The following is a 69,858-nucleotide window of genomic DNA, read 5'->3' as shown; positions in this document are numbered from 1 at the left end:
TTGGATTGTGTTGATATAGAGGTATAAAATTATATAAGTTCACTTCAAAAAAGAAAAAAGAAAAGAAAAGAAAGGTTATATAAGTTAACCCTTTACTTATTTAATTAAATGAGTCAAACAATTTAATCATAACTCCTTAAATTTATGTTGGGTTTGTTTGGGGTTCACGGATTATGTAAAAAATTGACAGCCCTAAATGTCGCGTGTTAAGTTCAGATCGTATCGAGATATGAGTATAAAACTATACGTGTCAACTTTAACCTAACTCATTTAATAAAACGGATTAGACTTCATTAACTCAAACCCAGTAATTTCGTGTTGAGTTCATATTAAATTTGCGGGCAGTATCAAAATTACTAGCCCTACTGCAACGAAATTTTATTTTTACTTCACACAGCAATTGGCGTCCATACATATTATAACACCAAGTTTGATAAACCCTAACCAAAACATGTAACCGCAAAAATATACCACGAACTTTAATTTTTTCCCAGCATTAGTTGCCGAAATAGTCAATTGCTAACAATTTAAACAATTAATTGCTGAAAATCTCAATCCTTATGAATAAAAGAAAATTAGGTTCAACTTGGATGGGAGTTGGGTACCGCACATGCTCTTCATAATTATGGTTTAATTTCATCCTTGGCAAGTTTACCTAAATCCACTCAAAATTTGGTGCATTCTAGTTAGGGTGGTGATACATGCCCAAACATCACGCAAGTCCATATCAAGTGGAAGTTAGGAGAAGTTGCTCCGGGCAGGGAATTGCTACTGCCCCACTTATCCTCCCACTAATGCAATTTGTACCTAAAAATCCACGTGTAACCACAACCCAACTGCCAAACCTCATCATTTGCCCGGGTCAAAGGGCGGATTCTTACCGTTACATTATCAAGTTGTACGACGATTTATTAAATAACATTATTCAACGATAATTGGTAAAATAATTAATCAAAAAAGTTGATTTGTCAATTTAATTAATTATGAGCTGACTTATGAACCATATACATTATTAATTTTGTACGATTTAATATGGACAACACTTGAATCCTAATCCCTCTCATGCATGGTATGTAAGGAGAGTAAATTAATGGGACCATGTGATACTTATAGATCCAATAATATGTCAAAAAAAAAAAATTGAAAAAAAAAAATCAAATAATATGTGAGCAATACATCTAATTATTCACATAGAGCTCAATGTCATATCAAGTACCTATATCAAGTATCAATATAGGGTTTTGTTAGGGTATTACTGCTTTTATTACAAGATTTTTTTTTAAATTTTTTTTTTTTTTTATATAAATTAATGTGGTATAATGAATAAGAGTAATGTTAGAAGGAGGGTTAGAGTGGTCTTTGTGTCCTCTCAGATGTGATTTGCTTTTTATAATTGTTATTAAATTTGAGATGATTTTTATTAGATTTTGATCTGTTAGTATATTGTTATACCACTGATATACAACTAAAACACGTAGCTGTACAAATTAAACATTGATTTTTTTTTTCTTCCTTTTAACAAATGATGATCAAATGACATATTTTTACTAATACATCATTAAGTTATATTGGTAGCGATAAAGAGAGAAACAAGTATGGGAGTCGCACAACAAAAAGAAATAAACTTCCTTTTTGAAGCAATCGCACAAGAGGGTTAAAGAGGGCTTTTGGTGTTTTCTCTTTTGTCATAGTGTGAGGTTTTAAGGGATTTTCTCTCTATTACTTTTCTTACTTTATCTTTTGTTTGCGAATTTTCTCATAGTCGTTTCTATCAATGGATGTTGGCTTGTTAAGTCGAACCACGTAAATTTTAGCATCCTGAATGATTAGGTTAATTTTATTATGTATTTTTTTTACTTCTTGGGGATCCTAAATTTATTTCGTTACTACAGTCTGGTAGCTAACATTACTCATATAGTAAAAAATGTAACTTATTAATTTAATTAATTAATAGCCGACTTATCAACCATAAAAACTATTAAATCTGTAAAATTTAATACAGACCATGCAGTAGATCCTATGATATTTGACTTGAACCCTATTCCCTCCCGTAGTTGACTTGAACCCTATATTAATGGGACCATTGTTAGTTGGAGTATTACTTCTACTACTGCTTTTATTATTAATTTTTTTTGTTTTTAAATAAAAAAATAAAAAAAATTGCAAGAAAAATTATATAAATGTGAAAACATTGTTATGTATTTGTATTTTAAATTGTTTATTTTTTTAATTTTTTTTTTTTAAAAGAGAGAAATAGAAAGTGTTAAGAAAAAAATTATAACAAACAAAAAAAATATAAGACAAAGAATCCCAAAAGTAATTGATAATTTGGGAAGAGTGATACACATGTTCCTCTACTTGGTATGATTGAGATATATCTAAAAATGGGATATGATTACATTGGCAGGTAAAAGCATTAATTAAGAAAGTTATGAAAATAAAAAAGAAAAAAGAAAAAAATCTACGAATCCATGGGTCTGTAATATCTATAGAACCCATTAGAGTTCTGGCAATTCCCACACAACCCATTGCTCTGGAACCCTAAATGGCAACACAAACACACCGCCTGTGTCACCATGGCCGACTGGAAAGGAACTTGTTGGAGCTTCGACTCGGCCGTGTTTCCAAAAGACAGCCGAGTCGACTCGGCCTGAAACGGCCCAAGCCCAACAGAAAGCTCCAAATTGAGCTCGCTGATCTCACATGCTTCTTGCCGGTGTTGTTGTTGTTGTTGTTGTCGGCGGTTTTGCAGCTGTGGCGGTTCTTCCTCGGTTGTCGTGCCGCTACTGGTGCAGTTGGCATCTTCAACCGACTCGGTCTTCGGCTGCAACGTGGCGAAGTTGTGGACGTCGTTGTTTGGCTGATTCACGGCGGTGATTCCGGCCGCCACCGGAAAAGACGGTGGGGAGGAATTTCTGAAATCTAAGTGGGAAGCTGCGGCGTTGGCGTTGGGGCCGGCGATCTCCTTGAGGGGGCGGTGAGTTTGTGGGTCGACGCCACGGCTGATGAGCTTCCGCTTGATGTGCGTGTTCCAGTAGTTCTTGATCTCGTTGTCAGTTCTTCCCGGTAATCTTCCCGCAATCAAAGACCATCTGCAGCCAGCCACATATAAAAAACTACACATAAGAACTTGGAATTTCCCAGTTCTTTCCAACGTTTTCTCAGCAACCAAACAAGAGCCCTTAGGGAAATTAACCCAGAAGCTTAAAAGCGGAAAATTGAAAAGAAATATTGGGGCTCACTTGTTTCCCAGCAAACTATGAAGCTTGATGATGAGTTCATCTTCTTCTTCAGTGAAATTACCACGCTTGAGGTCAGGGCGGAGATAGTTTATCCACCTCAATCTGCAACTCTTGCCGCATCTAAGCAATCCTACAGAAACACAAAAATTAAAAATAAAATAAAAATTATGAGAAGAGTGATTTCCAATTTCCAATTTCCAATTTCCAAAGGAGTTGAATTTGATTAATTAAGGTAGATGGGTACCGGCGGATTTGGGGAGCGAGCGCCAGCAGCCTTCGCCGTGGGCGCGGATGTAGTCGATGAGGCGCTGGTCTTCCTCTTTGGTCCAGGCGCCTTTGTTGGTGTGCGCTTTTTCACAGCAAGGGGAGCGTCCCATGTCGTCCTCAAAGTTTGTGTGGAAGGAAGAGGTGGATGTTTTTGGATAGATATTAGATATGGAGCCTAGGAGTTTTAAGTAGAAATTTTTTTTTTTAAAAAAAATAAAATAAAATAAAATGTTTTGTTTGATGTTTTCCGAGGTTCGTTCTTACCGCCCTTTGTCTGGTACCAGTTTTGAAACCCAAAAAAGGATAAGAAGGGAAAACAAATTTGAGAGAGAGAGAGAGAGAGAGAGAGGTTTGAAGTTTGAAGGCGGAGAGATTGTAGAGAGGAAATATGAAATGAGGAGATATATATGTAGTGTGGGTGTGGGGGGGAGAGAAATGGGGAGGCGGATAGGGGGTGGGAGTGTGTAGAGGGGGGGATTTGACCAAGTTGGTAGGAAAGGCAAGTGGTTAGTGGTTACAGATAGGTCTGGATTTGGTTGGTAGCTCTACTGTTACGTCACATTCTTGTGGGCTCTCCTCTCTCTCTTCCTTCTTCCATTTCAAAAATTTACTTCATCTACAAAATAATATATTAATAACATAAACACTTCAAATTCAAAATCAGACCAGGCGACAGAAAAAGAATAAATGCCCATTTACTTTTTTATTTTTATTTTTAATAATACAATGGAAAAACGATAAGAAAAATAAATTTAACAAAAAAAATAAAAAACCCGGATGCCAATTACGGTAGTGGCTCGCATTTCTCTACGGTGTCGTATTGGCTTATGAGAATGCTCAATCCATTGTTGTCACTATAAAATATTTATGCACATAAATGAAATATCATTTATCACATCATCTACTTGGCCAACTTGAGTTGGGATAATAAAGTTCTAGTTATGGGCTCAAACTAGACCACAAAGCTTGGCGTGCCGGGCCGGTCACAATAGTTGCTTAAAGAGAGAGGCTTTGAGGATAACTACGTTTAAGTTTGTCCTTATACAACATTTCCTATCATAACTTGTCAATAACTCGTAATTCAATGTTATATTTGACCAAGGTTGTTCCCCGTAAGTGAACGACACCTGACTAAGGTCATACAAAGTAAGTGGGCACAAGTTTGGTACCACATCTAACCAGAATTGCAGCCCATTAGAGAGAACACGCGGCCAAGGTTATAATATCTTGTTAGTAAACACCCCATGTAAGGAGAGGACATGCAAGCATTTCAAGTACGACCACACAACTATTCTCCTTCCAAATACTCTAGCTCTCTTCTTTAGAACAACTCATCCTTGACCTTAACTAATTTAAGCAATAGAGACTTTCCCATCAGCAACCGCCGACAAGTATCCGACTATTTTTACTCTTCCAATTGTATATTGGCCAAGTCTAACTGTAGCATCATCAGTTGCTTTCTCTTTGAGGGAACGTTATCGTTATATTACTTCTTTAGAGAAAAGACCATATGGTTCAAGTATAATGATATATAATATAGTCATAATTAATAAGTTAGTAATAGTAACTAAATTTTATTTTTCTTTTTGATCAAACACCCTGTTGCTACTGAAACTCTATACACCGATCTAATGTTCCAATCTTCATATTCAGTTTATTGTTGAAGCAGATAGAGTTGAAATGTATTGTGCTATTCAATTGAGAAACGAACACGTACGATGATTGCTGTGTTTATTTCAAATTTTCAATCTACTTTTTCGGTGGTGGTTATTTCAATGTAGTTGAAAAAAACAGCATATATAACAGCCGCGCATGCCTCACTGCCCATGCTTCCTTACCAACCTGCATGCAGAGTAGTTGGGTAGGGGCTGGCAAGTGTATGTACGGGAACCAAGTTAAATAATCTCTCTCTCTCTCTCTCTCTCTCTCCTCCCATACTTAGAACTCCAGATTCATCCTTCAAAACAAACCGTCCGAATTTAGATGTGAAAATCTACAAGATTTGAATCCCCTTAGATGAGTAAGAGTTCAGATGTGAACAGTTTTACTCAACCATGAGTAAGATAATGTCGGCCACCAACCAGGCTTTTTGTTAAATATTGGCTTAAGGTGCTTGTAAGAGTAAACAGTTTGCAGGCTTAAACAAACACTTCAAAAAGTGAGTGCCATCGACATGTGTGTCCAAAGGAAACCAGTTTTCAACTCTGTACAGCAACGCCTCATTCTGCTACGTATTGATTTGCAAGTTAGAAATAATGAAGTTTTTCAAGCTAAGGATTGGGAGGATTACCGCAGAGAGTAGATTCGTTGAATTTTGTGCCCTTAATTTGCGTTGTTTCTTGGTAGAGTTTAGGTTCTTCCCATCCAAAGAAAAGGAACATTAGCCACCCACGCCTCCTACAATGGAAAAGGGGCAGAGAGTTTCTGCACAGGGATACTGAAGCATGTCAATAAGACAGAACCAACCAAATCACCAAAAGAAAAGAACAATAAATATGTGATTTAGTGGAAGATTACTTGAGTGAACTGTTACATTATCATGTACATTGAATATTGAGGCCAAACTAACACTTCTACTGAGTCAATGAACCTCAAAGAATCAAACCCTTAGGAACTCTCTTGTCAACTCAAATGAATGAACAATTCAAGAATTCAATTGAATAAGACACTACAAAATACAGGTATAGAAGAATCTGTAACCCTAAGTATTTGTGTATTCAGAGTATCAAACAGGTCTCGTTGTGTTGCTATTTTCATTTCTTGCTTCTGCTTGTTTACACATGCAATCTGGCGTGGGAAATGTGTAGAGTGATCCACTGGGCTTCTTCAATTCAATTCCCTTATGATCACTGTGACGAAGCATGTCTTGCATCTGCCGCCTGAAGTATTCCCATCTAGAAAGAAGAAAAAAAATGATTAAAATGCTTTGCTTGTGATGGCTATGATTTAGAATAAAGGAAATGGTGTATTGAATAATCCAAAAAAAAACAAAAACATATTTAAGGACAGCTTGGCGGCCACAATCCATTTAAGTTAATTTTTTCATATCAATCATAAATCCCAACCTCAAATGAAAGGATTGGCAACATAAAGACCCTAAAGCAATGATCAGGAAAACAAACATATGAAGCACAAAACGAACAATTTGGCGTGATATAGGAAGCAACGAAAATCCAAAGTAAACTAGTGCAGATAAAACTAATTGAACATTATTTTCGGAAGCCAAGCAGCAGCATTAACTGAGTGATAACATCAATGTAAATCATGCTTTTGGAAGATATCAAAGAAGATGCATGATAAATTGGAAGCAATTAGAATATCACAACTTTTGAATTTCAAGGCTGTCAGATCACTAAAGGCATGGATATTTCAAACAAATGTCAACTCCTAGGCAGAAAGGAACAATTCTAAGGTAGAGGCCTAGAAGTATTTTTTACAGAAAGTACATATTTCTTACAAAGAAAAGAAACTAGAAAGTGTTCAGCAAGTAGCCCAAAATCTCAAAAACTATATGAAAATAACACCAGAAGCAACTTCCCACACATAAGCCAACATACAAATAATTACATGCTGGAATCTTCCAAATCAATGATATTTCCCCGAAGGACATGCATCCACATCTGGTACTTTAAGGCTGCTGATATTTCATTGAACACAGCTAGACCATTTCGGGCTCTCCTACATTTATGAAGAATAATTCCAAAAGTTTTAGGTGCTTAGGATGCATCTGCTGTAGATCTAAGGCATAATAAATTGTAGATATTACAAGTTTCAACACAACATTTAGTTCTTTAATTATTTTTACCTTTTGACAGCTAGTTGTAATCTAATTCAAACCTAAAATAAGAAAATTAAAATTTATCAACGGGAGCATATAATACAGTAACGGTGCAGGCTAAGTATAAATGAAGCTTCTAATCACTCAAGCTCCTCGTTGGTGAGTTAATACTGGGATGCAAGGTCTAAGACATTATTCTTCAGTAACATAATCTTTTGATTGCATGGTTTGAGAAGTCCCACTTACATAGCAGTAATTCAGAAATAAAATTTGAAAAATGAAAGAGATTTTAACTGCATAGTACCTGATATTGGGACTATCAAATAATACTGCTAATTTCCTCTTATCAGGTTTGATTGTTTTAGCATGTCCTCCATAGAAATAACGCCTGTGACCCATCAAGAAGTGGGGAAAATTTCCACCCTGAGTTGTGACAAATACTTCACTGTGAAGACACACCGTGTAATCAAGAGCAGCCAACCTAGATGAATGGCCCTACATCAGAAACTTCAGTATTACAAAGACTGACTCTTTCTTAGCTTTATCTTTTCCTTTTATGCTAGATGATTGGTGGTTCCCAGTTGAAAAGTGCGTGCACCATGACTTACCTTAAATGGAGCAAGTTCTTCAGGAGTAGCTAATGTATCTTTCGATTCTAAACGTGGAAACATCTGTTTAAGTGGAGCCATATATTTTTCTGCTTTATAGATTTTTCCTGCAGCAACATATACTGAGGTGGTATTATCAAAACCCATGCCCCTAAGCATCATTCCGACCTAAAGCAACAGATGAAGTGATTAGATCAGCAGACATGAATTAGAATCCAAGGATAGGAACTAGCAACAGTAATGCCTTTAGGTTTTGAACCAAGCCAAGCCACCGTCAGGTTTAGAAGAAACTGTATTCAGATGCATTTTTGCTAGTAAAGAGACCTGAATGAAGCATGACATGTGCTATGTTTTTAAGAGGCCTACTCATTCATCATAAGAGCATTCCCAGCAATTTCGTTGTCATTTTCTCTAAATATAAGGATCAAAACTACTTTTTACTTCCTTATCTAAATACACTCCAAAATAGCTTCCCTTAACACTTCCTTATATCGTTAAAATAATATATTTTTTACTTAAAAAAAAAAAAAAAAAATCCAAAAACCTTTTATTTTCTTTCTCATCTCTGTCTACGCTCTCTTTTTCTTTCTCTCATCTCCAGAAATTGAGTTTCTTTTCTTTGTCTATGGTCTCCTGTTATGGATGTGTTCACAGGCGCCATGGCTGAAGCAAATCATGTTTTTGCAGATTTTGTAGATTCTTGATTGCTAGCATGATTTTTCATATTAGTTTTTAATTACCAGTGGGTGCTTTTGCTTCGATTACAGGTGGGTTTTTTGTCTTTGATTACGGGCGGTGAGAGGAGAGAGGAGAAGAAACCATAATCTTTGTTCTTCTTCTTGGTTTCTTCATACGGTAATGAGGGTCATCTTGGCTTCTTCTTGATTTACATATTTTTTTGTTCTTCGTTTGGAGAGAGAGATGGGAGAGGAGAGAAGAGAGAGATGTGTAGAACATGGATGAAGTTTGAGACAAAGGTTGAAGAAAGATGGAGTTTTGATGTTTTGCAGAGAGAAAGAGAGGTGCGAGAGAAGATGAGGGATGGCGTAGCTGTGATATGAGAGGACAGAGAATTGAATTTTTTCTATTTCAATAAGCATTAGGATCGCTGCAAATGAACCCAATACATTGGGTTCCACAATAGCGATCCTAATGTTTAGGGTTCATTAAGAGAATCTGCTGTGAGTGGCTTTTTGTGATTTTTTTGACATATTTCCTAAACTTAGGAAAGGGAACCTCATTTAGGGGAATCTGCTGGGAATGCTCTAAGGAATAAGAGCTCTTAATAGTAGAAATGGGAACTCTAAGGCACTTTTGAAGATTCCAAATTCCCAGCCAGCAGATGTTTTCACAACTTTGGATGCTAATTTTTATTTGAAAATGAAAAGGATTATAATATACCCAAGAAAAAAAAATCACCAAAGGAAGAATAAGAAAATGTATACCTCCAATGGAGTTAATGGGCATTTTCCATCCACCCGATTTGCACCGGGCCTTATTACTCTACCCCTTCTTCTGAATTTTCCTCTCCAACTTCTTTCTCGTGCAATATCCATTTCATGTTTCTCTTCCTCCCCACCATCATATTCACAGCATGAAAATGCAACCATATCCTTTGAGAAAGGAAAAATTGGCCCTTAGAAATGATATAGAAGACATCTACAAAAGGAGGGTTGCAGAGACAAGAATAACACCTCTTCAAAACGAAGATGCACTGAAACGTATTTACCAGCACTCTGGGAGCTATTTTTAACCATCCGATCAACCATCTTCTCTGCTAGCATTCTTATAGGTTCCGAAAACCTTAGTGCTTCATAATTGGCTAAGCATCTAAGCCATTGTACATTTGAAGGAACTGCCTGAGCCAATCTGTTGGAGAAGGGTGCAATGCGTACAGCCCTGCACGAAGGAATGAGGAAAACCATGTAATTGTCACATTCAGTGTGTTATAAGCCCACGACTGACAGAAAACAGTTCAAAGGGTTGCAAATGTAACTGCAGAGAATACAGTTCTGCAGAACCTGAAAGCAAGGTGAATGAATTGCTTTTCACATGAATGCTAGTAAGCATCATGTCTCTAAGCATGCAAATGTTTATGCCACATTATCGAAGCAAAACCAAATTATGCACTGTCATAGAATCTAATCAGGCAAAGGTTTGGCACAATTCTCACATCAGCGAAGTCTAGTTTTACCACCATGAGCCAAATTGGCTTATAATAAAAGAACAAAAGCAAAAGATTGAAAAAAAGAAGTGTAGATAATAATTATCACTGAGACAGGAGAATATTGCATAAAATGAGCTTCCATAGACTTGTCAGTCTTAGATAATTATTGCTGAATAATTGCCAGACACCCAAGATTGTATGCATACAAAATACATGAATCACATTCCTAAATAGAAAAAAGCAGCGCATTTTTAGGACTGTTATCAATGCATCATCATTTTCAGTGAAAATATATGGTTCTTCCTCATACATATTTAAAACACAAGTATGGTCATCTCTCGTCTTTATTTCTGTAAAAGAATGTGTCTGACAAAAAGTGCCAAAAGTTCTTTTGCATCAGTTGAAAGAGGAGTCGGCTGTTATTGATATAAACAACCACAAAACACTTTCACTAATTGTCTATTGTGTGAAAGTAAGAGAAAGAATATCTTGGTAGTATGCAAAAAACAAGGAAAAAAAAGGTCGTATTAAGCCCAATGTAGAATCAAAATAACTATGGTTCTTGTACAAAAAGAATTCAGAGAATTTGAAAGGGATGAAAATCTCATACCCAAGTCCCACCAGCTTTGGAAGGACCTTTTGAAGGTAGTGAGCTGGACTTGACCAAGCTTTTACTCTCAAATTTACAATGTTGCTTATATTATTGTCAAACCGCTGGCGAATATCTTCTGGGGGCTCTTTGACCACATTAACATGATTTTTGAGCGCATTTATGAAGAAATCTTCATCAAATATGTTCCCAAACTTGCTGCCATTGAAATACAAAAAAGATGAGAAATCATACTATCTTCAATCCAAGCATGGTTCTCTCGAGGGTAAAAGATAAATAAACTGACTAGAAATTGCAATTGGATGTATTTGAAATGTATCACTTTGACTTGCTTTTGTTATAGTCTTAAGTCCTTTGTTAATCAGCAATTGCTTTTTAAGCCATCAAGTTCCAAACTTAGTATCCATTATGGAAGCATGCCAACAGACTCAAACCCAATTAGAATTGTAACAAATGAAGGTGCCTTTTCCTACATATCAAGTCATTAAGTACAGCTTAATGATCAAAAGGATAACTGTTCTCATCTGACGCCTGACGGATGTCTCTACAAATCATGGCCGTAACTCAAAAATATGCATGCATAACAAATATTCACTTTCTTCACATTTATAACAAAATTCTACTAACAGGCGCAGATGGGCAAGCTCCCCATAGGTAAGGAATTTAATGAAACATAAATAAAATCATTAGAAAACTAAAGGCCTTTTTAGGTGAACATCAGAAATCCTCAAATTATCCAAATATATCAAACAAATAAGCATCCCTTACTCCATTAGTTATTAGCTTTTCTGACTTTCTTGCTCTCTTTTCTCTTTCTAGTTAGGCGTTTTCTTGTATACTTCCTGTGTATTAGGATTGCAAGCCTCTCTGTGCTTTTTTGTATATACAACATTACTTATCAAAAAAAAAAAGTAGTCATCACCTACAAGACTACAGCAATTACTAAATCCAGAGGCTAACTTCAGATCAAAATGAATTTTCTGCAGCAAATAATCCTCAACCCAACTTGCCTTACAATTAAAAACTCCAAAGGAAGTTGTTAATAAGAAGGGAGAGTTACTCCCCTGAATGTCTCAAAAGAAGTATGCTCCTGCAAATCCCTCCCATTATCCACGTAATCCACAAGTACCAACTCACTATACTTTATTACTCCACATAACTGGAAAAATGACTCAAAGCACACACATACAAGCATAGAAACACATTTTAAGAACCTTAAAATGTCGATATCCACACCACAAAGAAAGATAGTAAAAATCACAACGCTAATTTGGACATCAACTATAGGGACTGCAACTGAGAAAACAGGGATAATGTTTTGGGAATTTAAGAAGACATGAAAATAATTCATCTGAGTTCCTTAAACATTGAATTCATACAAAAGCGGCAGATTTCACCTTAACTGCCAACCTACAGATATTTGAAATGAATCAGCATATCCATAACAATAGCTAATGTAGAATGGTGAAATATGATCTGCGTGACCAAGGCAAGATTTTGGTCTATGGGACTGTAGAGTTGATTTACGCCTATGCATATAGTTGGTAGATGAGAGAATTTTTTTTTTTTTTTTTGATAACGTAGAAGAACTTTACTCAGATTAATTGCACATTGCAAACGCATATTGTACAACAATCCTCACTGTTAATCAAACTCCTACGGGTAACTGACCCCATCCGCCAAAACCAATTATCAGGTAATCCAGGAGGTTTCACCCTTGACGGGCTAAGCAGTTTGAAAAAGCTTAAGAAGAAGGATGTGGTGCTTGGCGTTAAAGGAGGATTTGGCAGCAGTAAAAGTAGCTGGATTCACCATGACTGGCTGGAAAAACCAGTCACAACAGGATAATCAAGTTGGAGGAGCATTCTTTTTAATTTATATAAGTAATCGAGATATAATTAAAAGCATAAAGCGCACCTAGGTACACAAGAAGTATACAAAAGAAACACCTAACTAGAAGGAGAAAAAAGAGCAAGAAAATTATGAAAACTAAGCTCCAAAGGAGATATAATTGCAATTGTCCAAAGATAAAGAGTAGTGAAGAAAAAAGCCTTAAGCACTTCCAACGTCTTCTCATTGTCCTCAAAACTCCTATCATTTCTTTTCCTCCAAAGACACCACAAAAGACAAGAGGGAATCATCTTCCAAACAACACCACTCTGAGTACTACCAGCAAACCACCAACAAGCAAACAAGTTGACAACTCATCTAGGCATAACCCAAAACAGCCCAACATGACTGAAAAAAACATTCCATAGGGCACAAGCAACCTCACACTAGAAAAGAAGATGGTCCAAGGGCTCCTCACTCTTCTTACACATCCAACATCTATCGACCACAATGATATGTCGCGTCCTAAGATTATCCAGGGTAAGGATCTTTCCATGGATAAGCCATTCTAAAAGCCACTCCAGTCCCCTATACTTGTGTGCCTCTAAGGGAATTTAAAGTACTAAACAAGCAAAGCTATTCCAAAAAAAAACAAAAAACAAAAAAGCAACGATAATAAAGACACCATTGAATATGTGGATCAAGATGATGATGATAGAAAGACCAACAAATACAAATACCTGGAATCTCGCCAAACACTATTTAAATGGAAAATTGGAATGATAAGAGATGCGTTTAGTAATCCAGCCACTGCAACTGCATCGCATATCTACATTGAAAGGATGATGAAAAAGTTAGCAAATAAATTTTGATAGAGTATAGGACATGGTTGACACATCTATTACATTCATCGCATTCGCATTACATACTGAAAGATCGGGAATATATATCAGCATAATTCTCCTAAGTCTACCAACAAAATCTGAGTCAGAATAGATTTAACATCAACCAAACACCCAAAGACACCAAAGTTACCATATCCTCCAACAAATCCACAAAAGTTAATTTCCATCTAAGATATTTTACAGGCTAAGAGCATTAATAAAGATGGCATCCCATATAATGCGGTTATTCAATTTTTTGTGGTCCCGTTACTGTCTACTCAACTCAACTCACCTAGCCTTAACCCCAACTACTTCAAGTAAGCAGCATGAATCCTTCTCCATCATTGAGCAATCTCTACAGCTAATTGGTGTTCATAGTGTGGTAGATTGCCCTCCTAGAGGGCACTTGGCTGCGAGAAGCAATGGAAAAAGGGAACGGGCAAGCCCCAGCCAGGTGCTCATTTGTTTTTTGACTAGAATCAATCAATCGAGAGCTAGCATTCGAGAAAGCAGATATTTTTTAACTGAAATAATAAAATTATAAGAAAAACTTCAATACATATATATTTTTTTGCAAGTAAAAAAAAAAAAAACCTTCAATAAATTCACAGATGTCTAAGAAAAATCAATAGTTACTTGTTCAATTGGACTGTCAAAAATGCTAGCTAGTGGCATCCGCTATAACCATCTTTGCTGAAATGACAGACCCATCCTCTGTTCCATCAATAAAATCAACTATAACAAGTCCAAATCATATTTCAGCAGTGCAAGTTCAAAAACCCAAATAATTCACTGCAACCTACATCTGAGTGACAACTCGAATATATTTGTAAGCCAATAACCACATGTAGCAATTTATGAGGCAATATTAGTCAAACAACATTCAACCAATCTTTCTAGGAGGAAGGGTGTATGACCCCTTCCAATGATTAAAACAAAGAGAGATAACGTTTCAAGAAACAAAACGTACCGATAAACGTTGTTGGTTCAACCCACCATTTGCTTCAATTATTAGAAAACCATTTGATTTTGGAAATTCTGAGAAATAGCATAAAACAGCAGTCAGCAACTTATAATGCACTGACAAGCATAATAAAATGTCTAAATACACAAAATAATTAATATCAGAAAATACAATCAGTAACATGATAAGAGATTATGTTTGATGTTAGAATTTCTTATCCATATTTCACTCCGAGGTTAAGCCACAGGCGCAAATTAAGCAGATATATATAATTACCAATCTCAAAACAAAAGTTATGGTATAACATGTCACCAGGTAACATAGGCATGATGAAGTATTCTTGGGGTCTTGCAACATATGCATGATGCTGAACAGGAAAGTTTGTGTATGCAATTTCAGCCACAGATCAATTAAGGGTAAAATGAAGAAAAAAAATACTTGAGATGGTTTGTTCATGTGCAGGAAAGACCTATATATGCACTGGTACACAAAAAGGATGCAGGTATTAGTAAGAAAGGATCTGATCACTAAAGATGCACCAGAGAATATTGTCTTAGATAGAACTAAATGCCAAAAAGGATCAATCTATCCAAACCCAAAGAGTTTGAGAAAAAGACTTATTTAACCAAACCCCATAAATAAAACTAAGGCTTAGTTGAATTGAATAAGCAATCAGCCAAAGATTTCTTACTTAAATGGCACTCCCTCCCCCAATAAGAATGGGATGGAGGGTCATATTGTGAGTTCAGTATGTGTGTGTAACTCACTAATAATTATTAAAAACAAATTCAATTATAGAATATAGCTAGCAATCATTAAAACGTATAACTGCAATGTTAACCAAAACCCTCCTATGGAAAACACAAACCTGCTTTCGAATTATTCTTGTCAACACAGGGTTTCCAAGCTTGATGCACATTTGAACTCCATGCTGTCATCAACTGCATGATTTCCATGGTGATCATATGAACATACTTAGGATGCAAACAATATAAATAAATTATAAAATAAAGCGTAACAGTTGAAGACTAATTCCTGAAGAGTGGCACAGTTTTTTTTTAAAAAAATTAATAACTTGAAGTACTATAATAAAAGTAATTTCATCAAATAACTATAGTTCCAAATTAGAAAGTAGCGGCATCAAAGAACAATAGCAAATAATGTTTAAAGAAAAATGTCATTCAGAAAAAGAAAGAAAGAAAAAAGAAACACATAAGATGGCATGACATATGGCACTGATAGGTTCACCGATGAAAGCAGAATGCAACAAAATTGATTCGCTAGAGTAAAAAAGAAAAACTGTTCACTGCAACCATATGTTTTAGTAAAGACCCAATGTCATCAGTAAGTAGACAAAGTACATTGCCGGTAGGGTTCACCAAGAATTGGGCTCAACAGAGCGGCACTAGATGTGAATTTCACCATGGACTGCCTAAAAAATGCAAAATCTGGGACAGAACTTACAACAGTTGGACATGAAGAGAGTTTTTTTTTCAAGAAAACAAGTGCATACTCAAAGGAATACTTCAATGAGCTAGTGTGTCATAAATCATCATGTCTTATATATTGATAAGTAAGTCTTTCATGATATATTATTTATGGCCTCTATCTCATCTGCATAAAGTCTTCGGCTGATACCAAAAAACAGAACTCTATTGACAACAATAGTAGGTCCTCATATCGCCACATAATTCCTCAACTTCCCTTCATTTTTTTATAGGCAGTTCTACCTCTCAACTCCCAGACTCATTAACATTTGGACTTTCCTGTCATATACATACTTGCCCGTGCTAACAACCCTTTATGAGACTTTTTTTTTTCTTTTTTTTCTTTTGCTAGGTAATTGACTCACACACTCGATGCAACTTGAATGGTTGAACCTGCCCAAAGGCCATTGGCATGAAACTGCTGTAAGTGACCTGCTTGGGGAGAAGAGTAAAAAGGAATAATATTCCCATCAACCAAAAATAATGTAGCTAGCACACTTTGTATGATCTTGTAACCATTCTCCGAACTTATTATGTGATACTTTTATTCCATGATTTTACACATTAAAACGTCTCTAAGCACTATAACATGTCTCATAACCTTGATCTAAGCCAACAATGCAACTCAACAAAAAGTCTTCATTCCTAATAAAGTGAACCATGGTTTCAAAACCATTCATTAATCGATTTTGCTGCACTTACAAGTTAGTTACAACCAATATAAGCTTACATCTGGATATACTACTAGGTTACAAAAATAAATAAATAAATAATGGCTCTAAATACTTATATACTTCAATTGAGATACGGAGCTATCTTAAACCCTTCAAAATGTATACACACTCCTTTTCAAACCTTGTTTAACATAAACGCCCATATTTCATGTATACAGGCATCGTCCCAGAACTACCATACTAATTATTCAACCGTGCTCATTCCATATGCATCAGGCAAACTATATAAGGAAGACAATTTCATGGATTAAGATCATGAAAACTAACCCTAACGCAAGAAAAGAAGGACATTTAAAGCCTTTATCCCAAAACCCACAATTCTTCACAATCAGAGCTATACACGTGAATCGTATGTGAGATACAAGCATTGACAACATAAAGTAAATCTTTTTCTAAACAAGAAGCAAACTGTTATACGCGATAAACAGTAAACAAAAAGAAATTAGCTCCTCTGACCTTTGAAAAGAAACACCCACAAAGAAAACCCAGTAATTTCATAAACTTGGCAGCAATTTTGAACAAACAGTGCAACATATATATTTGATAGTTAGAAAGAGTACCGCATTGGCGCTTCCATTGCTCTGGCGCTCCATAAAAGGCCAGAGCTTCTCGAACACCTGAGGACTCCTATATACCGAGCCCGTCGGCGCGCGCTTGCGCACAACAACGCCAACAGTGTTCTTCAAACTAACGACGTCGAAGCCCACGGAGCCCATGTACAAGAGCATCCCCAAAAAGTACAAGAACGGCGCCAACAAGAGCACGCCTCTCCGCCGAAACACCGTCGCTACGAGCACGACGACCATCCTCTCCACCAAGCTCTGCTTCGACGCCCTGCCACCGCTGGTCTTGCTCCGCCCGTGGCGGAACCGCGGAGAGGACGGCGGAGACGGCGCGGCATTCGACCGCCCGGTGCCGAGGCGGCTGTATCCGTGCATTGAAGGGCGGGCCTAGGGTTTTGAGCAGATAAAAAAATCGCTCGGATGAACTAGGATCGGATATTTATCAGCTTAGAATGAAAATCTCGCATTTTCCTTTCTGTTTTGGTTCCGCTTTTATGGCTCCACTCGTGAACTGAAACTAGAAGCAAAGCTCGGAGGCTCGGAGCGTTATTTCTTTATTACATTCGAGGTGCGGAGTAAAAAAACAAATGGATAGTATAGCTTTACAGTTGAAGCATCTGGACCTTTCTTTTTCTCGAGAAACAAACGGGATACCAGTGTAGTGAAAATGAATCAGAGTGAGATAGAGCAGCGGAGAAAAGCAGAGAGAGTTACAGTGTCGGTTAATGCGAGCGAGAGGAGAGGAAGATTTTGGTGGGGAGTGTTGTCAAGGGGATTCTCAATAAATAAGATCACGTGGCAGGGGATTGACGTTTTCGGAGCGATAGGGAGAGGAGGTAATGTTTTGTGATCGCGTCAGTCACGGACAGATGCCAGGTCGGATGGTGGACCCCGGACCGGACTGCCACTTGTGGTTTCGGAGGAGTGGGTGGGGGCATCATCAAATCGTCGTCATAAATCGGAATCGTCCTTTCAAAGCCATACACAACTGCTGTGGTTGGGATTTTTATTGGCGCCTTTTTAAAGCGGCTTTTTTCTGAAAATTATTGCACTTTCGGGTTGGGTGGGGGGACCTGGGCTGGGATGCTTCTTCTTTCTGTTCGTTCACCCTATACTTGGTCTTTTTACTCTTCTTCTTTTTTTCTTTTTTTTTTTTTTTTTGGGGGGGCCTCAATCAAAAGTAACATATTCCCCCATTGAAGATGAGATGTGGTGCATCTTTATTTTCCTTTGGACCTTGTGTGTAAAAAATAAAATCTTGATTATTGGATGAAGCATACGGACAAAATTTTATTACAAATTGAGTTTTAAGAAAATTCTTATAACTCACTTTCTAAAAGTAACGAATTATTAAAAATGGCATGAGATGATTTTTTAACCGCCCGCTAACCGCTATAACCGCTTAACCGTCTTAACCCTAACCGCTTAATTGTTATAACTGCCTAACGGTTAGCGGTTAGAGGTTATTGGGTTTACTAACTGTAGGCACTAACCGTCTTTTTATATAATATATTTTTATAATTATAATTATAATAATATTTATACATATAACATAAGCAATTGATCATTTAATCATTTGATTATATAATAATAAATTATACATATATAATATGACATAACTCATACTAATACAACAATCAAGTATCTAGAGACTTAGTTCCAATATATGCTATAAACTTATAAGTGCATATGTGTTATAAATTATAATTATACATTATATATATATGCAATTATACATATTGAATAATATAAATGTATAAGATCAATACTTAATTATATGATTAAATGACAATTTAAATACTTTATTATTCAAGTTAGTCATCTTATTAATGTACAAATGACATTTCTCAAGTCGTTTGATAATTCCGTAATTTTAGAATCTGCACTCATTTTTTTCTTTTTAAAAGTGTATGGAATCCTGATATAAAATAACATGAGTTAATCATGTGAGAAGTACACTTCTTTTCATTCATGTTATGAAAAAGATGAGTAAAGATATAAGGATGATTAAAATTTTGCTAAAATTCTTCCAAATGTGATATAGCATTTAAAATCACCAATATATCAAAATTCAATGATAATTATTTCAAATTCAATAATAATTTTAAATGTTATGTCATATTTAGGAAGACTCTAGAAGAATTATAGTCCTCCTTATATCGTTACTCTAAAGAAACATTAATAAAAAAGCATATGAGATAGCTTTAATAAAAAAAAAAAAAATTGTGTTTCTCCCGCGCCAAATAATACATGCAAAACACTTAAAAATAATGAGTTATATATATATATATATATATATATGAGTAATGATACAATGCACGCGGCGTGCGTGGCACGCCCACGCACGCCAGTGCAAAAAAAAAAATATATATATTTTTTTTAAATAATAATAAAAAAAAAATTTGTGCCAAGCGTGCATCACTGTTGATGCACGCCAGGCGTGCATTGTATCATTACTCTATATATATATATATATATATATATATATAACAGCCAGCAATTGATTATAAGTGATATATATGATTGGTACGTTTTAAAAAAAAAAAACATTTAATTATCCACTTTTATACGAAACTAGAATCCAAATAAGTGGCTAAACACTTGGGAGAGTTTGAATAGAACCGACGTATGGCAAAGCAAAGAATAAATTTACTCTTATTTAGTATTTTTAGGTGTAAAACAAAGGAGATAGAACACTCAATTCACCAAAGGAATGTATAAGACAAGAAAAATATAGAACCAAAAAAGAAAAGGATGTGACAGAATGTTGACAAAACGTGGGAAGGATAAGATGCAATTTCCAAGTTTTGTCCAATAAGGCAATAACTCTCAAACAATGTCCAATCAGATTTGTCTTATATATATATATTATATTGTATATTTCTTGTTAATTTTATTTATAAATTTATCATTGGATTTGTGAGAGTCATATGTGAATGTCACATATTTAATGATAAATTTGCATATCTCTTATAGAGACTATAGAGATAGACTAGAGATGTAAAAAAAATGAAAGCAAACATTTATCTAAAAAAAAAAATCATGTCCCCAATAGATAGTTCAATTAGGCTAGAGACCACGCCTTATGAAGCGGAAGTTACTAGTTCGAATCTCCTCTCCCTCTCTTGTATGGACATGTTAAAAAAAAAAAAAAAAATCATATTTTATCAAACTCACTTAACAAAAGAAAAAAAAAAATAGGGATTTTCTAATCTATACCAAATTTTGTACATGTAAATGGATTACAAAGGCCCTTCAATTATAAATTATGTTATAATTTTACTTCGAATAATAAGATTTGAATTTAATTAAAAGTTCATTAATTGTGTTTTAATTAAAATAAACTACCAAACACCATAAATTTATATTTAATTAAATCAGATGTGGAATATAATAACACTTTAAATGCTAGAGAGTATCAACCACGCCCTACTAAACCCCACCAAATAGACTTTTAAAATCACATTTCGGGGGTTAAATATAGAGAATTTAGTTTTCTCTCTAAGCCCTTAAACCCTAGAGGAGAAGAAAAGTTTCTTCACGTCTTCATCAAACTGTGGGGAGAGTCATTGGTGGACCTACGTTGGCTGTTTTGTATTATTGGAAAATAGTATGGCGGAGGATTTAACAAGGCTATGGGAGAATCTGTCTCTCTCTGAAGGAGAAACGGTGGCAGTGGAAATCCAACCTAGGGTGGTAGAGGGATTAGTTTCCCGTTGGTGGGGAAGTTGTTGGTGGATCGTTTCATCGGGAAGGATGTAATCAAAAGAACTTTGATTAAGGGTTGGCGCCTGTTGGGCCGACTGTCTTTCAAAGTGTTAGGCGACAATGTGTTCCTTATGGAGTTCGAGAATGAATGGGATAAGATAAGGGTGATGGAAAGAAGACCATGGATCTTTGAGGAAAATCTTTTCTCTGTAGAGGATTTTGATGGACTGACTTCACTGCCATAAATAGAATTTGAAAAGGCGGTTTTTTGGGTTAGAATGTTTATCCTCCCGCTTGCCTGCATGGGGAAGGAAGTGGGATATCAAATAGGATCAACCATGGGAATGGTGGAGGAGGTTGATACAGATGAAGAAGGTGTGGGGTGGGGAAAGTTCTTGCGAGTCCGGATCCGTCTTGACTTGACCAAGCCTTTGACTAGGGGACAAATCATCAACCTCTTTGGAAAGCAGGTGCTGATTGCATTCCAGTATGAAAGGCTCCAACGATATTGTTTTGACTGTGGAAGAATCAGCCATAGAAGGCTTGGGTGCACGAATAGAAGTGATTCCTGGAAAACAGAGTCGGAGAAACAATATGGGCCATGGTTGTGAGTCCCTTCTCCACGGAGGCGGAAAGATCATGGTAGAGCTCGGTACTATGAGGGGCTAGGGGAGGAGCAAGAGATGAATGGTGTCCCAAACAATTTCGAAGGGGAGGGATTTAGCAAATCCATGGAGAGTAGGACGTCCGGCAAGCGAGAAGGGGACCAAACAGGTTGGCCGGAGAAGAACCCAAAAACGGCAACTCCGGTGTTCAAAGGGAAAGTGCCGATTGGGGGAGGAATTTCCGTTATGGTTGTAGAAAATAATAATGAGGAGGGAGGATTTGGTGGAGAAAATATTGGTGCAGTAAATGGCCAGAGGTATGCTAAAGATATGGAAGTAACGGCGTTGCAAAAAGGTAATAATAATAAGGTAATTATTATGGAGCAAAGGGGGGAAGAAGATTCTGGGCCAGCTATGAGGCATAATAAGTGTGAGTCAAACAGCAAAGATGGAAATAATTGTCAAAATCTACAACATATATTAAATGAGAACATGTAGTCAATTATGGAAGATATGGGTAAGAAATCGGCGATAGATGGTGTCCTCATTAGTGAAAATTCAAATGAGATGGCAGTAGGGGAAGCATTTACTCAAGTCCACATGGCACAAAAGTGGAAGCGAAGGGCAAGATCGAGACAATGTTGGCCGGAAATCGTATCTGAACCTGTGTCCAATGGAGAGAGGAAAAATGAAATGAACTAGGGGGCTACCAGTGTTAAAAAAAGACAGCAGGGAGCAAAACTGTCCACTCTGATTACAAAGGATTCTCTAAGGCTGCGAGATGAGGAGGAAGAGACTAGTAATGGATCGGGATTGGCGGGGTCTGGGGTCACAGCCCCGCCGACCGGCATGACAATATTGTGTTGGAACTGTCGAAGGCTTGGAAACCCCCAGACAGTTCGCGAACTTTGCCGTAAGGTAAATAATAAGTGTCCCAAAGTGGTTTTCCTCATGGAGACCAAGTTGAGTAGTAATAAAATGACTCCTATTAAACAACAAATGAGGTTTAAAAATATGCAAGTGGTTGATAGCATTGGTAGAAGTAAAGGGTTGGCTTTGTTATGGAAGGAGGAAGTGGGGATTGAAATTATGAATTACAGTAGTCGCCATATCCAAGCAACTGTGAAATCGAACAATATGCCGACCTGGACCTTCACGGGTTTCTATGGACATCCGGAGACACATAAGCGGAGCAAAGCGTGGGGATTATTGTGGTATCTTAAATCACTGGTACACGGTCCTTGGATGTGTGCCGACGATTTTAATGAAATCCTTCTTTCATCCGAAAAAGTTGGGGGGAGAAGCCGACCAAGGTACCTTATGGAAAATTTTAAAAATGCTTTAGATCATTGTGGCTTTTCTGATGTTCATTGCAATGGCCCTCTTTTTACATGGAATAATGGCAAAGAAGGGGTAGATTTTACCATGGAACGCTTGGATAGGGTTCTTGCTAATCTGGAATGGCATAACCTTTTCCCAAATGTGGTGTCAACGGTGGACCTGGCCAATTTTTTTGATCATCTTTCTATAACCATCGAACCCATAGGTTGCAATAGCGTAGGTAGGGAAGGAAGGAGATTTCGGTATAAGGCGGGCTGGGGGGAGAATATGGAGTGCAAAAAAGTTATTAAAAAAATTTGGAGGGTCAAGAAAAAGGAGCAGGGAACGTGGAAAGGGGTGGAAAAAAAATTAAAAGAAAGTAGAGGAGGGCTGATGCAGTGGCAGAGGGTGCATTGTAGACAAAAGGGGAAGCAAATAAAACAAATATCCGAACAAATAATTGAGGAGCAGCGCAAAGGTGAGGGAACGAATGTGAGTTTTCTTAGACAGCTACATTCGGACCTAAGCACTTTGCAAGAGGAGGAAGATTTGTATTGGCGGCAAAGGGCAAAAGTGGACTGGATGAGGTATGGAGATCGGAACACAAAATTTTTTCATGCATGCGCAAATCAGAAAAAGAAGGCCAATTTGATTAGAAGTATTTCGGATGAAAAGGGGCACCTATGGGAATCTCAGGAGCATATTGGAGATGCCTTTGTTCGTTATTTCACAAGATTATTTACTGTGGAGGCTCCTAGAAGTATGTGGCCAGTCCTAGAGACCATGGAATCACACGTTACTCCAGCGATGAATGAGATGATGCTGAAGGAGTTTACTATGGAGGAAATGGGGATTGCTTTGAATCAAATGTCACCCTTAAAGGCGCCGGGGACCGGATGGTTTTTTAATTAGTTTTTTCCAAAAAAAACTGGGCTGAAGTAGGTGTGGAGGTTAGCAGTGCTGTAATTCATATATTGAATAATGGTTGCATGAATAAAGATATAAATTTGACCTATATTGTTCTAATCCCTAAAGTTGATAATCCTACAAATGTCACTGAATTTCATCCCATTAGCCTCTGTAATGTTTTTTACAAGCTTATCTCTAAGACCCTTGCCAATAGATTAAAATCAGTTTTACCCGAGATTACATCCCACAACCAAAGTGCCTTTATCCTAGGGCGTTTAATTACTGATAACATTCTGGCAGCTTATGAGACGCTCCATACCATGCACTTGAGAATGTGGGGTAAGGTTGGTTATATGGCGGTAAAGCTCGATATGAGCAAAGCATATGATAGGGTGGAATGAGATTTTTTGGAGGCGGTGATGTTACGGATGGGGTTTGCAGATAGATGGGTGAAGCTGATTATGATGTGTGTCAAGTCGGCTAATTATGAGATCCTAATTAACGGGAACCTTACAGGTCGAATTTACCCTTCAAGGGGTATTAGACAGGGGGACCCTATCTGTTTTTATTGTGTGCAAAAGCTCTGAGTTCCCTCTTGTCTAAGGCGGAGAGGAGTGGTGAACTAGCTGGAGCCCCTACTTCCAAAAAAGGACCGAGGTTAAATCACCTCTTTTTCGTCGACGATAGCCTGTTATTCTGTAAAGCTACACCTTTTCATTGGAGAAAAATGGCAGCAATTCTACACAGTTACGAAATGGCGTCGGGGCAACGGTTAAATCAGGCAAAGACGTCAATTTTTTTTAGCCGCAACACCACCACAGAGACACAGCAGGAAATTTTGAGGGTGACGGGGAATCCATGTACGCAGAGATACGATAAATATCTAGGCTTGCCAGCACTGGTGGGAAAATCACGTAATCAATCCTTCAAAAGCATAAAGGATAGGGTGTGGAGGCGATTGAGTGACTGGAAGCTCAAATTCCTCTCGCAAGCGGGGAAAGAAATTCTGTTGAAGGCCGTGATCCAAGCTATACCGACGTACAGTATGAGCATTTTCCTTCTCCCTAAGGGATTGTGCACCGAAATTAACTCTTTGATGCAAAAATTATGGTGGGGGCATCAAGAGAACGATTCTTGAATACATTGGATGAGTTGGCGTCGGATGGGACTATCAAAAGATCGTGGAGGGATGGGGTTTAGAGACCTGGTGAGTTTTAACAAGGCGCTATTGGCAAAACAATGTTGGCGACTCTTGAAAACGCCCGAGAGTCTCACGGCACAGATTTTTAAGGCGAAATACTATCCAAATGTTTCTTTCATGGAGGCAACCCAAGGTACCAAACCATCCTTTGCATGGCGAAGTATCCACGGAGCTAAGGATCTTCTAGAGGCCGGTTTATTTTGGAGGATCGGTAATGGGCGTGATGTGCATATATGGGGAGACAAATGGATCCCTCAACACTCAACATATCAGATACAATCTGCCCCAAAGGATTTGGATCCGAAAAGTCGTGTGCATGAACTCATTAAGGGGGATGTGGCTTGGTGGGATCAAAATAAACTGAAAAATCTCTTTTCTACAGAGGAGATAGACGCGATAAATACAATCCCAATCAACCATACAAACCAGCCCGATGTCCAGGTATGGCGAAGCACTAGTTCAGGATTATTCTCGGTCAAGAGTGCTTACCACTTGGCGAAAGAAGTAGAGGAGATGAAGGCCCCAGAGAGCTCTAATCGAATGAAGGAGAGTTTGGTGTGGAAGACAATTTGGAAATTACCTCTCCCAAATGCTGCTAAAAGTTTTTTCTGGAGAGCCTGCCAGAATGTGTTACCCACAGAAGATAATCTGCTTAGAAGAAAGGTGGTAAAGGAACCTTTTTGCCCAATCTGTGAGAAGGAACCTGAGACAGTTGTGCATACATTATGGGGATGTCCAGCAGCAACAGATGTATGGGGCTGCAGCAAGAAAATTTTCCAAAAATGCGCTACTGAAGGTGTGGATTTTCTGCTCCTTGCGGAACAGATACTGTCAAGATGTGGGTCTGAGAATTCGGTATTATTTGTTCATCTTGCCCGCTAGATTTGGTGGAGGAGAAATAAGTGGGTCCACGATGGAACCTTCATCAACCCAAATGTCATAATACAAGAAACGACCAAGTTCGTGGAAGAATATAAACGCGTGAATGAAGCTGTATTTTCTGCACATGGGGTGAGCACAAGCACCCAAAGCATTAGATGGTTAGCTCCTGATCGTGATTGGTATAAGGCGAACTGGGACGCTGCTTTTGAAAACTCTACTGGAAGGATGGGCATAGGGGTTGTAGTTAGAGATGACAGAGGAAGGGTAGTTGCAACGTTGAGCAAGCCAAGAATGGGATCTTTCGAGCCAACGACGGGCGAAGCGTATGCTGCTTTTCACGTAGTGTGTATGTGTAGAAACCTGGGCATTCAATGTCTTTATCTGGAGGGTGATGCGAAACTGATAGTTGATGCCATTAACTCAAGTACGAAGACATGCAGCCGATATGATCATATAGTGGAGGATTCACGTTCTATTTTAAACACATTCCCTAAATGGAAATGTGGTTTTATACACCGTGAAGCTAATGAGGCGATGCATAGGCTTGCTAAGGCGGCTATAACAGATGTCAGTGATAGAATTTGGGAGAATGATCCACATGATTGTATTAGAGACATTGTACTGAGGGAGCAAATAGCTCTCTCCCTTGATTGTTGATGGAGCTTTACTCCACCTTTGATCTTTGTTAATGATAATCATCAATTTTTTTCTCAAAAAAAAAAAACCCCACCAAATAAAAAGTCAAACCAAAGGTTGTGGTATTCATTCTTGTTTAGCTCTTCTTTGACAAGCTACTGGAGCCTTAAGAGTTATGATTTCTGTTTAGTACAACTTGCAGCGGGAAACCATAAATTTGTTATTGTTGGAGCCAAATTAAAAATATAATAAACATAATTTAAAATTAAAAAAATGAATGTTTTTTAATTACAACTGTTAGATTTTCACAACTAAAATTTTAGAATGATATTATTTAGCAACCCTTTAAGATTTTAAGTTTCGTCATTAAAATTCAACAGTGTATTACTTTTCGAAATGTCAACTTATTTTCTTTGGAATAAATAGTTTTTAATTTTGACGTTGTGATTCATGAACTTAAATTTTTAAATTTTAATTACATTTACATAAGAGAACCATTGATAAACAACAAATAAACAAACACACATATAAATAAGTAATTATGGAATAAATTATATACAGCGAAAGTGTTTACTTTGATTATAAACACTACCCAATTTTAAAAAAAAAACATATATTTTTTGAAATTTTTTATAGGCTAATTTTATATGAATCTTGTAATATTATATAAGTAGCAAATAGTGATTGGTGAGTGATGCAACCAAAATAATATATCATTTTTGCCTTGTTTACTAATTAGAGAAAATAAGATGGTTACCAATAATTCAATAAAAAACTTTAGAGTATTAAAAAAAAAAAAAAAGACACTGATTTTTAAAAGACCAAATGAGTCTCTCTTAATAATTTTTTTTTTGTTTTTAATGACAAATGTATAGAGACCATTTTCAAAATTGTCCTTTAATTATATATATATAAAGTTGAAAGGCTTGTGGGGGCCATAGCTAGGTCTTAATGTGGCTCTGCCAATGACAACTTATATGTATTAAAATTACCTTTTAAATTCTTTAATGCAATTTTAAATATGCTCTTAAAGTGTGTTTGACACTAATTGTGTCGGACCAACCTTAGAGATATTAGCCATTGTTGATAGTTTGGTTCGACGTGATCGAAGGTTGATTTACACTATTTACACCAACTTTTTTTTTTTTTTTTGACATGTCCGTACAAGGAGGGGGAAAGGGAGATTCGAACTAATGACCTACACTTCATTAAGCGTGGTTCTAGCCGATCGACCTACCTCTTGGGGACACTATTTACACCAACTACCATGACATTAGTTGTCGAGTGGATGCCTAAAAATGATGTAATGAAAGTGAGTAAAACAAGATCATAACTAATAATTTTAAAGTGAATACAATGTTTTGACACAATAATTTTGCCAAGAAACGAAGAGAAGCATGAGAGAGCATGAGATTATCGCGTGAAAGGGTTAGAGACATGATTACTCAAGAAAATGATTTATATCATTTTTCAATTACACAATATTATTTGCAATAAAACTTTAAGAGAAATGTTATTTAATGGTCTCCCAACATTCTTATAGTATTTTTCAATTTTTATTTATTTTTAATTAAAATTGATCAAGGAATTAAACATATTAATCAGCTGAAAATGCTAAATAACATATCTAAACTTTAAACTAAAATTCTTTTATGGGGACATGTAAAAAAAAAAAAAGAAGTTGCGGAAAAGTGAAAAAAGCCCAAGCTGCGGCCCAACTAACCTCAAACAATTGGGCCAATAGGGGTTAAAAGAGACAGAAAGAAAATCAGCTAGGGTTTCACTAGCTTTCTTCCCTGCACAGTTCTTACACTTATAAACGCAAGAAACACCGACAGAGCTTCTCGTGTCCGAGCGATAGAGAGAGACACACACGCAAAAGGTTCAGCTCCATTTCGTCGGCGGCGCTGTAAGGTTACCACACTTTCTCATTCACTTTCGTTGCCATCGTTTGTGTTAAATTTTTCTATCTATCTCTGCCGCTCTGTTTGGTTGCTGAGAAAACTGTTGGTGGTTTTAGAAGATTTGAGCAAAAATATTTGTTTTCTGCAAATTTGTGGATATAATCGCTATGGGTTTGCGTTGGTTTTTGGATTTGATCTGTTTTTAGATATCTGGGATTTGACGCTCTCCAGAGTCATACGAATTTGTTGATGCTTCTTTGTATGGGTTCCTTAGATTAAGTTTGATTTGTCTGCTTCGATTAGCCGAGAAAAAAATTGGAAGTAAAAGAACTTTTGATTATTAACTTAGACGCACCCGATGGGACTCGAACCCACTACCGCACCTTCCACCTTGCTACAAATTTATATTTGACGAAATTATAAATATAAATTCTGAACGAATGGTAAAGCTTAAGAACTTTTTAGTAAATTTATCTTTTTCCTTGGTCGTTTATTTTCCTTTTGCTGAAGAGCTCAAACGTTATTTTTCTACCTTACGCAGCCCTTGAAGCTTTAAAGGCTCCAAAGCAAAGTACGCAACAAAACCCAAGAAGCCGAAGCAAAAGCACTAGATTCTTATTCCTGTCTTCTCGCCGTCACAGCTTCTTCTCTGTTAACTGTCTCGCTGGAACGATACAGAGAAAGAGAGAGATGGGTGCGATGGGAGAGATAGAAAAGCCGCTATTCAGAGACATAAGGCGTTATTTCTGTGAGTACTGTGGCATTTGCAGGTCCAAGAAGTCCCTTATCACCTCTCACATCCTCACACATCACAAGGTCTGCATCTGCCTCTCTCTCTGATGTGTGCTTGTTTGTATATTGAAATAGCTGTTTATTTTTTCTCTGTTTTCCTCTCTTTTAGGAAGTGATGGAGGAGAAGGGTGTTGATGAAGAAGAGAAAATAGAGGGGACAAAATCCAATACTTGCATAGAATGTGGTGCCACTTTCAAGAAACTGGCGTATTTGAAGCAACATATGCAGAGTCATTCCCTTGAGGTATTTATTTACTTGGTTTTCCTTTTCGGTTTGCGTGATTTTTAGTGTTTTTGAGATTCGGTTTAGATTTGCATATTTGAAATGATTATTTATTGGGTTGGGGTTGGCTTGGTGTGGTGTGGTTGGTTGTTGATGATCTATCTTGCGCCAACTCATAACAATCTCGGCTTTGGATTTGCTGGTTTAAAGTGATTGTATTATTGAAGTTTCATGGTATATGCCTCCTAGATTCGTGTGCGTGCGCATGTGATGATGTTTTTCCATGAGCTAGAAGATCTTTAAAGACTACAAAATTGTGCACTAATAGACTGACAGGATCAATTATCAATGGGTTTTTTGTTGTTGCTGTTTTTGTTCCTATTTAAGAAATCTAACGTGTGGTGAATTTGATGTGGAACCTGATTTTGATTTTAGTTGTCTAAACTTAACATATGTAGAAAATACAAATTCAATTGAGAGTCCATTAGCAGATAAGCTACGAGTTGCCTCATATGAGCAAAACATGGGTTTTATTAGAGGTGGGTGCATGTTCTAAGACATTGCTATGATACCACTTTATTTCCTAGCTGCTCACTGTGTTGACGGCTGTTTGCACATTGGTAATTACATTTATTTTGCTTATGGATCAATTGAAGATGAATTATTTTGCAGGAATCTTTACTTATTTGAGATGTTAAAGCGTGTAGCATTGGATCCCATACAATGAACTCCAAAATGCGAGAGGCTACATCTTAATACTTGAATGGACTAGTATCAGGTGGGAGACCTCCTGAGAAGCTCCTTCAAGTGAGCCTCAATCACGCCATGTTTCCAAGTTGAGGTTTGAAGGTTTCTTGTCATGTATATTCAGATATAGTGGATAGTTATCTTTGCAGTTCTAGTAGCTCTTGACTCTTATTTGATCTTTTTGATTTTTTTGCAGAGGCCGTATACTTGTCCAGTTGATGATTGCCATTCCAGCTACAGAAGAAAGGACCACTTGACTCGCCATCTTCTTCTGCACCAAGGAAAACTCTTCAATTGTCCAATTGAGAACTGCAACCGTGAATTTTCTTTTCAAGGCAACATGAAAAGGCATGTGAAAGAATTCCATGGCGAGGATCAGCCTCTTACTGATGCCAAATGCCAGAAGCAGTATGTCTGCCCTGAAATTGGGTGTGGGAAGGCTTTCAGATTTGCGTCGAAGTTGCGGAAGCATGAGGACTCCCATGGCAAGTTGCTCTGTTTTCTAAATTCCAATTCCTACTATAATCTTGCTTCTGGATATCTCTTTATGTCTTCTTTATTTTTGTAGCGTAGATTATCTTGTTTAGTAACATTGTTCTTGAAATGAGAAACAAGTACTATTGCTAATTTTGGAAATTTTATCAATGCACTATTTGACAAAAGCCTTTACCGCTGCAGTTAAACTAGACTCGGTGGAGGCCTTCTGTTGTGAACCTGGTTGTATGAAATATTTTTCCAATGATCTATGCCTTAAGGCCCACATCAAGTCCTGCCACCAACATATTACTTGTGAGATATGCGGGACCAAGCAGGTGAAAAGGAACATTAAGCGGCACCTCCAAATGCATGAAGCCGAAGTGTCATTGGTGAGAATCAAATGCAATCACAAGGGTTGTCTTCACACATTTTCAAATGTAAGATACAACACCATCGATATTCTCCATTTTCAGCTTATTTTCTAACATTTGTATACGTACACAACTGAATATTATGGCTTTTCAATGATATTTTTTGCACTTGTTTATATATAATCAGAAATCAAATCTCCGTCAGCATGAGAAGGCTGTGCACCTTGATCTTAAACCTTTTGCCTGTAGCTTTACTGGTTGTGGAATGAGATTCGCACACAAGCATGTGAGAGACAATCATGAAAAAACAGGGAACCATGTTTACACACCTGTAAGTTTTTTATGCTTGGATGAGTCAAAGCTATTTTGTGTGTTCATCTGGATAGACATCCTTTTCCAACATGGATAGAAAAATGACATTCATGCTTTTGGATTCGTTATTGCTTTGGGCTCAGGGGGACTTTGAAGAGTCAGATGAGCAATTTCAATCGAGGCCCAGGGGTGGGCGGAAGAGAGAGTGCCCAACTGTAGAAATGCTTATCCGAAAGAGGGTTACTCCACCATGTCAGCTGGATGAGGGTTCTGACTATTTTTCTTGGTTGCTTTCACAGAGCACTGAGGACGAGCAGTGAGTCATGTCCTCTAGTTTTGTGCGATGTGAATAGATTCTTCCAATAGAAATATATAGTTCATTGTAGATGATATGTATAGCTTATTAGCATCCTTGTAGAATCTGGTTATTACAAGTCATGATACCCTTTTGGGGGTCATTCATCTGTTGTCTGTACTCACACTAGTACTAATTAGTGAAATACAAAATGTAGCCTTAGTAGTTTCTTCAACAAACCGTTTTTTTCTCTCTTTGTTTTTGTTTGTTTTGTTTGAAAGGGAAGGAGGTTGGGTTGAGGTTTGCTCACTCGAAATTGTTTTGGCTATGAGAATTGCTTGGAAGTAGGGGTGTACACAGCCCTCAACGGTTGGTTTTTTACACCAATCCGCCTGTCACTGCCCACAGGCAGGCGATTTTTGGGGCCCTATTTGCCCGTCACATGGGGTTAGCTACTCGGATTATAAATTATTCACGCAAGAAAATGAAAACGGTAAAGATTTGTTTGTTTTAGCGTAAAATATTTTTTCTATTTTCTAATATTTGGTACAATTGAAAACCGCGATTCAACCGAACATTTTTAGTTGATAAGAAAAATCTTTTATTTTTGTAACATGGTTTCCTTTTTTATTTTATATATATATATATATATAATTTTATTTTATTTTAAATTTTTTTAAAAACATATTTAAATTACACTTTATTCTTTCAAAGTGTATGGCGATTTTCAATTTGACCTCAAATATTTTAATTTTTGTAATGTATTCCTTCAAACTTTTAAATTTTTGTAATTTGATTAATTTTATCTCAAAATTTTCATATTGCCTCTAAAATAGGGGTGCAAAAATGGCTAAATAGTCAAAGGGGTAGCTATGGTCACCCCAATATATATATTTTAATTTTTTATAAAACATAAAAAATTAGAAGCAATATGAGAATTTTGAAATAAAATTGGTCGACTCTTGAGCGTATCCAAAACTTGCTACTTCTGAAAATAACCCATAGCCCATCCGAGAGTAAGATAGAAAAAAGTCCCAACATATGATTTTTGCAATTTTGGGGGTACATTGCAAAAATTAAAATATTGAAGGTCGAATTAAAAATCGCCTCAAACTTTAAGGGATAAAGAATACTTTTCCCAATTTTTTAAGTCCGAACTTCTCTTTTTCTTCATACGTTGTCTTGACTATTTGTGGTTTTTAAAGAACACCCAAAAAAAAAAAAAAAAAAAAAGAAAAATTCATTCATCAAAAGCATTTGGGGTCGCTATACATGATACATTGATGAGCTACTAGTACGACCAGGTTTTCAAATTCTTTGTGGACTGGGGTAGGAAGATGATATTAATTAATTGCAAGTTTGACAAAAATGTTGCCCACAGTCACAGGATTCCCTTTATTTGTCCACCCATGGACCATCTACATAAAATCCACTTTCCCAACGATTTTAGATCTTAGACATTGATGGGATAATTTATAATTTGTGAAATAATTATGAGTGTATAGTTGACAAGTTATATATTATAATTATTTTACGGATCATTTACAACTTTTATTACAAAATTATTTACCGACATGTTTTTAAATGGTTTTAACAATTGTTTTTTTTTTTTTTTTTTTTTAAATGTATTTTGATTTGAATATATTTTTTTTTAATAATGTAATAATATAAAGTTGAGAAGTGTTTCCGTGAAGTCCACTTCAGCATTTCTGCCGACATACGAATAAAACATTAACATTACTGGTACGACACTCATTTCTTGATTATTTAAAATTCAGAAAGAAATTAAAAAATCTAGATTGATTAATCTTTTCTTTATGATTTGTGATTGTGGGTTTCCTTTGGGTTTACTTAGAATTTACGCTATACGTAACGTGGGTTTACTTTGGGTCTTACGCAACATCCAAAAATATATATATATTTCTAAATTCATTTTTGGTGATTATTTCAGCATCCAAAAAAAGAAGAAGGAATAATTCTTTTTTGTTTTTTTTCAAATAAGGTCTATTTTTTGTTTCAAGTTTTTTTGCTGTAATTTTGGTGATTAATACCTTATATGGCTATAATGAAACCATTGATTAACTTCCTACTAGCATCTCTTGAAATAGCGATTATTTAAACTATTCAAAATGAAGAGTGTTAGGAAGCCCGAGAATTTTCCCAAAAATTCTCTCCCGGTTGGCGTGGAAAGCACTTCAGAAGAAAAAAAAAATAATTTTTTCTCTCTCTATGTCTGCCACCCACATTTTCCACCCTCCCACATTTTCCACGGTAGGCGGGAGAGAATTTTCGAAAAAATTCTCGGGCTCCCTAGCACTCCTCATTCAAAATACTGTTTATTTTATTTTATTTTTATTAGTTTTTGAATATAAATTTTAACCGATTATCTATTGTAGAACAAAACTGTATCAAAATTTTTAAAATGACTATTTTCCTAGAGACGAAAATGACTAATAATAACTGTTACCGGTCTTTTAAATATCTGCTGGAGATGCTTTAAGTGCACGTTTTATTTATGAAAAAAATTGCCCTAAGCAGGAAAGATGAAAAGAAAAAGAAAAGAATTCCTTTACAATTCACTTCTTCCAAAACAGTGAATTAAAGACCGAGGTCAACTATACCATTGTTTCTCACTGAATTATGAACCAGGCTTGTAATGATTCGTCTTTGAAAAACAGTATAAATTAAAGGCCGATAATGTAGGAGGGTTTTGCAAGTGACGACCCACTAACTATTTTGTCAAACTATAATAATTAGCCTCTTGTCCTTATATTTCCTCTATTTTATAGCCCTTGTTTAGTTTGTTAATGAAGAGGATTTTCAATTCCAAAAAAAAAAAAAGAAAAAGGAAAGAGGTTTTTCAATTTTAAAGTTATTACATTATGGAATCAGCCGGTGCTTTTTTAAAGAAAATAAAAATAAGGGTTAAACACATAATACACTTTAGGGTTTCATTTCTTCATTTTTTCTTTCTTAGGGTTTAATTTTTATCACATGAAGTACTTGTAGTTTTGATAAAGACCAAATTAGTCATTTCGTCCATTGATTGTTAACTGACTTAACGGAAGTCCACATCACTAACACGTGGACTAATTAAAATTCGACACCTAATTAAATTTTTTATTTTTTAAAAAGAAAAATTAAAAAATATATTTTTTCAAAAAAAAAAAAAAATTGGGATAACCATCTGCCCGGATGGGGGTGGCCGAAACCATCACCTGTGGTTTTTTAGAAAAAATTATGTATTTTTTTCTGCTTTTTTAGAAAACAATAGTTACGTAAGACAAGAAGAACACCAAAAAGATCCTAACATTTCTCTTAATTTAAAATAATTAGGAAATAAAAATATAATTTATAAAGACTAAATTATTATTATTATTATTTTTTCAAAATGGTCGTTTTCCCACTAAAAACTAAAAAGACGAACACGTTGTTCACACCTTTACAAATCAAATCAAATTCAAATTGTTGTAAAGAAAATTAAAATTCAAAGGGATATTCTTTTTTTCATTCTACAAACCATCTCTTCACCATCTCCACTCTCTTAACTTTTTTTTTTTTTTTTTTTTTTTTTGAAAAACTAAAAATGGTTAAGTGAAGAGATGGTGGGGAGATGTTTTGTAGAATCCGTTGTAGCATTCCTCAAATTCAAAAGAATAAGAGGATCCTTAAGAAATCTATCGTACAAGAGTAGGATGGAGTTTGCTTCCGAAAAGACCAAAGAAAGTACTCTGTAAAGGCCAGCAAGAGGTCCTCCAATGGGGACAACCTCTTTCTTTAACCTGGATACGTTCCTTTTATCGCACCCATCCACAACAAAGACAAATTGGTTGCGACAAACAAAACTCGTTGCCTTTTGTTTTAAGCGCACAATGCTTTATTCCATACAAAGGTTCTTATTCTTTCCCCCTAAAATGTTTATGTATTTTTAAATATTTAATGCGATAAAAAATTACAGTCAAATTGATAAGCAAAAAAAGTTTAAACCATTTTTCGAGTTTGAAGTTTTTATTTTTCAAACCGTGCTGGACCTCGGCGGAGGTTGTTGAAAGTTGCCGACCATTTTTCACGGGTTATTTTCCGTATTCGAAAAATATATATATATATATATATATATATATTTTAAAAAAAATGATTCCGTTGACATTAAAACAAACAAAACCTAAGTTAAAAATATTTTCAGTCAAAAAAAAATTATACCAAAAACAAAGTAGATTGGTACCTGTCTACCTGACTTCTTCTCAACGTTGATTCTTAATGCTCCCCACTCAGCACCATATGGAACTTTTGTTACAGCTTTTTCCCTACGATCGATGAGGTTGAGCAATTCCTCAAATCCTCATTATTATTTTTCAGAAATACATTCATTTTTTCATTCTTCCCATTCCCTATACTACACGTACGACTTTCTTTTTTCTTTTTTTTTTGGCTTTATTCAGGTCAGAACTTTGAGGGCTTGATTGCCGAGGGATAAAAAATAGTTCCACACTATTCAATATTCTTTCCAAATTTAATCTTTTACAATTATTGAAATAAAAATTCACTACAAAATAAATTTTTTTAATATTAAATATTTTCGAAAAAAATATAATTTAGCCCCTCAAACTACTAGTCATTTCTATTTTAGCTCTTTAATGTTCAAAAAGTGATAAAATAGTCTCTTAAACTACCAAACAGTTGCAATTTGACTATTCTGTTAGTCATTACCGTCAAATAAGATGAAAAATTCAAAATTACGTCGTTTTTTTCATGAGCTTCCTATCCTTTTGTGTGTGTATATATATATATATGCACACTATGACTTCAAGAAGAGGCATTTTGAAATGAAATCTTTGCATCTTAGATTTTTCTATCAAAGTTCATTAATAACATCTCCAGCGGATTAAGTAAAATATTTGCTCATTTTTCATCTTGAGCGGATTATTATTATTATTATTTTAATTGAATAAGGGAAAAAAAGCTACAGGAAATGATCTTTACCACTCCTGATCCAAATGAAAGAGAGAATAGGAGATCCTGTGAGAATGTTTCAAAAAACAAGATTGAAAGCGGCTCATTTAGCTAAATCATGTGCACGATAATTGACACATCTAGACACTTTCAAAGCAAACCAACTTTGAAAAGATGATAAATTTAGCCAAATATCAAAAATAATTGAAGCAAAGTTCCAAGACTCAAAAAACGAAGGATTGTTAATAGCCAAGTTAACCAGAAGAGCGTCACCCTCAAGATGGAATCTGTCACAACCTAAAAAAAAAATGGCCAATCTAGTTGCAAGAAGGGTTGCAATAGCTTCACCTTGTAAGACATTCAAATTAGAAAGCTTCTGAGAAGCTACAAAGACAATGTTATCGGAGGAGTCACTAATGGGTGTCCTTTATGGCCACATCAAAATTGCCCTCAAGACAACCAGCCTTAGGAGGAACCCAAAGAGAAGATAGGGCAACATCTTGCCATGCAGAAAGATGAAGATTTAAGGAAGAGAAAACAAGCTTGATCACTTTGGCTGGAACAGGTTGTAAAGCTTCATGAACCAATTTATTCCTAGAAAACCAAATATGATCCAAAGTGAGCTAAAATACATTTGGTGTTGCATTTTTTGCTATTGATTATAACACACTACTCTCTTTTCCTTGCCTCAACGAGAGGTCACACTGGGAAGGATATAATTCAAAAAAATAAAAGAGAAAAAAATAATATGTTGGAGTTTATATATATAATAGAGAAAAATGCTTTTTAATTATATATTTTACATCTTATTAGTGGAGATGCACTAACTATCAATATTGTACGTGTATGTTTTGCAGCTTTTGCTCAGAAAAAGCAAAAGAAAAACATTGTGCACGTTTTGGAATTGTACAAAAATTTGATACTATTAAGAAGATACTATCAATAGTAATGCTTGGTCTTCCATTATAATTTTTCCTTTTTCTTTATTGCAAATTTGTACAATCACTCGATCCATCTCTTTACGCAGTTGGTGAATATATTGAGAAGTGTTAGAAAGCTAAATAAATGAATTTAAAAAAATTTATAAATTGATGTAACAAGGATTTTTAAATTAAAAAGATGTAATTTCATCTTTTGTCTGAAACTTATGGTCTATCACGTCAGTTTAAAATTTTTTTGAGTTCTTTTATTTGAGTGCTTAGCACTCTCTGAATATATTTGATAATGTGTTTTATGAGTTCGGTTTTTTTTTTTTAATTAAAAAAAAGTTTTGATGTGATATAAAAAATAAAAAATATTTTTATATTTCTACAAGTATTTGTATATTTTATTTTTGTTAATAGTTTTTATTTCCAAATCTCTTAAAAAGCTTCAACTCCTCTGTTCATGGCCATAAAAATTATTATTATTATTTTAGTTTAATTCACAATAGCATTAGTTTGATCAAAGCCTAACAAGAGTGTACAAATATCTTTTTTTTTTTTTTTTTTTTTTTTAAAAAAAAAAGCAGTGTACAAATATGGAAAAAAAAAGAAAAAAAAGCAGTGTACAAATATGAAAAAAAAAAAGCCATGTGTAAGCAAAATTTTTTAAACGTTTTTATGACAATTAGAGCATTCTTATCCAGTTAGTCAGAAATTAAAATAAACTACAACTAGCTCAATAAAATGTTAAAATATTTTGTGAGTTGTTAACGTGCTTACCAAACACTCATTAAATTTGAAAAAATATTAAAAATAAATATTTAAATAGAATAATAAAAATCGATATCTAAAATAGAGAGTCAAATGTATGTATTTTGAAAAGGAAAAAAATGTAAATTCAGTTCTTGTGGTTTACCTGATTTACAATTAACTCCTTGTGATATCAAAATGAATTCAAAGGTCCTTGAGGTATGCTAAAAAAATAATTTAGTCTTTACAATCAAATTTCGTTCACTGACTTAACAAATTTTAATAGCGTAAAACATTAGAGCCAATATAATTGTGATACTTGTCCTATTTAAGGCAGTGTCATATTAAAGGAATTTGTTAAATTAGTTGACGAAATTTGATTGTAGAGATTAAATTATATTTTTGGCATACCTCAGAGACCTTTGAGTTCATTTTGATGCCACAATGATTTAATTGTAAATAAGGTAAATCACAAGGACCAATTTTACATTTTTTCCTTTTGAAAAAGTAGGTAATTAAAAAAGAAAAAGAAAAAAGGATTTATTAGTTAAAATGAAGAGTAAATTTGTTGAGTTTGATGTGAATTTTTTTATAAAAAAATCAATGACTATTTTAATTGAAAAGTGCTAAAGAGCCAAATAAATGAACTCATAAAAAATTTTAAATTGACGTGGCAGATAAAGGAGAGAGAATTGTATTTTTTTTTAATTTAAAAATCCTTACCACGTCAGTTTAAATTTTTTTTCTAAATTCATTTGTTTAGCTCTCTAACCCTTCTCATTTTAATTACATAATTTAAAATTTATCAGTTCAACATACAAATTAATCAAATATAAATATATATATATTTTTTTTGCTATAAACAAACAGCCACATGTAGATAGGCCTTTTTCTTCCATAAGCAAAAAAATGAAAAGGAATTATGAAATTATTACGTGTTGCAGAGAAATGTTTCAGTAAGCAGAGGTGGAAACCCCCTCCTGGACGGTGGTGGGGTGGGCTTCTGTTACCTTGGAAGCCACGCCTATCTCTCTCTCTCTCTCTCTCTCAATTTCTCTGACATTTTTCTGTGGACCCCACGGGCAGCATGGCGAGAAAAGGCGTGACGTGCGGGAAAAATATGCCTAATCAAGGATTTTATATATGTGCCCATACAGTGAAAGATCTCGTCAGCGCTTCCCTCAGCATCTCAGCCGTTGGATCCTCTGATCAGTTTATCAGAACCCACGTGGTGGGTCCCGTTCCCTGATAATGAGACGTCGACCTTTCACGAGCGCAGCTGTGCTGATAGGGCCAATCGGGTACGGCCACGTGGGAATATGAACAGTACGAGTTCGTTTGTGTGGAATTCTTTGCGATCAGGCTTCCTTAATCGCGTCTCGGTTTTGCGTCCAACTTCATCAGCCACCGTATACACCGACACGAGCCGGTGTTAAAGCACTAGGTAATTATAGTTTATTTTATGTTTTATATTTACCATGCAATCAAAACAACTCATATTAAATAGTCCAAGTTTACCGGTATTTATTATATAAATAATTCTTTTGCATCTTTACCTTATGGGAAAATGGTAATTAAGATATACTATTAACAAATTAAGTATATATTTCCAAAACACAACAAATATGAGCTTTTACAAGAACAGGCTGCACCTTTTTTGGTTAGCTAATTTGCTCAGGGTCTTCCCCTCCCTTCCAATTTTCCAAAATTTTCCATGCATAGCAATTTTATCAACAAAGATTTGAGAACTTCATTCAATCATATTGCCTTTCCTCTACACTTAATCTTATAGTTCACATATACATATTTGTATGTTGTGAATATATCCAAAAGCAAATTACCAAGAGCCAACCAAGAAAAAAAAGAAAAAGCAAGCATTAAGAACGCTTGAAATACAACTTTTATTACAAACTACTTACAAGCTTGACATGACCGTCCATAATTAATAAAATAATTAAACATTTTCACACTTTACTCTTCCGATTAGAGTTTAATTGTTTCATCAATTATAAATTATAACATTAAATTTGTATATAAATTATAGTAAAATTGTAACATCCAAACATTTTTCTCTCATATTTTTTAACGTTACTTTTAAAATTATTATTAATTTTAATTCAATGACTATTTTAAAATTTACTTCAAAATCTATAACATTTAAAAAATAAGCGACTAAGATCTTTTCTAATTCATTCGACTCCTTTTCGATTCAAATGAATCAGGGAGGGATTTAAATTACAAAAATTAGTAGGTGAAAAAGAGAAAAACCGGCCGGAACAGACACGTGTAAGTTACTTTGTCTCTGGCTTAACTTCTCCTTCTTCACCTGTCGTCATGCTTGTCTTAAATACGTTTCACGCCTCATATTATCATAAGAGTATGACGACTGCAACCTTAGAATTCCTCCATTCTTAAAAAACAAACCAAATGCTTCCCCTAAATTCTTGTCCCAACTCTCCGCATTAGCACGACACAGCATCCTCCTCTCCTAATCCCCGCCCATTATCTTAACCCGACCGACCCAAACTCCAGCCCTTTTTTTGTTTGTTTGTTTGTTTGGGTCCTCAATATCATGGACTTAAGCGTGATACCCTACAAACACGTAGTCAAGTCCGACAATGAGAAGGAGGACGACGACGTCGTGGAGGAGGACGACAAGACGGCTCGCCGGTTCGACAAAGACGGCGAACCGGTGGTGATGAACCCCAAGGCGACCGTCAAGGCTGTTCTGAAGTACAGGGAGTGCATGCGCAACCACGCGGCGTCCATGGGCGGCCACGCCAGCGATGGGTGCGGCGAGTTCATGCCGCGCGGTGGAGGAGACCCGCGCGAGTCGCTCACGTGCGCCGCATGCGGATGCCACCGGAACTTCCACAGGAGGGAGGTGCGGTCTCCTCGGCTGCCGCCGACTACGACGATGTTGTTTTACAATGCGGGGCCCACCGTGGCCTATGACGGCTATCGTCGTCATCATGATGGTCACGATGGCTGTGGTGGTGGGGATCGACGGTCGGAGACGCCGGAGAGAGTAGGGCCGAGGGCGAGTGCGAAGAGGTTCAGGACAAAGTTCACGCAGGAGCAGAAGGATAAGATGCTGGAGTTCGCGGAGAGGATCGGGTGGAGAATTCAGAGGCACGATGACGTGGCGCTCAATCAGTTCTGCTCCGAGGTCGGCGTCAAGCGCAACGTGCTCAAAGTGTGGATGCACAACAACAAGAATGCACACCGCCGCAGAGAAGACGCGCACCAGTCGCCACCTCAACCGCCACCGCCACCGCAAGCTGTTGGAGTCTAATTGCACCTCCTCCTTTTTCTAATTACTTTCTTCTATTTTATTTTCTTTTTAAACTAATTTTTAGTTTTTGAATCTGATCATTTAGGGCTAAATGAGCAAATGAGAAGACCCCCGCCCCCGGTGCTTGTCAAAATTTATTGGGTTGTACGTGTATGTTTTCAGTGTGTGATGAAATACTAAGGAAATGGGCTTGCTTGAAGAGAAGCATTCGGAGGTTTACAGGAAAAATATTCGTGGGTTTTGCTTTTGATTATTCAACAATGCCTTCAACTCTTAACATTTTTTTTATGGACAGTACTTTAAGGTATGGGGCATTGTTTTCCGAAGACTTGGTTGATTGGACTAACAAGTAACAAGACTATCATTCTAGCTTTTGCATGGTCTGAAAGTGAAGCGATAAAGAATCTAATAGAAATATTATTACGTAGGCAAACAAAAAAAACACAGATTATATATAATTGCTGTCAAGGATGCATGACAAAATGCCAATGCCTGTTGCATGCCTGTTTCCAGGTATCATCAAGAAAGCTAACCCTCGTTTTAACCAGAATGTTGTTTGGAAGGAAACCATCATGGCATGCCAGAAAAAGAATTCTCGAAAGTGCAGAAGAAAAGGTTTTTTTTTTTTTTTTTGTTGTGTGAGAAAGCAAAGTTTTTACTTGTTTTGTTGAAGACGTATAATTTGGTATTGGTTGTCCATTTGAATCTTGTACTTGTTCGCATATATATATAGAACTTGCTTGGGCTAAGATGGAATTGTTGTGATAAAAAATAAAAAAGATTAGTTTGATTCAAATCCCTATTTTGACTTGATTACTTAATAGTATTCATCTATTAGTTGTTTACTAAGGAATAGCAAATGGCCAGAGTTTTAGGTATTTGTCATAAGCATTTGGTGGCTTAATTTCCGTTTAAGGTGGTTTTCTTGTATGGAGAGCAATGGTGTGGTTTGTGAGAGTTAGTTGAATGTTTATAAAACCACGTTAAATCTTATTGTCTGATCAAGATATTTTTATTCTAATGTATTTTGGCATGCACTTGAGAATACATAGAAATTGGTAATAGGGTTTCTTCGTCTTATAAGGTAGGAGTAGATACTAGGTTGTAATAAGCTTTTTAAAAAAATAAAGAAAAGGATTAGAAAAGTAACATAAAACTCAAAACTTGGACACTGATTTATGTTTGGGTAACATCTACTTGTCATAAATGTCTAGAATTAATCTTAATCGCTTTCAAAAGGCTCCCATCTTTGCGGGTTTTTATCTTCCTGATTAGCTTTATATATATATATATATATATATATATATATATATATATATATATATATACAGCAAAAACTGCTTATGATCCTCAGCTGGACAACATCAGAGGTACGTCTTTAAGATTTGCTAACTATAGAGTTTTTGATGTGATACAATTACAAAGTTGCAAGTGTTTTTGATATATAGGGTTAACATTTGAAAAGTATGTTCTGTACTCTGTCGAGTCCACACAAGAAAATTATTTGGCAAACTTTGAAATACATTTTGTAAGATCAAATAAATTAAATCTAGATATATTTATTTTGAGAGAACACGTTCAAGCATATAGCTTGACTTCTTTTTTATTTAAAAAAGAAGAAGTGAAAAACATAGCGGAGGCCGTTTAGCCACCCTAAAGGATGAGAAGGGGGTGGCCTTGCAGCCCCCTCTCGCTTGAAAGGTGGTTGTGTGGCTACCTTTGATCCGATGGAGAGGCCACCCCTCTTCTCTATTGGGGTTAGGCACACGCAATGACAGAACCAAGGGGGACCGGGAGGGGCCAGGGTCCCCCACAAATCACAAGAAAAAAAAAGTTAATGTTTTTTTTTTTTTTTTTGCCAATTGATCCCCTCAAATTGAAACTTGGGTTCCGTCCCTAGCATACAACTACTTTTACTTTTTTTTATTATTATTTTTTGAAAAGTAATCTATCCCTTAAAAAAATAAGCACCGATTTTTCTAACTAGTTTTATAAAAAAGTGAAAGGTTTTCTTAAAAAATATGTGTTTAATGTTTTGCAAAAATAATTTTTTTGTGAGGGTTAGGAAGGAAGAACGGAGTCTAGCCCTTTTGGGCTAAGGTGGTGTTTGTTAAACAACACCAAACACCACCATACTATTCATTTCACTTTTTCAAAAAAATCAACATCAAAACATTCTCACTTTTTATATCACTTCATTCACTTTTTACTACTATTTAAATCAAAACATTCTCACATTTTATATCACTTCATTCACTCTTTATTACTATTTAAATCAAAATATTCTCACATTTTATATCACTTCATTCACTTTTTACTACTATTTAAATAAAAATTACTACAAAACAAAAATGTTCACTTTTCAATACAATTTTTTTAGTTTTCTATACTAATCATTATTTTCTTTTTTTAATGTCAACCATACTGTGGAAAAGGCCTTGTTGTTTAACAAACAAGGCCTTAGTGTTGGGTTGCTCAGCTTTTTTTTTTGTTATTTTTATTGTAGTCCTTGTTTGGTATATATAAAATAAAGAAATAAACAAACATAGTCACTGTTGTTTTGTTTTGGTAATGACAATTTGGGCTTGACCATATAGAAAGTTAGAAACGAGCGTAGTGAGGAACCGCCTCAGCATGAAGTGCTTTTGGGCCTTTTCTCGTCTCCTGCGTTTAAGCTTAAGAAGGCTCATGATGCTGTAAAAAGAATAGTAAATGGGCCCTACGGATTCCCTTTTCTACTAAGGGAAAGGGACTCCATGCCAAAACCTGCCTTGTCCACAAATTTGTTTACAAGACACCTTTTATTTCGCATGCATGCGTGACACTTTCTGTCAAAAGTCATTGCCATTACTTGTTTCACGAACGTGTCAAAAGCTCCCTTGAGATTTTTACCTTTTTTAGAGTGCGTCCACGGGTAGTGTAATTTTTATTTTATTTTATTTTTTATATTAAATCTAATTTCAAAAAATGTAAATGTGTCGTTCGGAAGTGTGTTTTTTAAAAATTGTTATTTGAAAACGTAAAGAAATGTATGTTTTCAAAACCCACGTAATCGAGCTTACATCGAGTGTAAGCTCCCTTAAAAACAGACAATTTTATAAGTTCAACTACAATTATCAAACATGAAACTACATTTTTAAAAATTACATTTTTGAATCGCACGTTTTGAAACCACAAATATAAATGTGCTTTTCCTTTAACTCGACCCCTCCCAAAAAAAGAAAAAGAAAAATAGAGGCTAAAGGTGTTAGTCAAATTTCATAAACTTGTATTAGCTAGGAAAATTATTGAGAGTCACTCATATACATCATTTTGCCTAAGGGTGGAAATCGGTTCAGTTCGGTAGAGCTATTTTCGGTCGGTTAATTGAAATTGCTAGTTAAATCGATTAATTCACTGATTACATTTCGATAAGAATTTATTTCGAAAGTTTTGGTTAAACGGATATTTCTGTTAAAATCGGTCCGGTTAATTAGTTAACCATGAGCTTTTTTAATTGGGCCAAAATTTGATTGTTTTGGGATGCTGAAATTATTTTTTTGGACTAAAATAGCTTATTGAACCAAACAAATTTTAAATGGGCCCATTGATTAACACAATATGAGTTTACCATACATACGTTCTACACTTCTACTAATAAATTGGCCATAGAATATTTATTATTGGTTAATTATAGGTTAACTATATTTATTATCGGTTAATTATCAATTAATTTGGTTACTTATCAGTTAATTCAATTAACTTACAAAAAAATATTTATACTGATTGACCCAACCGACGTCGATATAAAAATCCTTAAGCGATTACCGACTGACTTCTTGCCGTAGGAGATTAATATTAGTTTGGTTGCAATCGATAGACGGTAAATGATTAATCTGTCCACCCCTAATTTTGCATATTTGATCGAATTTTTGTAGTTATTGTGCTCTAAATTCTTATATAGTTTTACTTTTTTATAAATTTATTGATACTTTCTACTTTTTTGTATTTCTTTGTAAGGTCCACAAAAATAGAAAAACGAACTTTTTTCTTTTTTAAAATTTTAAAAAATGACATTTCAAAACAAAAAACAAATGCTAGTGAGCATGAAATGACTATCTCAACCTTCTGTTTTTGTTGCTATCAAATCCCAACCATAGAAACAAGCGGTCACAAGAGCTCGTCTTCTCCGCCTCTTAAAACCTGACCGTTTTGCATTCCCTCCCATGGCCTCCGCAACAGCTCCTCAGGCTTTATACTCTCTCCTACGCAGAGGCCAAAACGGCGGTCACCTCCGAGATGACCGCCCAAAAATAGAAAAAGCAAGAAGTACACGAAGCACCAGAAACCATAATAATGGTTTGCGCGTCTTCGCATCACAAGGCCCACGCAATCGCCAAAGACCGCCACCGGGAGAGGTCAATCCAAGACTCCATTCTGGTACCGGCGATGAAGGTTGGATTGGAGGAAGCACTCGCTCCGGCCAGTCAACACAACAAAAGTTCAATGAACAAGACGAGCAGAATGTCATGGGCGACAAGTTTGCTGATTTGCTTAACGACCAATCTGATTCCCATTACCAGTGAGTATCACGTAATTTCACTTTCGTAAATATTCCGAATGGATTACTACTTTTAAAGCTGTTCTATTTTTACATTAACAACAATAAATTAATTTATCATTTGTAATTGTCTTGTCTTGAATTCTTGTAACTCTTATCTCAATAGAACTCAACAGATAACTAGAAAATTCCCTTCTTGTTGGGAATAATCAGGTTCTTAGGAGTACGAGTGGACGCAGATATGGAAGAGATAAAGGGCGCATACCGGAGACTATCGAAAGAGTACCATCCAGACACAACCTCTCTGCCCCTAAAGGCTGCTTCGGAGAAGTTTATGAAGCTGAGAGAAGTGTACGACGTGTTGAGCAACGAAGAAACCCGTAGCTTCTACGATTGGACCCTGGCTCAGGAGGCTGCAAGCCGCCAAGCTGAGAAAATGAGGGTGAAGATGGAGGATCCCTACGAGCAGGAGGTGAGGAACTATACGCCGATGCCGGAGCCGGTTGATCGGTTTGTGGGAACCAACATGGAGCTAAGTGATCAAGCAGTCACAGCCCTCAGCTTTGATTTGTTCGTTCTTCTTTTTGCCATTTGTATTTTCATTTATGTGCTTCTCTTCAAAGCACCATACTACTAAACTAAACTCGTAATATATTACTCAAAAATTGCTTATAGTTATAGTGTTATACTATATATTATTATGTGTTTTTGTTCTATATATTTGATTGTTATAAAGTATAATTTATTTTTATTTTTGCCAATGAACTTTATTGAACCAAAAAGGTCCCCAGTAATTACTACAACAATGAAGCAGAGGGGCAAAGGAAGTTAGAAGCTTGATTGGCCACTCGAAGAACAAAGTTAACTCAAGCACTATATGTACAGTGACGAATCCGAATTTTTGATAGGCCAAATCTAAGCTTAATAGATATAATATGTATTAAAGAAAAACTTCCAAACGGAGACCCCTAATTCCATTATGTGCATATATGAAAAAAGAAAGACACAAAAAATATCGTCAGGGATAACTTTTGTTTTTTTTTGTTTTTTATTTTTTATTTTTTTTATGTTTTTTCTTACTTTCTTCTAATCGAAAAGGCAAGCGGAGGAGATCAATGGTAGTTATTTTACTTGAGCGTGACTATAATAACACTTATCCACGGGAAGTCGCACATAAGGAGCCTAAACAATAGTCCGACTAAGTCCTATCAAGACATCAATGAGAACTAAGGTAGTTTATACTAATTAAGCAATAAAATTTTCACTACAAGATTTAAATTCATGTCCTAATATATACCTAAACACTTTGAAAAAATTGTTTGGACATTAAACCAACCACCCTAGGTGGTATAAACTATAACGGGAGAACTTTTTTTTTTTTTTGTTCTATAACGGGAGAACTTGAATGTCTAGTGGCTAGAGTGACATTCAAAATCACTTGGGATAGAGCGCTAAGCCTCTAGCCCAATAATAATTTCCTAAATGTTGGGTGTTTATTACAAGGGTGATGGGAGCTTTCTAGCCCAATTTTTTTGGGCCGACGACTGCCACGTCAAGACGTTGTAAATAGCATTTTTCAATCCGATGTCCGGTAAACGCGTTTCTCTTTCTCTCAGTTTTTCCCGCCTAGAAAATCAAAAGCCCGGCAGGCCGCGAGCCAAACACATCTCTACCCGTTGTAAATGGCTAAAACTATTCCAAAATAATGGTGTCATGTTTATTGGATTAGGTTAGATTCTGTGTGCGTTTTTTTCAGCGATGCGTACCACAAGAATCAAGAAGAATCACTCTACGCCGTCCAAACAAACCCCTTTTCCTCCTCTCCGAGCCCTAATTTCCGCAATTCAATCCCCAGAGGTACTACAAATTTTCAATTGTTTTCATACAGGTAGTTCCTTACTCTTGTATTACTTGCATTTTTCCTTTTTTGCCTTTTCACTTCCTTGAATTTCAGGATCTGAAGCCGCCACTCACGAAAGCCATCTACTCCCTACTGCTCCACCTGTCCTTAAACGGAGCGTTTTATCGGTCTAATTCTTCACCTCCTGAAGCGGATTTCAAAGACGTCCATAAACTCTCGGACATCTTGTTCGAAGAACTCGACCGCAGATTCAAGCGGTTTTTCTCCGATTTACACGAACTTAGCTACTCGGGCACAGATATACGTACCGGCGTTGTGGAAGAATTAACCCTGCTGTTGCGGTGTTGTCTGGTGATCTTGAGTTTGCTTGCATGCGACCAGAATTTGTTGTCGGAGAAAGGCCGGGTTCTGCTTTTCATAGTCAAGGTTTTGACTTCTTTGGACGCTATTGGAGACTGTGAGAGGGAGAGGAGAAAGAGTTTTAGCTTCGAGAAGTCGGTTTCGCGTGAATGCGGTGATGGTGGTTGTACGACCTCGGTCGCCGAGGACTTCGCGGCTTCCTTGTGTTTTCTGGAGCCTTCTGATCCCTGCCGACCGTTTTTATGTTCATTGCTCGAGGTAATCGTCGATCATTCCAAATTCACATTGTTTTTGCGTAGGTCCATTGTTTGACAAGGCATCAAAACATTTTGATTTTGATTCTGTTTGAGCCATTAATAACATTTGCGTGCTTGTCATGTTGAGTTCGCTGCTCTGCAAGTACATGGTAGTATTATTTGTAGGTTTCGTGATGGATTAGGGTATTGTTTGATTGCTTGAACAATGCATTTGAGAAATTGAATTTCATGTGATTTTCATTATTCATTGGCTGGTGACACTATTAATATGTGGATAGTAATGGCTTGGTGTTGCTGGTGCTGAGTGGTGCTATTTATGACCTTCCTAGCTTGCTCAGTATAATCTTTTTCCTCCTTGTATGCGAATTAATTGCAAATGTCCTGGCTCTTATTCTGTGCTTTTTGTAAATCTGCATTACTAGCTTTGTGGTTCGCACTTGATTCTGAACATTGAGGGTTATTGTTTCAAGCAAAAAATGTTTTCAAGATTAAGCATCCTTCATCTAAAGCTTTCATTTTTTTCTTTTCCCTCCACTTTTCTGTACCTTCCTCCCCAGGTAGCTTCTTTTATGAGAGCTTTGTTGAAGGCATACACAACTTAACGTGGAATTGTTATCTTCAGGTTTTGGCAGATGAGCTTCTAACAAGTAGATCATTGAGGGAGTACCTCATGCTAGTTGATTCTACTTCCTCCAAAAATGAAGTGCTGTTTACGTGCCATTTTCGTCTTGGTGATATTGGAAGTGTGCTGGAGGTGGTTTCTGCTCATTTTGTCCTATCGGTTTCTGATGAGCAGGCTTTTGAGAATTTCATTAACAGTTTAGTTTGGCAGCATGACAAGGGTTTTAGATTTCCTGAACTGAGCCTCACTTCAGCCATATCATTGCTTCTTAACCCCGTCATGCTTTCTGCGCCAAAGATGTTCCAGGCCCATGTAATTTCATTGGTATCTGAAGCCATTGGTATTTGCATGTCTTCTAAGAATTTGAGGCCGGATCTTAGACTTTTGGATTTGTACCTTACAGCATTTGAAAGGTCCGTCATCTTATACACCAGACACATGTCTAGTTTGCAGATGGATGGTCATCCTTTAGGATCTAAAGCTTCTGCCAATCTGTGTATGCTTGAGAGAAGTCAGCCGACTTTTGACTCTTATGTTCAGGAAGCTACAAGAAATAAAATTGACCGTGTGGTTTCCAAATCAGACGATTTGTGGGACTCTTACTTACACAATATGTTCTTTGCTACAAAATCTGACCTGGTGGCTGGATCTCTTTTGTATATGAAAGAGAATCAACATGTTTTTGATGAATTATGCAGAGACGAGATTTTATCAATCTTAGATTGTATCATACTTAGAGCTTTCTCAGATGATGTTAGTGATACTGTATTGTATAAAAAGGGGGAGACAAGTTCCCAAGATATTTATCTTCTTGCTTCCATATTGAAGTTATTGAGTAGTTCATTGGTGCAAGCTATTTGTTGTTTAAGGCATAGTGGGAATTTAGGATGTCTGAAAACCTTGGAAAATGCATCTTCATGTAAGCAATATGATTTTATTGCGGGTATTATTTGCTGTTTCCAACAATTCAATACCTGTCTACCAGTCCAAAGATTCTTGAGTGACATGATGAAAACTCACACAACAAGGCATAAGGAGTCCAAGTGGATGCTTTTGCACTTTTCAGGCTTACTGTCTCTAAGTTTTAATAGTGGGCTTAATTTCTTAGTGAAGGGCTGCATATCTATGATGATGGCACTGATGAATCTATTTGCTTTTGAAGAGGGTGATTTGTTAGCACTAAGGTCATTGCTTGCAACCAGATTAGATGAAGTTCAAGAGGTGAATTTCATTTTTTTCCTAGTCTAAATTTCTCAAGTTACTTGGTATTGTAGTTCATGCCTTGAAGTTTGTGGCAAATGTTGCAGCCCTTGGTGAACCAAAAATCTAGTAGAAGAGTTGCATCAAGATTTCGAAAGATTCAGACGCTCCACTTAAGGTACATGACTATTGTCTCTATCATATGAGCATGGTTTTTGGTAATCGTGTAGAGCATGTAAAGCAACGAGTTCATGCATCCAATGTCTTAATGATTGCTTTTTGCTTTCGAATTGGGATATATTATGACGAACCATTATTTTGGCTAGTGTTTGGGAGCATGAAAAGTTTATGCTATGCTAGAAACATGTATTTTCCAAATAGAAAAAGAACTAACCACGTCTAGTTTTTGGGAAAGTTTTTTCTCAGAAATTATGCTAAGCATAACGTTCAGTACTAGTGGAATAAATATTACTACTACACATGCTATTGTCAAAATAAAGGATACGTCCAAATGCATTGATACACACCTTGTCCTAATAATAATCTGTGTTGTGAAACTAGTAGGGCTCAATTTTGTGTGGTGACAAAAATCAAGTGTGATATGATTGCTCAGTATTTATGAGTCTCACCAAGAATGGAGCACTGTCATTAGCATAGATCTTTGGCACTCCTGTGATTCTTTCTCAAGGCAAAAACATTTTTTTTTGTTCTGTCTTTCTACCTCTGACTCTCTCAGAAGCTTCCATCAAATAATGGAAAACAAGCAAGTACAAACTTCACAGAATGTCTCGATCCTTAATCAAATGAAGGAGTCTATTGATGGGACAGAGGAGGAAACAGTGGAAACCTGCAATGGGAAGATCTTCCTGAATTGTGTATTAGATGACTCCCGAAAATTATCCGATTATGATGATCTAGCAGACTTCATAGAGTGCAAGCGAGGGAAGGATTATAATGGCTGGTTGAAGGATCGGCAAAGATATCGTAATCGGAAATCTCAGAAAATGGCAGTTTTGAGGTGGAAGAAAAAGATAAAAACTCTGAAGTTGATCAGAAAGAAATAATAAATTGTATGTATAGCTTTGTATATAATTGTGCATCAGCACTGTAGGCTGACCAGCAAATTTTTCAGGTTAGAAATAGGTGCAGGGCAGAATTTTTGTATCTAGTTTTGAATAAGTATTGTAGGCGGACCAGCAAATCTTTGTAGCATTTGCAATATGTCCAGCATGGAATTTGTCATGAAAATGGCATTGGAGGCTCCATAATTTTATTTTCCATTGTTCATTATTTGTTATTTATTTATTATTTTGTAAGTGAGAGTTTCATATGGGCGTCTTGGAAGTGTTAGGTGTATGAATTATGATGATGTCTTACATATTCCCTCAAGAACAATAATGGTTTTGAGTATCAATAGAATTATAGAATGCATCCTAAATCAGACGCTTACAAAAGGGTTCAAGAAGAAATTCAAGCAGCAAAAAAGTTTACAGCAAAGAGAAGAAGAAAAGATTGAAGTTATTAAATATAAAAGATCAATTTCCAGGCTCCAAAGAGTCCAAGAAGAAAAAAAAGAGGTGCCTACAATGACTCAAAATGGGCTATTTATAATAGCCTTTAGTAACCCTAGAATCCTAGCCCTTCATATTTCATAGAACAAATAAATCTTAACCCTCCAACTTCGTTAAATGTCACATGCCCTCTTCAAAATACTAACAAATATATGGCATAAAGCATAACATAATAATAAAAGACTGATATTGAGATAGCTAATGGACTGGATAAAATAGAATAGGGGTCTTCTTTGCTTCAACTTAGATGCTCTTGCATCAGTTCTGTTTATCAATATCTTCTGTAGGGTAAGCTACCAACTGCTTTATCTGGAACCAGCTTCCTTAGGATATATACTGGTGTTGGCAAATTGGGAATTAAGATCTCTACTTTTTCGTTCAACGACGAGTAGAATGCTTCTGCTTTTGCTTCTGCTGCTTCTGTTGTTGCTGCTGGTCGTACAAACATCGAAGCCTTGTGATTTCTCTCTGTAGCATATCCTGTTCCACTGTACCAAACCAAGTCCAGGGCATTCGAATGATACCATGAAACCAGGATCTAGTTAGATTCTTAGAGTGTCCATGAAAGAATGAAATAACTTCAATGAAAACCATAGCAAAAGAGGGCCATTTTCTACTTCTAAAAATTGGTAAAGAACATATGGGGGAGGAAAACACAAATAGATTGTATCAAGGATGCAACATCTAAAATCATAAACTGAAGCTATTTGTTTAGATGATATAATAAAAACAACATAGAAAGAAGCAAAGCAGCAAAACGTTTCTCTCTTATAACAAGAACTTACAATGTTTTATAAATTGCTCCTGAGATAAACTATCCAATCGTTGCTTGAGGGCCATGTTTTCCATGCCCAATATAAGAATTTGCTGGTCGAGAAATCCAAGTGCTGCTGAAACTTCATATCCTTCTGCCTGTAAGGTCAGATTGGCCGTTAATGTCAAATCTTGTACTAGTAACTGGACAATTCTAAGGTTGAGGATTTTAGTTTCTTGCCTGCAAAGCTTGGACATTTCTTTCCAGTTCACCTATATATTGAAGTTTCCTGATCCATGGCTCTTGGCTAAATTTCCTGCATTTTGTACATACTATATATTAAGAGTGGAAGCACTTAAAAATTGCTAGATTTTACAAAGCTAGAGCTAAAAATATTTTGAAGGCTAAAATATAAAGATAATGATTCTGGAAACAAATGAAGTGGACTACATACTGCTTAGCACGTTTTGAATCTGTCCTGGATGCTGAAGGATTAGGATGGAAGCAATCTCTTCTTATCGAAGAGCCTTCCAGATATGCAGCATATGCAGCATCTTTCCTTGCAACAGGTTCCTGTGGAGGGCATGAGGATCCTGAGTTTTGAAAACTAATGCCATCACTTGTAGATGAAAGGCCATTTGAGCAGGTAACAGAAGTGCTTGAGTTTGCATAAAAGGAAGCTTGTGACAAAACTTTATGATGATCAAAGTTAGGAGATTCCCTAGAAGCTCCAGCAGGAATATTTTTGAACTTGTATCCACCTTCTTCAAATGCCTTGGCTGCTCTGTCCAAGCATGCAATAGAGTCACTTGATGAACGTTGATGACCTCTGCGCACAGGTGTCTCAGGCTCATCAAGGAGTTCCTGAAGCCAAGAGGGTTGTTCCTCTAATAGCAAGCTAGCCGACGAAGTGCGTTGATGGTGTACTTGTTGTCCCCCATTGGGCTCTGGAAAACCTTCTGATCCGGCAATGGATCTGGCATTGTAATTGGCATTGGATGGAAAGATGCACTGAAAGTTACTTTTAGGTGGAAGCAGTAACTGTCTTCCTGTGTATGCAAAATTTCTCAAGTTTGACAAACCATTTGAATTTTCCATACCTCAAGAAGTAAATGAGCCTGTTTATGAAAGAAGAATATCAGGACTCAAAGGAGAGGAGCGAATAAGCATCCTGACAAATTCAAATTGTTGCAAGACCAATACAGAAGAGAGAATTATCAGAGTGATTCTATATTAGAAACAGAAATTCTCTTTAGCTCCAACAGAAGTTACAAAACAAAGAAAAACAGAGGGCTAATGGAATTGGACTCATTGTATCTTATTGACATTTTAAACTACTAAGAGTATAAATGAACTCAAGCAATGCAAATGAAGAATTTTAGACAGTAATAGAGAATTAAAAATTAATTTTCAATCCAATTATGAAGCGGAATCCCACTAATCTGGTGCTTAGAGTATCCTACAATTGTGGGGAAAACGACAGAATTTAGTATTCTGCATCCCACCAAGGTTAAAAAAGAATCGATGGTGACAAGGGAGTGAAAAGCAACCAAGAAGAGAAGTGAGAATGGGCACATAAGACAAAGCAGAGTGGTAGCTACCGTAGCTTGTATATTGACTTGCTTATAGCAGCCCTGATGTCTAAAGAAGATTTGTTTAGAAAAAAACCTATTGAACCTAACTCTGTGATAGATTTTCCTATTCAGATGGCATGTGGGAATTGCCATAGTATATATTCCTACAAGAATCATATAAGAGCAGACAGATGGGTTTCTAATTGGGAGGTTTGATGAGGGCATAACAAACACATTGGCAACAGAGAAAGGGAGTACTATGATGAATATTGGTCCATAACTTTTATGAAATCACAAGCCAGAATGTCTCCTCCCTTGAACTCAACTCAAGTCATTTTTATCTGCAGCTCGAGCTTTAAGGAACAATGAATTTAATCATTTTATTAATATTTTTATACTCTCTTAACAAATGAGCCCACCACGTTGAAAAAAAGAAAAAAAATTAATATTCTAAGGTCGTAACCTATTTGATTTCATATTCAATATCAACAGGTTTATAAGAATTTACGTACACTTGCTTAAGATTCGCATCGCAATGTTCTTTTACAATTCAAACGATGGAAATACAAATTGCTCAACACCTGCACCTTTGTTTTTTCTTTTCTTTCTCGTTAACAACAAACTTGAGATCCCTGTTCGAAACGTGAAAAATACAAAAGAAAAAGAAGGAGAATAAGAAACCCAGATGTCTGAAACATGCAAGACGAAAGCTTTAAGCCTAATGGATCCATCATTGAATCTCTGTGTGTGAGAGAGAGAGAGGGAGAGAGAGGAACAGAGAGAGAGAGAGAAAGAGATACCGGTATGAGGCGGAGGGGCTTTACTGGTGGAACACATGGCGGTTGTGTCCAGTCAGCCACGCTGTCATCTCCAAAACAGTAAAATTTGCGGAGGCAAAGCCTGCTGGTTTGGCCTGTGAGAGAGATACACAGTCATAGTCATAGATATATGAAATGGAAGCGAGAAACGGGCAAAGCCCACACCGCGCTTTGCGTAACAGTAATATGTTACACCATTTCAAACTGCCCCCCGCAAAACTAACATATTCCCTACTTCATACAAATGACGTGGCATGATTTTAAGTATAAATTAAGAAAATTTATTTGGATTTGAAAAAAAAAAAATTAATCTTTATGTATTAAATATTATGAGAGACATAATGAGAATGTATAGTATTATGTAAATTGTATTTCCTCTTTCTCTTTTCATTCATGATGCTTCAACTTGATTTTTGGACTCAAGGAGAAGTAGGAATAGTATTATTATTTGTAGAAAACTAAATAAAAGTGATGATAATATGTTTGATATAGTAGTATGATTGTCCTTATAATAAAAATGCTTTTTTATTTTTTTATTTTATTAGAATCGAGCGATATTATAGATAAACAACTTTAAGCACGACACTCAATAGAGATAATATCCGAACTACATTAGAGAATTTCCTCAATAAGACCTAGTTCATCTCTAAGAGAGAGCGCTTCTTTTGCAAGGCGATAAGCTGCACCATTGAGATGTCGTCTAACATAATTAACCTTCCAACTTTGTAGACAATTTAATACTCCTCGAGCTTCCTCAATAAGATCATGTAAATAACAGCTCCATCTCTTCCCATATATATTTCCTAAGAGCATGCATCACTTAGAGAGCATCACCTTCCAAGACCACCCTGTTAAAGCCTAGCTGACAACATAGATTGACTGCTCTCAAAACCACAATAGCCTCTGTAATATCTGACTCAATGATGTGGTCTCTTGGCGTCGACAAAGTAGCCAATCCCTCTCTCATTCCATCTCTAACTATCACACTGGTACTCATCTTTTTTTTTTTTTTTTTTGAAAATGAATACTTCATTCCAATGAAAGATCACGTAGGAGGAAAAAATTCTTCCCTCCTGACAATACTACAGATTCCGGGTGGAGTCTCCTCCACCCATGTTGAATCTATGACATGGGTTGTAGCTAATTTAGCAAGTACATGAACATCATTATTTGCCTTCCTAGCTACATAATTGAAAGATCCATTCTTTAGAGTTTGTAATTTTGCCAGGATGCCCTCCACAATATGCCCATCGGTGTTCTGACCGATACGAATACCCATCTTCATTCTGTGTTTATAATAAATATGCATTATTAAATACTTACTATACCCTAAAATTTGTATATATAAGTCAGAAATGATTTTATTATATAAAAAACAAAAATGAGTAGGTTTTATTTGGTTAAAAATGAATAATAAAAGAATAAATCAAACAGTTTTGTATTTTGAAAAATTAAAGAAAACTCACAATTTATTCATTCGTTTTTTTTTTTTAAAAAAAAAAAATTATTTTAATTTTAAAAATTATTTTGTATCAAATAACCAGAGAAAAATAAATATAAAAGGCGGCATATATGGTTGCGAAATATGTAAGGCTCACTGCAATTAGTACAAAGAGTATGCTTATTCGTCCGATCCGACCCGGTTATTTTAGTGTCATATTTATAGATGAAATTTATGATTTTTGGGGGCTAACTCAAAGAAGCAGTTTCATTTGCAGATGTCAACGGTTGAGCCGCAAATGCCGAGAGGCAAAGACCCTACCGATTTCTCTCGCACTTTCAAATACTTACTCGGTTAGTTCTCTATAAATCTCATGCGAAATTTTCAATTTGCTCAACTTTCTTTACCTTCTGTTTGGTTGCTCAGAAAGCAGAGGAAAAAGAAAAGTAGAGAAAGTTTTTTAGTTTCATTTTTTTTTTCTCTAATTGTTTTCTTTTTCAATTACTGAGGCTTTTTTTTTCGCTCCATTTAGATATTCTCATTTTCGTTTTTGTTATTATTATTTTCATTTCTGTTTCGGATTAGCCACGCAGTTCTTGTCAAGGGGAATTCCATTTGTATTCAACTCATGGATCGTGAGGCATCTTACAGAAGAGGACTATGCGGTAACAATATCCACCATCTTTCAGTTTTTTGATGAATTAGTTATTGTCATTGTCTTTTGAAGCTTGTAATTACTTTCCTGTTTATTGGAATCCATTCTAGGCTTCGGTTGTAATCTAGATGCCAATGTAGTGTTTTCTTGGTGCAAATTGTTGAAACTTCTTCCATAACTTGTGGTATATGTATGGAGTAGCTGAAACAAAAAAAGCCGTAAGGGTTTGCTATAACTTTTCAAGGTTCCTTCTATGGAATGTCAAAGACTTTCTCCCCTTCTTCTTCGTCTTTTTGGATTTTTCAACTGCTTTCTGAATCCTTTTTTTTTTTTTTGATAAGTAACTGTTTTCTGAATCCTTTTAATTAGAACTGTTATTTTTTATGAATTTCCTTTCTCTGATGCAGCTTTATGCGGTACAATTCCATCTTTTTGTCACCTGTATTTTGTTTCTCAGTCGGGAGGGATTCCGGCGAGCATGCCTGCGGGCAGACATTAAAAGGTGCTCCCAAATAGGGATTTTTTTTTTTTTTTCCTTCTAATCTCCCGGTATGTTACCTTGCAGCCAGATGTGTGTGTCTAGTTTGTTCATGTGTTGATCAAATATTTTGCTTAAACTGGCTTCATAAATTAATTCATTTGGGTTTTAGTCAGGCTTGAGAGTGAGACAGTTGTTGGTTCCTAAAATTTTGATTCTAGGGTTGACCAGATTATTTTTAAGTTAACTAAAATGCTGTATTTGGTGGTGAATACTTAACTCTTGTTTGCTTTAGTTTAGTAGATTTTTTTATGAGATGAAGGAAGAGTTGATAATTGTGAAGTTATTGCAAAATGCAATTTAATGATGGAGTAAGCAGTTCGTTTTGACAGGTTATAGATGTGTTCTGTCGAGAAACAGGTACTCTTTTGTATGTGTCAACCTGACCACGACCTGTTTAACTACGGAAAATTTCCCCATGACATGGTCTGCGTGACTTATTTAATAAACAGGCCAAGCTCATGTAGACACAGTTTACCTATGAATCCATATTCATTTTTTTTTTCCTTTTATTAAAAGATGAAATTCATTAATAATAGACATTTTATTTGGAATTGTAACCATTAGTTACCTGCTTTCCCTTTTAATTTACAAGTATAACCTTTACTTTTAGTTACTTCTATTTAAAATCTTATTTAAAAGCAATTATGTAATGTAAAAATAGTTTGTGAAACTGGTTCAAAAGGAGTATGTGTCACTATACGTGTGATAATAAATCATGATTGCTAGTTTACTATGGATTAGGCTGGTCAACCAAATTATAACCTGTCTAATGATGAAGTTTAAAAAACAACTTGATCTTGACTCCTACAGAATTAAGGGAAACCCAAACCCACTAACTTTGGGTTGGGTTTGAGTCATGTCTGTAGGTATTGACACCCCCTAGTTGGATGTAAGTGAAACAGCTGTCGTACTGCTTGAGTTCTGTATTGCATGACAATTTTGTAATGTGATCAATTTATGTATTGATTCGTATTAATGCACTATCCTTTTATGATGTTAAATATGGCACATTTTGAACATAAACAGTTTAAGTTAAGGACAAAAATTTGAGGTTTATGTTTGATGGTTGAGATACTTATCTCTTCTTTGTGGTCTAAGTGAGGGCTTTTGGTGCATGATACTCTGAGCATAAATCTAACTCCTATAAAAATTATGTCTTATGCTGCAGCGATGGCACTTCAGTGGAAGAAAACACAGTGAAGCTAATGAAAGTTGCTTGGTTGACTCTCCCACTTGGAGTATTTATAACAGTAGTGGCATGCTTTTTTGTTTTTTGGTGGCAAGAACTAAGTTATTCTAATCCATATGCACAGGCTATTTTGATTAATGGTAAAGTTCTGCATCTACTTTCAATTTTTCCAATTCTATGTTTTTGCTGTAGATCCTCTCTCTATGAAGGTTTTTGGCTTATAAATTTTAGCTTATAGAAGAGTTCTTTAATCCTGATTCACAAGTCTATCTTTTTTTGATTTTTTCCTCAACAATCAATGTTGTTGTTTGCATGCCTTTAGATGTAGAACTAATATCATGCAAGTTCACAGAATTTAAGAGAACCACCACAAAGTACAGGAGTTATAGCTTGGATGATATAAGTTTGTTGCTTTATTGACTTTAGACGTTGACTGTTTCTTTTGTCTGAGGATGCCAAAAATTTTATTCGCAGCAACTATTAGATAGCGCTGATTTTTTGAAAATACTGGTGACAAAGTGCATTTATGAGCCTGATATCTTTATGTATAAAAAAATATTACTTGAGCTACTTGGTCTAGGGGATCTTAGGCAGATTAAGTTAGAACTAAATCAATATTATATTTCTTTTATTATATTATTGTAAACTTGATCCATGAGACCAGTAAATATCATATGGCAGGTTGTGCTTGTGTATTAGAGCTATTGGCAGAGCCATTGTATATCCTTTCTCAGAGCTTGCTTCTGCTTAAATTGCGGTTGGTGGTTGAAACTGCAGCTACGCTTGCGCGTTGCTTAACAATGTATATCCTCATTGTCAATCAAATTGACACGGTAAGGTTGAAATCAGACTATGCTGTCAATCTTGATATTTATATGTTGTGAATTTGCTTTGTCCGACCACCAGATCCTGATATATTTTTCTTCCCGTTTATATTGTTAGATTTGATGATATCTCTTGGTTCTTGATGTTTGCAGTTTGCATCATTTATTGGTTATTGGAATTATCATGCTTACATGGCGCACAAATTTTATGGGTTTTTTTTTTTTTTTTTTTGGTGTGTGTGTTAAATTGAGTGATGCATGGGAAAAATGCAAAATAATAATGCTACTGAAGAAACTCTAGCTGTTGTGGTAGTAGTAGTAGAAAAAAGAAAACTCTCATTTCAAAAAAGAAAAAAAGAAAAAAGAAAACTCTAGTAAAGAAACAAATGCACAGAGGTTCAATAAGTACTCATTAAATTAAGTTTTTAAAATACTAAGTTACTATGTAGGACCCTAAATGGCAAGCCTCTATCACAAATGGAGTGATTTTATTGGTTTTTGGATATTTGTCTGCTTTGTTGGCCCAATTTGAATGGTCAATGTTCCTCCTTGTGCAATGGACAGGAGCCATTCTAGCAGGCTCATAGAGTTAGTCTGGAATTTGATAATGTTGGCTCAAAGAGATCAGTTTAGTTTGCCACCTGGCAGGTGCATGACTTGTTTATGTATGAGGAGATTTTTCTATTGTTTTTAGAAGGGTGTAGTGCGGGGATTCCTGGCCAGTGATGGCTGTGGATTTCTGTATCTTCATGCTACAACTCGGGACGACATAATATGCTTGCCTAAACTACACTTTATTACATGGAACCAGCTTTTCACCATTAGTTGTCTCTTGTTAGAGAAACTGGTTGTTAGAACACAGGACAAGGGCATCTAGGAAGGTGAAATTTGGAGAGAAATTCAAATCACCCATCATTACCTTAGGCTAATGTTTTTTCTAAGATGTTAAAAGTAGAGTTGCTGTGTGGCGTATCTATGAATGTATCTAAAATGAACTTTTGTTGCGACCAATCATTATCATGCTTTTATTTTATTTTTTCTCTTTCTCCATCAGAAATGGTTATAATCAAATGTATTCTATCAAGAAATGGTGAGTATTTCACTACAAAATGTTCATAATTCTTAACTGCTTTCTTTTGTAAATGGTAGATGATTTAAGTTAAATGGAAGGATTACCTGTCTGTGGAAAGGACTTCTTCTGTATATATGTCAAGCATGGCAAAATGGGAGTTAGATGATGATAAAGTTAAAAGATGCACAAAAGGAGACAATTGAGGCTTGGAAATTTAGAATCTTTTCAACTTTGGGGGTCCAATTAGCGTGACAGCAGCCTCTGTGTTGTTGTCACAGGCACGGTCCAGCCTTCCAAAGCCATTATTAATTGATGAATGAACTACCTATTGGAAATTGTCCCTATTTAACAAGGGGAATATCAACATTGTTTTGAGCTGATATTTCAATACATAGTACAGATTTCTTTATTGCTGAGTCCATCCAATAAACTGATAAAAAGTGGAGGTTATTTTTTATCAAACAAGAAATGGAAAACAATTGTTAGGGTTTTTATTCTGTTGTTGACTGTTAGAGAAGGAGGTTTGGGTGGAATGGAAGTTGTATGGTTTGGTGTACTCTAACGTTTCTGTTGCTTTTCATAAGATTCTGTTTCCGGGTTACCAAAAACAAAACCCCAAAAATTGTTTTGGTCCTTGAACGTGATGAACAAAATGCAGGGCTGCTCATTGTAAATGTTCTCTCCTAAGTTTGATGGTTTACATGGATAAGGATTAGATAAAGCTTCTAATTATTAGTAATTCATTGATTACTTGCAGGAGAAAGTGTTCGTATTTGCATTGTCACAAGCTGCATATGGAGCTTGCTTGTTCCTCGGCTATTGGGGCTATTATCTTCTTTTTCGTGCATTTAGAAGTTCTGATCTGTTCCCCTTTAGGTATAGAATATTTTATGTTGTGCATCATTTTCCTTCAATGATGAATATGCTATGATTGTTGCACCAGAAAATAAAAGAAGAGAAAAGAAACAAAAATGTCAATATAATAATGATAATATTTCTATAAATTTAACCTTTAAGCTTGTCCTTCAGCTATCTTCTCTCAAATAGAACACATTAGATCTTTAGAATGTTGTGAATCCTAGACGCCTTTTTTGTGTGAATCTCATTTAGTCCTCTGCAATGAGCTAACTGACTTCAATTTTCTCTGGAAAAAATATTAGGCTGCATCTTGTGGGTCCTATACTTACTCGTGAGCTGGATAGTTTTAACATTCCCTTTATGTTGAAAGTGAATGGTATGAATTGACAGCTTTGCAATGGTTTAGAGCATTCCCAGCAGACTCCCTATAAGGGAGTCTGTTCCCTAAGTTTAGAGAATATGTCCAAAAAATCGCAAAAAATGTCCCACAACAGACTCCCTATATGCTTCCTTAAACCATCAGCTACTACAGTAGAACCCAATGTTTTGGGTTCCACTGTAGCGATCCAGATGCTTATTAAATTGAAAAAAAAAACTCTTCTCTCTCCGCACACCTCTCATCATCTTTCCCTTTCCTGTCAACACGCCATCCCTCTCTGCAAAACATCAAAACTCCATCTTCTTCAACCTCTCAACTTTCATCCATGTTCTACACAAGGTAGAGAGGAGACCAAAAAGAGAGAAAGTTTGAGATTGAGAGAGAATGGTGAGCGTTCTGTTCAAGCTGAGAGAGAGAGAGAGAGTGAAGAATGGTGGTTGAGCCACCGTCGTCGTGCAGTGGGCAGCGCCTGGGCAAAGCTGAACCAACCCGATCTGTACATCGTCTTCATCATCATCATCTCGCCTCTTTTCATTTCCATTCAACTGTGCTTTGTTTGGATTTTGATTGTTTATTTTGGTTGGTTGTGATCCGAGAAATCAGTGATAATGGGGTTTGATAAAAAAAGTTAGCTTTATCGACGAGGTTGGGGTTTTGGGTCTCTGATCAGTTGAAACAAAAATAAAAGAGGAAGAGTGCGGTGATGATGCTATTTTGTGGACTAGAGTTTCTAATTTGGGTAATCTGATTGACAAACCCTTGGAAGAAGAAGATGGCTACGGGAAGAAATATGAGGGAGAGAGAGAAAGTTTGTTTAATAAATTAAAAGAATAATAAAAAAAAAAAGTAAAATAAAAAAAATAATATTTTAATGATATAGGGAATGATTAAGGGAAGCTATTGGGATGTATTTTGATATAGGTAAGCAAAAAATAGTTTGAATCCTTAAATATAGGAAAAATGACGAGGAAGCTGCTGGGAATGCTCTTACAAATTTGTTATTGAAACTTTCATTTTAGGGTTAAATATACTTTAGCCCCCTCAACTAATAACCGTTTTTTATAAAGTCCCACAAATTGATAGCTGTGACACTTAGGGTCCATCAAACTACTATTTTGTTACATTTAAGCCATTCCATTAGATGTTGCTGTCTGTTTGGATGAAAAAGTGGTCATGTGTGTCTATCATCCTTCCTATAGTACCCTTCATTTAAAAAAAAAAAAAAAAATCAAAAAAATTAAATAATTAAAAAAGAAAAAAAGAAGAAGGTAAAACGTAAAGGGTTGCCAGCGAGCCACCCCCAACCCACCAGGGGAGGGGGGTGGCTCGGCCAACCCCATTTGTTTTTTTCGGGTTTTTTTAAGTGTCAATCAACGCTAACAAAGGGGCTAAATTACAACAAAATGGTAGTTTGATGAACTCAAGTGTCACAGTTGTTAGTTCGTGGGCCTTTATAAAAAATTGTTGTTAGTTGAGGGGGCTAAAGTATATTTAACCCCTCATTTTAATATATACGCACACAAAAATGTATTGTTGAGAGGAATCTGGTTCAAATTTGTAGACCACACCATTTAGAGTCTTTCACACTTGAGTTATTTATCCTATTATGTGTCCAGAGTTATTTGGCAGGCTAAGCTGAAATAATATGGTAGCTTAGGTGTGATCTACAGTAGTTTGTTGGCCGTATGCCTTTTTTATAGGGGCCCAGCTGACCATTATATCTTCCAAATGAGGTTGCACGCCCGTATTTGCTTCCTAAAGAAAAACAAGACGTTATATATATTTGCCTGCTCCTATTCTCTACATATACGCCGCAACTGAATATTTTCAGTTAAAACGCCAGTGGTGGGTTGTTGAGAGAATAATTCTCAATATCAGAACAGTGTTATCATGAAGTCATATGGTGTTATAAAGTATGAAACATATTTGTTTTTTTCTTTACCACCAATATGTAATGACATGTCCTTATCAATTATTACCTGTCTTCTTGTTCTTGTTTTCATAATCATTAGTGCATTACTGAATAACAGAGTACTCTTGCAGAGCAGGAACTTTGAAGGATTATGATAGTCATCTGTCAAAGATGTGTTTTCTGTTTACCCTTCAATCCTTTCGGAAGTTGATCCTTCAGGAAGGAGAAAAGGTGGTCCTTGTGTGGTTGGATACACCATATAACCAAGCTGTATATGGACTTGTAGACAAACTAGGTAAGTATGTGGTCCAGCTATCTTTTGGAGTAGGGTTAATTACCCTATGATCACAACTGGAGTGTTTATTGAACAAATATGGATTTTATTTTGATATGCTCTTATGTTAACTGAAAAAAATGTAATGGATTTTATTGTTTTCTTGTTTTGACTTTCTTAGCGTGCTTAATCTGTTAACTTTTATCATGTTCCAGGAAGCTTAGTGGTGAGGCTAGTGTTTCTTCCTTTTGAAGAAAGTTCATACGCTACCTTTGCAAGGTCTGCGTCAGGTTTTCATCTCTCCTTTGTTTCCTTTTCTTGGACACAAAAATCCAGCACATATCTCATTTTCCTCATGGTTTATCATTTTCTTGGTTTTGATGTTTATATTTCTTTCACCATATTAGAATATTAATTAAATTCATCATTTCCTATCAACTTAAGTTTCTAGGGTAAGTGTTGATTTAACATGGTATCAGAAGAAATGTTTTGAGTTCGAACCCTAATTCTTTAATATATACCTTGCATTTATGTAAGGTGTTGGCCTTCACTTATTGAGATAGAGTTTGAGCCTATGCATAAAAAGGAGTGTGAAAAATATTAACTAAATGATTTCAACCATTTTCCTATCAACTTAAGTTTTTGGGATAAGTAGTGATTCAACACTCCATTTGATAAAGAGTGCTGCTTTAGTATATCTCTATAAATCATGCATTTTTAATTTCTCTTGAGCTGTAAAAAAGTACTTGTGTATTAATTTTATTTATATACTGACAGGACAATATCCAGATAGAAGTAGGAAATTGGGAAATCGCCTTGCAGAGGCCCTGAAGTTAGTTATGTTAATTGGTATGTTTTTATGCTCACCACTCTTGAATCAATCTATTTATATATTTACAACTTTCTTTTTTGTTCCTGGGAGGTATCATTGTAGTGGTCATAGGAAATATGTGATGTTATTAAGATTGAGGAGAGGACATTATGCTTTGCAGAGATTGAGATAGATTTGCTTATTCATGTAGGTAAACTTATCCCCTCTTTGAGCTAAAGATGTCATATTAGTGCAATTATTGAAACCTCTTAGTTTGGCTGGACTTTTAAATCAGATTATCTCTACCCCCTCTCCAACTAAAACCTTTCTTTTTGTTTGATGCCATATCATAGTATTTAATCAGTTGCAATCGTTTAAAAGACCTGCCCATTTATGTTACATGTTTTCCAGATACTCATACCAAATACCACAGACCACCCCCCCCCCCCCCCCCTCCGCTATGGTTTTACAAATCGAGTTTTTTTCTGGACATGTTTTCCAGATACTCATACCAAATACTCCCCCACCCCCCACCCCCCCCAACCCTCCGCGATGGTTTTACAAATCGAGTTTTTTGTGGAGGAGTTTGAGGTGTGATGAACAAAATTCTGCAATTTTCGCTTCTGAAAAAAGTTGATTTTTTTTTTCTTTATGCAGAAATCTGATTGTTTAAACAGAGCTTAGCCTGCACAAGACGGTTCTTGGGTCCCCAGCCTCCCTTCATTAATGTGCAAGTCTGCTCTGCTTTGTAGTGGTGTCTAGAGTCATTGGTCTTTGGCCAGCCAATTACATGATTGATTATCTGATTCGCCTGTTCACTTTGTTGAGTTCTGCCAACAAGCATCTTGCCCAGGCACATCTCATATTGCCATACTTAGTGAATGGAGATTGAGGAGATAGGGGAAAAGTAAAAGTAGATGGACGAAAATCTAATTGAGTGCATGTGCCACAGCCCAAACGTTACACTCATAGCACTCCCTGCCTGACCAACAAAAATTTCCTCTCAAAGTTAACAGAATTCCCTTGCCCAATTACAACTACCAACAGAAAAGGGATTAAACTATCGTGGATTTCCAGATCTAGTTTCTGTAGTTAGAGAGTACACCGGTTCTTGAATTGGAGTAAGGAGTTGCAGCTGCAACCATTGGTGGTATTGACTTGACACATATAATGAGGAAAATGAAATGAGAAGTTTAGCTTAATTTCTACACTGGGTAAAAATACTGGTATGAAATATCTGGGTTAAATTATGTGATTTAACATTTTGCGTTTGCGAGTTCAAAATTAACAATTATAAAAATCACTTGGCCTGTGTTCTGTTCGAGGGTAGTCAATACTTGTCTAGTTTTACTAACTTGTAAAGAGATGACGACAAAATTAGAAATGAATGCATTTGTGAGAAGCCTGAGGGGAATGAGAGTCTGCTAAGACAGTCTGGCCATGCAGCATGAAGCGGTGGCTGTAGCTTGAGTGTCAGAAGGTCACCATGGAGGAACCAAAAGCTTGGGGTAGGGTTTAATAGGTTATATCAGCGGTATAGATGCCTCCCTTCATCTTTGAATTTCCAAAGGCTCTGATAAATTTTTTTTGTAACAATTCTATGCAAAATTTTTGACTTCAATTTACATATCTAGATGGTACAAGTTGACGACTGTATATGAGTAATTTCATTTTATTTTTAAAAACACTGGGATGGTATTATTTGTTTCATTTTTCTTTGTCACCTTTTTTCCCCACTTGGTCTGAATTTGCAATTGTATGTCTTGTAGGACTTGTATTTATGGCATTTGGACCAAGTTACTCTTATTCTCTCATTAGATTGTTGTATGGTCGGAAATGGAGTGATGGAGAAGCATCAACAGCCCTCCGGTATTATTGCCTTTATATAATCTTCTTGGCTATGAATGGTGAGTAGCTTTTTGTCATGCTGATAATTTTTCATGACATGAGTATTTGTTCACTTCCCTCATTTTAGATTTTTTCTTGGCATCTGCTTATATTTACAAAGAAATATACGGTACGCTGTGGACAGCTGTACTTATCAAAAAAGAAAAAGATTATTTGGACAGCTATGGTAACAATTCAAGGTCAGCTTAACACAAGACATTTAACCAAATTAAATATTTGATAAAAAATCAATGGTAAAATGCTTCTCTTGGCTGGAAATTTGACAGAACCGATCCCAAGTCCTAGTTATCCATTTATCGTATTTTACTTGATAGTTGTGAAATAAGTAGTGTTTTAAAAGCTGGATGGGACTGGCTGGTTCAGCAGGTGAATTGTGAACTGATCTCATTTTCAGTCTGTTCACCCCCGTAACCCATTCCCAAATGACCTAGACTATTCTGGATTAAACTGATCAGTTTATTGATTGAATGGGATTGAATTGGTCAACGTACCAGTGAAGCAGTCCAATTTTATTGACAAAAGACATGCCTTCTAATGAAACATTCCTTTTAAAATAACTTTTGGTGGGCCAAGAAGGTGAATTCAAATTTGAAAAAAATGTGAATTTAAATTTGAAAAGCGATGGGTTCAAAGTTAAGGGTGATATGGAGAATTAAAATTGGTAAGTGCTTTCATAAAGAAATTTTCATCTATTTTGGGAGTGTCCAAAAAAGGAAAGCTCGTCATTTTTATGGGACAAAAGGATTGTATGAAAATTCACACTTTTCTTATTGTTTTCCTCAAATACTCAATAAATCTTGTATTTTTGGATTATTTAATACATACATCAAGTTAGTAAGTATAAATTGTATCATACTAATATCATTATAATCTTTTTTATTAATTCAATCACAATAATGTATTTGATATCAAATTGGTTAATCCAGTTGAACCGATGGATCAGTGAACATGTCACCTTTTTGTTTGTTAAAACAATGGAAAAAAAGGAGCTGTGCTAGGAATAGCAGGTTTCCCATTTTTTAAGTAATTTTAGCTGCACATATTACTTTTATACCATTTACTTTTTCTTAATAATCCTAGGATTTTTTTGGCATTTTATATGAATTGTGTAGTAGACCCAATCTCCAATTTTGATGTAATAGAAACTAAAAACTCAAAAATTTGTACTTTTCTTATGATCGGATAGTACAGATGTCTTAACCCTTTGACTAATTAGTCAATGTCCCTGAACTGTACTTGGCAGTCGTCATTTAATGTCAAAAATTCAACCTCTATGATTTCCTAGTAGAAAGTGAGAGAGGTAACCCAGATATCTTACTGCTTTTTTTAAGACAATTTTTCCATAAATTTATATTTAGATTATTCTGGTTTTCCATCAGGAACGTCCGAAGCATTTCTACACGCAGTTGCAACCGAGAACCAACTCAAACGCTCAAATGATTCGTTGCTTGTTTTTTCGTTGATTTATATAGTCCTGAATGTTCTGCTGATTCGTTCCGCTGGTGCAGTTGGCTTAATATTGGCAAATTCTTTAAGTATCCTTTTCTCATTGTGGGCATTCTTCTTTGTGCCTTTTTCTTTTGTTGTCTTGGTATGTTCCGAAATCTTTTTTGAATTGTTTGAACTCTGCAGTGAACAACAATTTATTTTTCTAACGATTCATACAGATTCTACATTTAGAATTGAGATTAAAGTAATTTATCTGCATCCAGAATTGATATTAAAGTAATTTATCTGTGGTTTCTTGACTGTTGCAAAGATATGATTTTGAGGATTTTATACTCTATGGTATTCATAAAGCGTTATTTCCAGGTATGGCTTTTATATGAAAGTGTTGTTTGTTTTGGTGTTATTTTGACCTTGAACTAATTTCTTCTTCTCCACAGGATTCTTCCTCATTTTCCTTTTCCAGCTGCTTGCCTTCAGGATGGACAGTTCTGTTGTTTTCAGGTGTAACCACTCTTATTTCTGAGAAGATATTTTTGGATCGTGAAAATTTCTGGCCAACATTTGCAATTCATTTTTCTATTGGGTTGGCTTGCTTCTGTGTGTCATCTTTTGTCATGTAAGTTTCTTCTTTTGCTCCCCATCCATTTGAAAATCATTACTAGCGAGTATTATAGCCTTTTTCTCTTTCCCCATGTTAGTTTTGTTCCCTTAACCCTTGTTTTTACTTGTGAGTTCTATTAACAGCTATCGCCGTGAGAGGCCTTTCATCAACAAAATTGTCCGTTTTCGTGATCACTCGGACTGAAGAATTGACATTTTCCCAACAAATATTATGGTGGGCTTATATTTCTTTGCCTTGATTGTTTACTTCCTTATTTGTTCATATGGATATCATAAATCAAATATTCTTTTGATGCAGCAAAAACTCGACGGTGAGGGAGTTCAAGCCAATTCCAGAACATGTTTATTAACGAACACCTCTGAAACTGGTTTCGAGTTTGCAAAGAGAAGCAAATATTGGATACTAGATATGAGCAAGAGGGCTGTTCTATTTAAATGTTTTGGAGGCATGTTACCCGACAGGATTTTTTTTTTTTTTTTTGTCGTGACAAATTGAAATCAGTTAGATTCTAAGAACCGGACGCAGGATAGGAATAGTTTTACCAGGCTTCTGTATTTTGATGGTAGAGAAAAAAATATTTATCCCTTATGTTTTTGTTGTCTTCAAAGCGGCACCGTATTGGCAGCGGTGTATTTGGAATAGCTTTACCCAAATTTGATTGAATCCGATCCGTCACAAACCCATCCCAATTAATGGATTACAGATGCCTGAAACCTGAGACAGCCGGCCCCCATTAACGTAATCTGAATTGAATATCGAAGCCCAGCTTAGTTTGTTGGCTTACGTACTATCTTTACATACGTATAAATCCGTTAGTATTTATTTTTTTTATATATCTATAATAAATATAATTATTAGATGAGCATTTAATTTGTTAAAAAGTTGCATTTCAAGTAGTGACGACAAAGGTGGCGAATTGAAATTTTTTGGCC

At 35.9% G+C, this 69,858-nt stretch overlaps 7 protein-coding genes and 1 pseudogene across 13 annotated transcripts; 5 read left to right on the top strand and 3 right to left on the bottom strand.

Annotated features, from left to right (window-relative positions):
• Positions 1-2,296: 2,296 nt before the first annotated feature.
• LOC132182734 (transcription repressor MYB6) lies at positions 2,297-3,944 on the bottom strand. Its single transcript, XM_059596062.2, has 3 exons — positions 3,487-3,944; positions 3,243-3,372; positions 2,297-3,092 (listed from the first exon to the last, which is right to left on the bottom strand). Exons 1-3 carry the CDS (start codon positions 3,617-3,619, stop codon positions 2,462-2,464), a joined length of 894 nt encoding a protein of 297 aa, XP_059452045.2. The 5' UTR covers positions 3,620-3,944; the 3' UTR covers positions 2,297-2,461.
• Positions 3,945-5,984: 2,040 nt separating this feature from the next.
• LOC132182032 (O-fucosyltransferase family protein) lies at positions 5,985-17,908 on the bottom strand. Its single transcript, XM_059595244.2, has 10 exons — positions 17,132-17,908; positions 15,219-15,291; positions 14,357-14,424; positions 13,243-13,331; positions 10,673-10,870; positions 9,590-9,794; positions 9,341-9,508; positions 7,896-8,063; positions 7,592-7,782; positions 5,985-6,403 (listed from the first exon to the last, which is right to left on the bottom strand). Exons 1-10 carry the CDS (start codon positions 17,507-17,509, stop codon positions 6,235-6,237), a joined length of 1,707 nt encoding a protein of 568 aa, XP_059451227.2. The 5' UTR covers positions 17,510-17,908; the 3' UTR covers positions 5,985-6,234.
• A 10,281-nt stretch (positions 17,909-28,189) lies between these two features.
• Positions 28,190-31,755, top strand: LOC132183176 (transcription factor IIIA). Of its 2 annotated transcripts, none has more exons than XM_059596579.2 (7): positions 28,190-28,304; positions 28,841-29,115; positions 29,201-29,335; positions 30,258-30,546; positions 30,740-30,975; positions 31,097-31,240; positions 31,365-31,755. In XM_059596579.2, exons 2-7 carry the CDS (start codon positions 28,990-28,992, stop codon positions 31,539-31,541), a joined length of 1,107 nt encoding a protein of 368 aa, XP_059452562.1. In that variant the 5' UTR covers positions 28,190-28,304; positions 28,841-28,989; the 3' UTR covers positions 31,542-31,755. The 2 variants fall into 2 exon arrangements, with proteins under 2 accessions (XP_059452562.1, XP_059452561.1); XM_059596578.2 differs by having other exon boundaries at positions 28,190-28,309.
• An 8,758-nt stretch (positions 31,756-40,513) lies between these two features.
• LOC132182270 (zinc-finger homeodomain protein 2) lies at positions 40,514-41,569 on the top strand. 2 transcript variants are annotated; one of them, XM_059595458.1, is made up of 2 exons: positions 40,514-41,422; positions 41,520-41,569. In XM_059595458.1, exons 1-2 carry the CDS (start codon positions 40,712-40,714, stop codon positions 41,523-41,525), a joined length of 717 nt encoding a protein of 238 aa, XP_059451441.1. In that variant the 5' UTR covers positions 40,514-40,711; the 3' UTR covers positions 41,526-41,569. The 2 variants fall into 2 exon arrangements, with proteins under 2 accessions (XP_059451441.1, XP_059451440.1); XM_059595457.1 differs by having other exon boundaries at positions 40,514-41,569.
• A 4,013-nt stretch (positions 41,570-45,582) lies between these two features.
• Positions 45,583-46,648, top strand: NDHT (Chaperone DnaJ-domain superfamily protein). Its single transcript, XM_059595946.2, has 2 exons — positions 45,583-45,995; positions 46,188-46,648. Exons 1-2 carry the CDS (start codon positions 45,640-45,642, stop codon positions 46,609-46,611), a joined length of 780 nt encoding a protein of 259 aa, XP_059451929.2. The 5' UTR covers positions 45,583-45,639; the 3' UTR covers positions 46,612-46,648.
• Positions 46,649-47,553: 905 nt separating this feature from the next.
• On the top strand, positions 47,554-51,562 carry LOC132181247 (2-isopropylmalate synthase). 3 transcript variants are annotated; one of them, XM_059594378.2, is made up of 5 exons: positions 47,554-47,831; positions 47,929-48,453; positions 49,075-50,295; positions 50,382-50,452; positions 50,839-51,015. In XM_059594378.2, the coding sequence occupies exons 1-5, from the start codon at positions 47,733-47,735 to the stop codon at positions 50,894-50,896; spliced, it is 1,974 nt and encodes a 657-aa protein (XP_059450361.2). In that variant the 5' UTR covers positions 47,554-47,732; the 3' UTR covers positions 50,897-51,015. The 3 variants fall into 3 exon arrangements, with proteins under 3 accessions (XP_059450361.2, XP_059450360.2, XP_059450359.2); XM_059594377.2 differs by having other exon boundaries at positions 50,836-51,015; XM_059594376.2 differs by having other exon boundaries at positions 47,556-47,831; positions 51,011-51,562.
• A 260-nt stretch (positions 51,563-51,822) lies between these two features.
• On the bottom strand, positions 51,823-55,037 carry LOC132182983 (uncharacterized protein At4g06598-like; annotated as a pseudogene). The gene is made up of 5 exons (XR_015912164.1): positions 54,974-55,037; positions 53,054-53,717; positions 52,840-52,915; positions 52,631-52,757; positions 51,823-52,333 (listed from the first exon to the last, which is right to left on the bottom strand). The product of XR_015912164.1 is annotated as an uncharacterized protein At4g06598-like (transcript).
• A 1,582-nt stretch (positions 55,038-56,619) lies between these two features.
• Positions 56,620-69,626, top strand: LOC132183062 (lipid transporter). Of its 2 annotated transcripts, XM_059596458.2 has the most exons (15): positions 56,620-56,785; positions 57,018-57,097; positions 57,495-57,589; positions 58,797-58,957; positions 59,499-59,650; positions 61,471-61,589; positions 63,994-64,157; positions 64,352-64,426; positions 64,914-64,985; positions 66,717-66,854; positions 68,235-68,390; positions 68,615-68,667; positions 68,742-68,920; positions 69,049-69,139; positions 69,224-69,626. In XM_059596458.2, the coding sequence occupies exons 1-14, from the start codon at positions 56,710-56,712 to the stop codon at positions 69,107-69,109; spliced, it is 1,581 nt and encodes a 526-aa protein (XP_059452441.1). In that variant the 5' UTR covers positions 56,620-56,709; the 3' UTR covers positions 69,110-69,139; positions 69,224-69,626. The 2 variants fall into 2 exon arrangements, with proteins under 2 accessions (XP_059452441.1, XP_059452442.1); XM_059596459.2 differs by lacking the exons at positions 69,049-69,139; positions 69,224-69,626 and having other exon boundaries at positions 68,768-68,914.
• Positions 69,627-69,858: the final 232 nt, after the last annotated feature.

The sequence above is a fragment of the Corylus avellana genome, chromosome 5 (genome assembly GCF_965113065.1).
Source record: "Corylus avellana chromosome 5, dhCorAvel1.hap1.2, whole genome shotgun sequence".
Lineage (NCBI taxonomy): Eukaryota > Viridiplantae > Streptophyta > Magnoliopsida > Fagales > Betulaceae > Corylus > Corylus avellana.
The sequence above is the reverse complement of the archived record's forward strand: the minus strand, read 5'-3'. Positions and strand labels throughout refer to the sequence as shown.

Bases quoted from the DNA above. Each gene is read 5' to 3' on its own strand.
- LOC132182734 (XM_059596062.2), bottom strand. From the start codon at position 3,619: ATGGGACGCTCCCCTTGCTGTGAAAAAGCGCACACCAACAAAGGCGCC. The intron at 3,373-3,486 runs GTACCCATCTAC...GTGTTTCTGTAG, and splicing joins CTCGCTCCCCAAATCCGCCG to GATTGCTTAGATGCGGCAAG. The intron at 3,093-3,242 runs GTGAGCCCCAAT...GGCTGGCTGCAG, and splicing joins CATAGTTTGCTGGGAAACAA to ATGGTCTTTGATTGCGGGAA.
- LOC132182032 (XM_059595244.2), bottom strand. From the start codon at position 17,509: ATGCACGGATACAGCCGCCTCGGCACCGGGCGGTCGAATGCCGCGCCG. The intron at 9,795-10,672 runs GTATGAGATTTT...TCCTTCGTGCAG, and splicing joins CCAAAGCTGGTGGGACTTGG to GGCTGTACGCATTGCACCCT. The intron at 8,064-9,340 runs GTATACATTTTC...CTGTTGCTTTAG, and splicing joins GCCCATTAACTCCATTGGAG to GTCGGAATGATGCTTAGGGG.
- LOC132183176 (XM_059596579.2), top strand. From the start codon at position 28,990: ATGGGTGCGATGGGAGAGATAGAAAAGCCGCTATTCAGAGACATAAGG. The intron at 29,116-29,200 runs GTCTGCATCTGC...CCTCTCTTTTAG, and splicing joins ACATCCTCACACATCACAAG to GAAGTGATGGAGGAGAAGGG. The intron at 30,976-31,096 runs GTAAGATACAAC...ATATATAATCAG, and splicing joins GTCTTCACACATTTTCAAAT to AAATCAAATCTCCGTCAGCA.
- LOC132182270 (XM_059595457.1), top strand. From the start codon at position 40,712: ATGGACTTAAGCGTGATACCCTACAAACACGTAGTCAAGTCCGACAAT.
- NDHT (XM_059595946.2), top strand. From the start codon at position 45,640: ATGGCCTCCGCAACAGCTCCTCAGGCTTTATACTCTCTCCTACGCAGA. The intron at 45,996-46,187 runs GTGAGTATCACG...GGGAATAATCAG, and splicing joins CAATCTGATTCCCATTACCA to GTTCTTAGGAGTACGAGTGG.
- LOC132181247 (XM_059594376.2), top strand. From the start codon at position 47,733: ATGCGTACCACAAGAATCAAGAAGAATCACTCTACGCCGTCCAAACAA. The intron at 50,296-50,381 runs GTGAATTTCATT...CAAATGTTGCAG, and splicing joins GATTAGATGAAGTTCAAGAG to CCCTTGGTGAACCAAAAATC. The intron at 50,453-51,010 runs GTACATGACTAT...TGACTCTCTCAG, and splicing joins ATTCAGACGCTCCACTTAAG to AAGCTTCCATCAAATAATGG.
- LOC132183062 (XM_059596458.2), top strand. From the start codon at position 56,710: ATGTCAACGGTTGAGCCGCAAATGCCGAGAGGCAAAGACCCTACCGAT. The intron at 64,158-64,351 runs GTAAGTATGTGG...ATCATGTTCCAG, and splicing joins TGGACTTGTAGACAAACTAG to GAAGCTTAGTGGTGAGGCTA. The intron at 68,921-69,048 runs GTAAGTTTCTTC...TTCTATTAACAG, and splicing joins TGTGTGTCATCTTTTGTCAT to CTATCGCCGTGAGAGGCCTT.